The sequence below is a fragment of the Abrus precatorius genome, unplaced genomic scaffold (assembly GCF_003935025.1).
Source record: "Abrus precatorius isolate BTA unplaced genomic scaffold, Abrus_2018 Scaffold7, whole genome shotgun sequence".
Taxonomy (NCBI): domain Eukaryota; kingdom Viridiplantae; phylum Streptophyta; class Magnoliopsida; order Fabales; family Fabaceae; genus Abrus; species Abrus precatorius.
In genome coordinates this window covers 4681035-4753123 of record NW_020874417.1, presented here as the reverse complement: position 1 = coordinate 4753123, position 72089 = coordinate 4681035, and the positions used below count along the sequence as shown (strand labels likewise).

Genomic DNA, 72089 nt, shown 5'->3' with positions numbered 1-72089 from the left:
TCATAGGGTGAGCTTCTCAATTCCCAATCTGATAAAGGAAATGTGTCTGTGGAGCTATCGTTAGTCTCCCACTCACTTTCTTGAAGGCAAAAAATTTCATGGTTGTAATCCTTGGAAGCCAAATCAATGCTTTTCTGGTTGAAATCTTGTGCTGCATTTTCTGATTTATACTTGCACTCTCCTGAGAATCAAACTAGTGTAAGTGAATTTGAATAACGAGTACAATCATTTCACAAGTGCAACAAAAATATCCAAGTGGCCAAGCATTTTTCCATTAGGCAGCGACGACCACATAGATAAAATCATGTGTCGATTTAGATTAAATTTTAGTAAAATTAATTTTTATTAAATTTATTTTAAACCATTAAATATAACTGAAATGCATGTATGAAATAATTTGCACTATATAATTTTTTATTCGAATGTGTATTTTATATTGAAAAGTGTAAGAATTAATTTTTTAACTAAAAAACAAATTAGTGCTACAATGTTCTACAATAAATAATAGGTTTAAATATGTTTATCTTCATATTTTAACAATTTTTATTTTAGTTTTTTCAAACAATATTTTTTATAAATTTTTATTTTTAATTCTTTCTATTAATTTAGTGTTAAGTGTCAACTTTTGGTTAGAGCATGCCAATAAAATAGATTAAAAGTAATAATTTATAAAAATGTAGAGACTATAAAACAAACAAAATTTATTTAAAAGAACTAAAATAAAAAAAAATCATTAAAATGTAAAAAAAAAGAACATATTTAAACCTAAATAATATCTATAAATAAGTAAACATTTATATAAATAATAGCACAGTACATATTCATCTGTACCTTCTTGTTGAACTCGTGGTCTTTTTTTTAAATGAGTCCTCCAGTAATTCTTGATTTCATTGTCAGTTCTTCCCGGGAGTCTACGAGCAATCTTGGACCACCTACATTCATTGTACTAGAAAATTACAAAATTGGCAAGTTTAGGTTATGGAGCAACACTACCAATTAGTTGCTAAACTAGTAAGTGTGGCATTGTTAAACATACTACACTTATTTTTTGACCCTCAAGCAAGAGAAGAATCTCACTTGTTACCCCATTGCTGTTGAAGCTGAAAAATAAGCTGCTCTTCTTCATCACTAAAATGGCCATGCTTGAGATTTGGACGAAGATAATTCATCCACCTTAACCTGCAACTTTTACCACTTCTCCTAAGGCCTACACAAAAAAAATAATCAAGTTTTACCACTTTTCACTATGCATGCACACAAAATATTATAAACGAACTCAATCTAATTCACTTTCAAAAATTAACTCAGTGAAGAAAGATTGTCTAAATGCATGCTTGGAACAACGATAATTGTAATTATATTCCCGTTTTTTTTATGCAAAAGTTACTCTAAATAGCGTTAAAGTGACGTGCATTTAAAATTTTCGAAAGAAAAACCAAACACACCTTCTTAATTATAAAAGATATTTTGATTATATTCTTAGTTAACATGAGATATTTTAGCACAATATTCATCATCAACATCAAATTGGGCATTCCATTCCTTATTCATTCTATGTCATAATAAACATAATTCTTCATACATACCAGCTACTTTGGCAAGGGAGTCCCACCTTCGTTCCCCAAGACGGGTCACAAAGCTGGTTAATTGTTCATCTTCCTCTTGGAGCCAAGTCCCTTTACGCAAATCTTCTCCTTGCATGGCTTCTTGATATTTATATGCCACTATACTCTCAATGCCACACAAATATATATACACACATACAAAGTGCTGGAGATGACAATTTGACATCTGACTAATCATAAAATTGAAGTTGGAAATGCGAAAAAGAGAGGATAGGCAGAAAATCTCACAGGGCATAAGAGTGGATAATATTGCTGAATGTGTGTGGGAACTCCACCAACTATTAGCTTAACAATTAAATTATGCAATGTATCAAACTATACTATATAATTAGGTCATTCATTCCTCTAACATTAGATGCATTTCTATGAGCACTATTCTTGGCATCAGCAATTCTGGCCATTTGTATAGACATGGTCCATAACTAGCTTCTACTTCAGCAACAACAGCTGGTCAGATATATTGATTATGGTCATGGATATGATATTTTTTTTGTCCTTGCTTAGTGTTTGAAACAAGATATGGATGTTTAATATATAAAAAAAAATAAAACATGAAAAGAAAAGAAAATAATGGATTTAATCATTCATTATATTAATTACACGTTTGAAGATTAAAAGATAAGGGATAGGGATTTGTATGGTGTGGAGGAAACCAACATTGGGTAAATCCATTAATATCTTTCTAGCTTTTCTCCAGGTAAATTAAACGGGTTTGAAGGTTCAATTTTGCTCATGAGCAAAAAGTGGACTCTTATTGATCTCAAGTAAATTTTGGATACCCTTATAATATTTATTCCTTTACCACTTTTACTAAACAGTTTTTTCAATTCTTATATAAAAATTAAATTAAAGACAAATAATCATATATATATATATATATAAACATGATTGTAATGGAAGGAAAATATTCTTAGAAGATAGACTAAAAATATTAAGTGACATACCAAGCCTTTCTGTTCTCCTACTTTTTTTTTCTTGTGATTTAGTATCAATCCTTTTTGACCTAATTGTCCAACTTTGCTATTTATTTCGTATAACTAATTAAACAGAACAATAAGGAACACATCCAACTTATCCTACTTGAAGAAGCTTGAACAAGATAAACTATCTATTAAACTAGTACTGAAATCTTAGAACTTTTTAAGGAAGCAAATGATTACAGAAGGAATTGAACACAAAACAATCATAAAGTGAGAGCGTTGCTCCTCTGAAAGACATTTATCCTTGGCTTACACTCCTCAGGTGATCAGAGCAACAATGAAGACTATTCAATGTTTTTCTAATACCCTGTACAAGCAAACTGCACCCATGATATGGAATCTTCTTATCCAGTTAGCATGAATGCAGAAAAATGAAATTATTCCTAATCATTCTCTCTCTCTCTCTTAACAATTTACTTATATATATTATGAGCCTTTATTCTTAAGAGTATTTTTAAAAATTATCTTTGACCAATAACATTTTGAGAAAGAATTATTAAATTTTTTTTATTACACCACATAAATTTTCCTTATGTTGAGTTTTTTTTTTAATTTAATTCAAATTTGAATTATCCATAATTTTTTAAAATTATCTCTTTGTTTTAACCTTGTTTGATATAATAAAATATTTATTATTAATAATGAAAAAAATTATAATTTTAAATTTAATAAATTTTTTAACTAATTATATAATATATCTTTAACGTTTTGATTGAAAATTTTTAATTCAATAACTTCTATACCGTGCAGAAGAAAGTAGAAACTCACTAATTAAGAAAGAAATAAAAAGAGAAATGTAACATAAGATAAATAATGTGATTAAAAATTAAAAGGAAAAAGAATGATAAAAATATTGTAAATAAATTGTATAAACAGCATAACCCTAAAAGAAAATGCAGTCCTGCAACTTATAAATTTGAACAAGGAATTCTGGCATAAGTGCTGCAGGTATTTTACATTCCCTTGAATTGCTTTTCTTTTATCCAACAGATCATAGTGGTCTTCCCATTTAGAATGACATGACCAGTTGGAGTTTTGAAAATGGACTATGGTTCAAATTATGTCCCTTTTACCCTTTTTTTTTTTTTTTTTTTTTTGTAGAAACTGGATCCTTAATTACCTTAGGGGTGTTTGATTGCGGCATTGATTTTTCATTTTTTTACATGGGTTTAAGTACACAAAATTAAAATTTATATATAAAATAATTTTACTAAAAATAATAAAATATTATAAAATTAATTTATTGATAATATTAAATATTATAATTTTTAATAAAAAATTATTATTTCTTAACATGTAACGTTAAACATATAGTTTGGTATAGACTAGTTTGATAATAATATAAAAATCAACTAATCTAAATTATATTTTTTTAATTTAAGTTAAATTTTTTATTATTTTTAAAAGATAATACTCTTTTTTTTTTGTCTAAAGTTAAAGATAACATGATGTTCTTGAACTTAAATATTTTAATTTGTGAATTAATAAATAATTTAAATTTTATCAGTTAGAGTACAAATAAAATTTCAATATATAGTTTTTTAATGATTAATTGTTTTTAATAAAGAGACAATATTTATGTTAAAATTAGACAAATACATAATAAATGTGCAAAATATTGCAATAAAAATCTTACATAAGTTACAACTTATTCTAAATCATAAATCATAAGTTAAAATGATTTTAAAATTTTAAATATAAACATATTTAAATAAAATTTATTTTAAGTTAATATTTATGTAAGGATGAATTTGAAGATTTATATAACTTTAGTATATTTGCTATTGAATTTGGTTTGATTTTGAACATAAAAATTAAACATTAAAGTAATTACATACTAAAATTCAATTTATTTAATTTTTAGTTTTTTCAGTTAGCAATGTATTCAGTTTTCATTTTTTTTTATTGGTCTAGCAATTTAAAATAGTATGAATGAATACTTAAATACCCCTAAAATATATAAAATATGATGAAGAACAAGTTAGTGCTTAAGTGGTTAGAACTTTCGGTGTCCATAGCCACTTTCAAGTGTGAACTTTCCTGCAATAACTAAAACAAACAAATATAAAATTTGTAAAAAGTTAATTCAGTCTGAAAATAATCATATATAAAAATTTTAATTTTTTTTCTTGGTTTCAAAATACATGTTCTGATTTAGTTGACTTCCTCAATCGTCAAACTGATAAAATTTTGCAAATGCTGGTTGCATTAAAGTCTCTAATTGGAATTACAGTTAAAGGAAAAAAAAAGCAGCAAATAAGTGCTTCCTATGAGATCACAGTTTCATTCGTCAAGATCTTTTTAGACAATGGCAAGCACCACATAGATTCCTTAAGTAATAACATTTCTGTGTTAGACACAATGTCATGATGTCTATTAAGGCATAAGTGCTTCAAATCTATATGACGAAACACTACTTTTTGCATCATTTGATTTTGATAGTTGTGAACCGCCCCTTTTTTTAAAAAATTATTTTGAATTTAATATGTTTTTAAATTATTTTAAAAAAAATTCTAAAAAATTTTAAGTATATTTTAATTTTTAAAATATAATTAATATCATTTTAAAAATTAAATTTCCAAAATAAAAAGAGTAGTACAAATATAAAAAAAAAAAATGGTGCAAATACAATCTCTTGTACAGTGATATATCTAATTATCTATCCTCCGGCCCAGTGGTCACCATGGACCAGCAATAACAACCCAACTCGGCCTTAAGCCCAGAGATCTGCATGCTTATGGAGGATTGATTATGTTTGTGTACATTATATAATACCTCCTCCTATTTATAAAAAATAATCAACAATATTTTTATTTTAAATAAATTAATTGTTAAATTTTTTTATATCATTATCTATTATAAAATGTGTATTAATAAAATATATATAACACAAATTTAATCATTTAATATTCTGAATAACAAAAGTTAATTACAGAAACATAGATATTGTTGATGTTGTTCTTTAATTAACATTAAAATTCAGCACATCGACATAAAAAGTTGACACATATTAATAAAATAAAAGTCAAATTTTAATTAGAGAACAATATCATGTGAGTTTTAGAATAGAGTGTAAATTTATTACACGTAACAACTTTTTATTAATCTTAATGAATTAAATATTAAATAAGACTGGAGATAATATTATATAAAAGACATATTAAAGGAGAATTTTATGTGTACGCGTGATTATATATTAACTATGCTGAGCTGTGAAGTTTTTGTTATGTTTCAGGAGCTCAAGGGAAATGCATCGAGGTGCACTGGTTAGTTGGTTTGAGTGAAAGCAATTCACACCAAAGATCTTGAACGGAAAATGTATTTTCTTCTTTATTACCAACTTCCTTCAATTGAAGCTGACAATGGTCTAAATCTGGTCAATCTTACACGTTATGCAAGAAGCAAGGTTGTGTTTCCAGAAACATAATACCCAGATAAAGTGAAAAGCAAAAAAGGCATTGTCCAGCATTCGTATCTTGTAAACATATGCTGAACTAATTCATAGAGAGTGCTGATTACATTAACAACTAAAAGAAAATATTATCGTTCAATTCCCACTTTTTCTTACTCGGATACCAGTTGATGACAATTTCCTTATTAAACAGTCAATTTCCTCAGATGAAATATAGCCCAGTCCCATTATAAATGAACTGGTTTTGAAGGTTTAACTGCACAATGCCTTCAATCATGATGTCCGAATCCAGTACAAAAAAAGGGGCGAATTTGCTTAAGAAGGAACCAAAGGGAAAAAAGAAAAGAAATCTTCCGTATTTCTCTTTGTAAAAGGGGAAAAATACAAGAAAGTATTTCACAAAACATTCTTAATCTGAAAGATATAACTAACAATTTCCAATAAGTTACATTAATCACTGCTTTCTTCAAATTGCTAATTATCCAACTGATATAATAAGAAGATAGAAGAGAGAGAAAAAATTAGGCTGGAAAGAAACCAATAAATAATGGCACCAAAATGGAGAAGAGGAGCACATTCATCATCCTTCACCTATTTAATTCACACTTCCAGTTGTGGCAGAAAACTACTAGGCTAAGTTGTGACCATATCCTCCACCCCATTCTGTGCTGCGGCATCCGCCAATCTCTTCCATTTAAGTTCTCGCTGCTCTGCCTCTTCTTTGGCTTTAGCCAATTTCTCAGCATGCTGCCTCTGACACTCTTCAAACAATTCTGCATCCATTTCCACGAACATTTTGCGAACATTCACAGTCAGTCCGTGAACTGCCTGGTTCCAATGACTAGAGATATTTTTCTCAAACGCTTCAAATATTATCGGCAATATCACAGTCCTGTTTTGGGCAATTAAACTCACAATATGCTCATTATTCCACAAAAAGAGGGCTCGCTCTGCAACCTGCATAACAAGTGTGCATAAGAAAAGACTTTTGACAAAAGTTTTAAATCGTGAAAAATAAAAACAGCTACATTTGGACAAAGTTCAGTTCCTAGTTCTGACTGCTCAAGATTCTCAACCTTGTAAATTTGCCACAGGTAAATCACAAAAAGGCATTCAGATATAACAATAATAATAATAATAATAATAATAATAATAAAGAAGCTGCAGAAGTCTTGAATCCTACATTATTTATAAAGATCATATTCTTAGACTTATTTTGGTGCTCAACTAAAGGGTATTTAAGAGGGGTTCGTGTGCTTGCTGGACATGTAGATAGATGATTGAGTTTTGATCAGTTGACGAGCTTCTCTTTTTGGCTCAGGATTTTGAATTTTTGCTTTATGCTTTCATTTTCTTCGTTTATAAGGTCTTGGAAGAATAAATGTTCAGCCAACCATGCGAGCTAAAAAAAGTTTGCACAAGCTTTAGTATGGTATTAGAGCAAACTTCCAGAATATTTTCAACAGAAAATTCTGCATCAACAGCTCTTAAAGAGCAATAAGCTCTTGCATGTGAAAACATCCAACTGATTCTACAACTGACTAAGGGAATAGAACAATTGTTTCAAGCTAAAGAATGAATCAATGCATTATGGCAGACATTATGAATAAAATTATAAAAACCTAAATAATTTTATGGTGACCTACACTCAGTCGCATGGTTGTTAACATCGTGTGTTAACACATAATATCATACGAGTTTACGACCTCGGGAAGCAAAAACGAGTTGGATGGACACTAAACTCGTTTTTGGCTGAACTCGTGACTCTAACTACTGAATTTCCAAGTAAGTGTAAAGGGCCATATTTTGCTGAAACGCAGCGTTTGAACCCTGTTGTTAGGATTACCCTTTTAGCGTGCAGATTGAAACAACCCACAGCTCCCTCGAGTCCAACCCTCCATTGCAACAAACAAACAGTTCCCATCTCCTTCAGCGCTGGCAGCGTTGCACAATGAGCAGAACTTTGAGCAACGGCAGCACTGACGCTCCGCAAACTGCAAGCAGAACCTCCAAGCTTCAATTGGTTTGTGCAAACATAGAGCTTCCTGCAGCAGCAAATTTTGTGAACAAAGCAAACTGCAAGTAGAACCTCAACCAGCAGCAACGGTGACGTTCTGCAAACTGCGATCAGAACCTTCAAGCTTCAACTGGTTTGTGTGAACATAGAGCTTCCTGCAGCAGCAAATTTTTGCAAAAAAAATAAACAGGTTCGACCTCCAAACTTACCTGTATTTGTGTGTTTTTAACATTGTTATGTTTTGCTTTATTATTTTGATTTTTTTAACAAGCACTCCGCTAGTTTACTCAAACTCTTAAGTTTATCAACCTTGCTTAATCTATTGAAAGATAAATTATCCCCTCCTACCCCACACACACCACACCCTTACACATACTTTTCTCCTATGAGAGATGAAATGCACAATTAGTCCAATTAATTATTAACAAAACCTCATAGCATTGTGAGCAACTATAAATGAACCTCCTAAAGATCAATCTTAGTCTTTCTCCAACTTTTGATCTCCAATAACTAATTTCAAACACCTTATGATCGATTTAAGCCTTTAGAGAACAAAATGTTTTAAACACCCAACCAGTAGTTTTGGAGCTTTGCCCAAAATCTTCAATTCATCTTCTAAGGTACCAAAGTCAATACTAAGGGTTCAAAACAAGCTGTAAATGATGCTGAGAGTCAGAGATAAAAATTGTCCCTAATAAGCCCATCCACATTCAAATGGACTACAAGGTAACACATCAATTCCTCATTTGAGGGTAATTTCTTAAGACAGAGGGTTGAGGCAGTGTGAAATAAGCATCTATCATGGGAGTGGAGTGTAGCATAAAAAAGGGAATAAAATGTAAACCACACTCTTGAACCCAACAATAGCAAATAAGCCCCACCCCTGTTATTAATCTGCTTAAACTTCCATTCACTAAAGTGAAAGTAAGAAAAACATGGGATTAGATGAGCTGGGGCTTGGCAGACTGCAAAATTGAAATTTTGAAAATTTGGGGCAGTTTTGGATGAAAGGAGCTTTTTGCCAACAGTTAGGAATTTGAAAGGGATGCAAAGGCTTATCAGAAATCAATAGAAAATAGTTTCACTTTCACCATAATGTTACTAGAAAGCAATAAGATAGAAACAAGCATTGCTCTTTGCTCCTCGATTTATTGAAACAGCTGCAACACCCTCATGATTTAACAACCAAACAAATAGAGTATTGACACTTAATTTGTGCTGAATTGAGGACCATTTGCAATGTGCCACCCATCATCCAACCAGGAGAAGAGCAAGCAATACTTGTTCAGGGGTACAAAGAGTATAAATATTTAATATATTTATACTGTGGATACAAATAAAACTATAGAAACAATTTTCACTCATGCGGGTGCTGCTCTCTGGCTATTGAAGGTGGTTGACCCCAGCATGCAAATGAAGGTTAAGTTTTCCATTTTGGCAGTTGCATATAAGTGACATGACTAACAAGCTACAAACAATAATAAATTATCCGGTATGACATTTTTCTGCATGTCAAAAATGTTCCACAGCTGAAATTAAAAAACTCCAAATAATTTCTGTAGGAACCAGATTTTAAATTGTTTTGCTCCAAGTTTTAAATTTTCATTTCTTCCTGAGCTTGAAGTTCTATTGTCAAACTCAAGAAGTTCCAGATGGGTTTCAAGTTCAACTCCCTGCAATATAAATCATTGGTTCTCCAGTATGTTTCATTGCCTTATAGCTTTTGTTATTAACGTGGTGCTATATTTCTTTCCCTCTTTGATATAAAAGCATCAGGAACATTTTTGTTATGACAGTGCCCTGCAAGATTGTCAGTCTTAGAAACAGTCATTTTCTTTGCTCAGGTAGATTCCACAAAGCAGGCTCAAACAGGGGGTTTCAACAGTCAGAAAAGTGCAAGAAACTGGGTTCCATCTTTCAGAAATATGCACTACACTCAAGAGTCAAGACTAAGCAACAACCACCAGAGACTAAGTTCAATTCCAGAGAAGGAAACAAAAAGTCAGAAACAAATTCCTATTAGAATTTAATACTGTAGTGGTCATAAGATTTCATCATAACTTAATATAAGATGCCCACAAATTAAAATATGAGGTTAAAAAAGAATTCTCTATGAAAAGAATCGATACAGAGACAAGCATCATAATTGATATCAATGAATTTTCTCTCTGAAGAGAATTGTTCAAGGCTAAGGTTAAGAGAAATTCAGCCACACACATGATTAAGTAGAAATCTTAAACTGGACCTGAGACACTTTCTGTGCAACCCAGTAAAGATGCATAAATAAACTCTGATATCAAGGCAGGTTGAGGAAAATGACCATGCAACCACCAATTGAACAATAAAAATTGAAAAGGAAGCTGGCAAAATGAAATAATATTGGCTCTCTAATCTCTATGAACATAATGTGCCATATCAACAATCATTTGATTCTAATATATTAAAAGCAAGATCAAAACACATGGCATTTCTGAAAATTGGAAGGCACATGTTTACTTGTTTGGGTATCCTCATAAAAGAGCAATTTTCTTTCTTGGTTTTAATGAAGAAAGATGCTAGATGAAATGATGCAGGCAGCCTATGAGAACATGCTGTGTCTAGTTGAAATACCCATCTCTCTTCTATTGAGAAAAAACCAAAGGTCCACCATAACCATGATGTACTAAGGAATCTGAGGAAGGCTTCTAGAAAACAAGTTTATTACAACTCTTATGCCCTCTCAAACTTGTTTTTATTACCAGCATGTAGGTCATGTGACTTGCACACATCTCCCACTCCATCTAACATAACCCTGAATTTTGTTGCAAGGTGGCACATTGCAATCAATCTTGTTAAATCAGAGGGGAATATGCTTGGTTTCTTACATCAAGAAGGGGACATTTGACCAAAATAAAGCAAGGGGACTAGAAAAAGTTGACCCTAAAAACCATATTCTCCACAGCAGCAATCTCAAGATTTCGTTCCAACTATGTTGCAGCTCTTAAAATATCATCATATGCATGCCATGACATAAATAAATAATGGTAATAATAATAATAAAAATTTGGACATTCTTAAATACTTTGTAGGGAAAATCACAATCTCTCCTATTACTGTTATTAAATAGAAAATTAATATTACAACCCCAAACATAAGCTGTTACCCATATGATCTTTATTTTATGCCAGTTTTTCTTTTTTTTACTATTTAAAAATATAAATCACACATACAATTTCATAATTAATAAGTAACTAGGAGCCACCAGTTGATTTTTATTTTGGTTAACTTTGCCATTTCAGTACTCAGCTCCAAAGCAGACAAAGAACAATAATGAATTCAAAATCCCTCTACATGCAAAAAGCATATGCATGGATGTATTTATGTTTGCATTTCTGTGTGAAAGGCCAGAAACCAATTAAGTCAGATAGGAACATAAACCATCTTCTCACATTAATAGTTAATGACGATAAGGATGGTTTTGTTATCATCAGTCCTAGGCTGATTTTAAGCATCCAATACTAGTAAGCTTTTGTAGGAAAATAAATTAATTATTACACTTTGTAATTTTAATGAAAAAATTGCTTTTCCCATAAAATCGTACTACTTTTGGATGCTTAAAATCAGTCTTAAGGTTTTATATTAACATTTTTCTAATATTAAAGCTTTCCATTTTTCCCCATCTAACAGTAAATCAGTACTAGATGCATGGCAAAAAAAGCAACCAAACAATAAATACTACAACTGTACCCCAGAAAGAAGGATTCAAGCATGATAGAGTATGGAGCTATAAAAGGAAAAGACAAAAAAGGAACAATGCAATTAAAGTTCATTAATTAGGCAGCTGAAACTTAAATTATCCCTCAGTTGATATATACCATAAATAAACAGCCGCATTCAACTAGAAGGATGGCAAGTTAAAAAATAGACCAAGATTGGATATACAATGTACCATAGCATAGAAGGTAGCATTTCAACAAACAACATTATAAATTTAAAACCAGAAATAAGAAACGGAAGAATGCTAGTCATAATCCCTAGTTATAACCAACACCACTATAAAAAATATATATTTTTCCACAAACCTGAAAGTGAGAGCTATTGAGGCAGCGGGAAATCTGTCGGAAAAGGGGAACCATGCAGCGTTGAAATTCCGCAGCCTGCGTGGCCTCCAGCACTTCCTCCAGTTCTCCAAGGAAGAGAACTTCCTTCTGGCAATTGGTGAGAGGCCAATACTTCAACAACCCCCTGATAACCGTATCCGCTAGCTTGAAATCCTTCTCCACGAACTGAGTGATGCAGTAAGACAATTGCTGGTGGTACACAGCAACAGACTTAGGTTTATGCAGTGGTAGCAACGCCCTTACAAGAAACAACTTATGCTCCTCTTTCATGGGTAGAGCAAACCCATTAATGATACTCCCAAGAATCTCTAGAAGCTCCCCAATACCACTGTGCCTCTCAGTCTCGTATATAAACCGGTAAAAAATGTTGTTAATAGCCTTTCTAATGAAGGGCCTATGAACCATGAACTTGCCATATATACGATGCAGTATGGTTTTCAAATACTCACGCTCTCGAGGGTCCTCAGTGTCAAACAAATCAAGCAACTTGAGCACAAAGGAGTGATCAATATACCGTTTTGCAACCTTGGTATCAGTATCAGACGACACAACGTATCTGAGGAGAAGCTCATATACCAGCTGCAAATGAGGCCATGCGGGATCCAAGCACGGCTCCTCTTCTTCAGGATCTGCGGGCTCTTGCCCTGTGTTCTCGTGCGACGCAGGCGGCAAGCACCGGAAAATGTTGACGGATATCATTCGAATCATCTCTTCCTGACAATTCTCCGATATCTTGCCGGAACCAGATTGGATGAAGTCCACGAGGTCCATCAGCGCTTGCCGCTTGATCTCTTTCTCCCTAACGTTCTTCAGCGTGTCGGAGAAATCCAGAGCGTAGCAGCACATTTGGAACTTCCGGAGAAACATGTTCTGCCGCTCGGAAACCGGCACGTCGCGGAACAGCGGCAACGGTTCCATGGCGCCGACCGGCGGGGGCATCGCGGCAGCGGAATTCGCCACCGAGGCCCCGGCTCCACCGCGTGAGGCGTGGTTAACGACGACATTGGCAGAACCTGCCGCCGACGAATTGCGGTTGTTTCCGGCGTACGCCGCCGGCGGAGGGTCGGCAGAGTCAGACTTGGAGGGCTTCTTTCCGCCCTTCATGATTTTCTTGAACATTTTGACGGAATCGCTCGGCGCAAACCCTAACCCTAGAATTGGATTCAGATGTATGAGGTGGAGGAAGCGAGGTAGTGGAAGAGGAAAACGAGCAGTTTCGTGAGCCGCATGAGAAAAAACTTTTCATCGAGCTGTCGCTAATCCATGAACGGGTAGTTGTTCTTCCCCCGATTTTTGCATCGGGATTCGGATCTGAAAACGCGAAAAGAGAAGAAGAAGGAGAATGGTGAGAGAGAGTGATTGAGAGAGCTATGGATCAGAGTGAAGAATCATGTTGGAGTGGAATCACCGGAATGAATGCCGGAATTTTGATCGGTCGGAGAAGTGTTCCGGCGAACGAAAAGCTGAGTTACACACAGAGAAAGAGAGAGAGGGGGAACGATAATTAAGGGATGGGATTAGACTATTAGAGAGAGGTGCGTTTGGAAAGCGAGTGATTATAGATTACCATAATCGCTATTAGAAACAGTCATTTTTTAGTTTCTTTTTTCATTTGAACTGGTTTGGTTTTCTACTTTTTCGAGTGCTTTACACTTCATATTCATAATTTGGTTGGTTGGTTAGATTAAATGCTAATAAATTTGATTTATTCTTTTTGTGTTATCTCTTTTTCAAATGGTTCAGTTTGCATTGGATAAAGAAAGAAAATGGGTTAAGCCACTGAGATGATTGGAAACCACAATAGTGTAGTTGGAGTTGGTCCGGGGTATATACGTGGCTTACAAGTGATGAATTAGGGATTCTCAGTTCGCCACATGGCATGTTAATATCGTATACAGTACTCTTTGTGGTTAACTGCCACATGTTCCGTTGCTACGTAAATTCATGTGGTTAATTAATGGTAAAAGGCTGAAACAAAAAGCATAGGAACCCTATGACAGTTAATAATGTTTTAAATAGGACGATGACTAATATTCATTTCAAATTTGTGCATTGATATATATCATGCACAAAACAGTATCATATGCAATAATGCATGACACAGGTCACCGTTGATTAAATATAATATTATTCCTCATAAATTCCAACCTGGTGTGCCAACAAGCTTTCATCCATTTAACATTTCTGTAAAGCACAGATAATTAATGAATGTAATAATATGCTCACAGGGTTCATAGAGCTCCTTCCACGTACCTAGATGGATGATTGATCATTATTTCTATTTGTTTATCTTTAGCAATCATATATATAAATTTTTATTACGTGTTTTTTAATATCATAAAATAGATCCTTGTAAGAAAAAAAAAATGCATACTAAAACTTAGGCTTTTAATTGTCAACACTTCCAGTATTTGAAGTAGGATTATAAATTTATTCCATATAAATATCTTTTTTTCTTTGAGTTATTAACCTTTAATTGCATATATAATAGTTTATTCCATAAAAACATAAATAATAAGTCCCAAATTACATGTTATTAACAATTCACATCTGTTTAAATATGAGAAGTGTGAATTTGAAGTTATTCAAACGAGGGGGTGTGATTAGAAGAGGAGAGTTTATGTGATAATGGTTTAGGAATAAATCAATAAAAATTATTTTGCATTTTTATAATTTATCATTCATGATGTTTTTTTATTATACACTTAATTATATTTTAAAAGAATTTGTATTATTATTGTTAGTGCATGCACTTGACTTGTACAGTATATTTATGCAATACATTCTATAAAATTTTAATAATGTAAATTCATAAAAGTGATTATTATTAATATTTATTGGTTAAAAAATTCAGATTTTTAAGTTTATAGTATTGGGCTTTTTTATAACCTTATAATATTGGGTTTAAACTTAAAATTGACATGTACAGCAAAAATCTGTTTCATCTAACATTATATTATTATTTAAAATTGATATGCTCAAAATAATTGTAATTTTATTAATTATTGCCTTCTATTGGCAACAATCAAAGTCTAATTAAAGACCAAAATCTGATAAGGACTGTTCATGATAACAATTTTCAGTCAACACCACTTGATAAACTTCTTTTACCAAGCCTCATTTTCAACCTTCAACATGACAGTGTAATGTTTATGGTATCACTTACTATGTCAAACATGGTTTTTCTTTTAACTTATTTTTCAATTTTGTTGTGGTCGGAATTTAGTGGGTCAAAAGCTTAAAAGCAGAATGAAAGCTTGATTTTCTATGGTGTCACAAATATTATAAGAATTATTTAAAAGGAATAATATTCAAAATTTAAAAAATTTAAATTAAAATGTGAGAGATCAAACCCATTGCATAAATTCACAACTCTAAAATAAAATATATAAAAAAGACATATTTTTAACTAGCTCCATCGAAGTAATATTTTTATTTATCATACAAGTTTTGTGAATAAACATATAAATACAAATATTTATTTTTCAAAAAAATAACATATGAAAATGTAACAAGTTATTAAGATGCATTTCAGTTAGCTGGCCGACAAAATTATTAAATAGTAAACCAATCCTGAATTTATATACTCAATATTTCTAAATTTTAAGTTCTAAAAATTGTAAGTTACATAATAATATTAAGGATTTTATTAATTTCATCCTTAGAATTGAATTTAAGGATTTACAAATAAAAAATTTTAATAAAAAAAATACATAATTGTATTAAAATTATAAAAATACAATAAATATTTTTTCTAATAAAATTTTATTATTATTAATTACTTATTCTCTGAGGTTAACAAAATTTTAATATTAAAGACAAACAAATGTAAACAATATTTTATGTGTTCACACAAACACAAATTTGTCAAATATTTAATAATTTATATCACATCAACTTTAATTTTTATTAAAAATACTAGCAAATACTTTAAAGATATTAGTTAAAAATTATTAAAAATATAAAATATATTTACTCTAATTATTTTTTACATATCAATATAATTTTTCATAAAATTTTATTATTTATTGATTCTTTAATTAATATCTTTTAAGTTATTGATTAATAAAACTTTTTTTTATTATTATTATAAGTTACTAATATATTTTTTATTCAATTTTTTCTTCTTATTTTTTCTCAATTAAATGTTAAAAATTTATATATTTTTCACTTTTTTTCATTCATTTTTCTTAAACTAAAAAAAGTCTAAGTAAAGGGAGTATGCACCATAAATTCCATGTAGCATGTAGAAAGAAATCAATGAATAGGTAAAGTCAATTGGTCAAGTGAATATTGGTCAACTACAATTATTCATACTCATACTAGTTGAATGATGTCGCTATTGTTTCGGTCAATTTAATTCAATTCATATTTTAATTTTACATGAATATATAATATTAAATTATGATAAATAATTTAGGAATAGTTAGTTCATATGACGTGTGTTAGGACTACAGGGCCCATTATCCTTAATTCGCCCAATAGCCTAATTAAGGACTCTATTCCATCGCCTACCTCACTAGATGCACACGAAGAGAGTCCCAAAAGAATCATTCATCAGCCACGTCACCTAAAGGATTATGTGGTCACGTGTCCTACTTCCCATAAAAAGGAGAATTTGGTTAGGAAAGAATGATTTGAAATATTCCTTATATTTTCCTATTTTTATTTGCATATGATTAGTCCTGTAAGGCGGTTGCTATTTGTGCATATATAACACACTATTATTATGAAAAGGAGACAACAAAATATAAAGTATAACTTTTCTCTCTGAAAATTCTCTCCTTTTCTGTTATTTGCTCCTTCTTTCTGCAGCAATACCTTTCATTGGTGCTTTCATTGACCTCTACTCCATATGGCTGAGTCTCCTTCTCCTCAAGATGAGCTCACCAAGTTCAATATAAAACTTGAACAAATCCTCATTTCTCACGCCAACCTCCCTAATACACTTCATGACATTGCCAACTGCACCTTCATTCTGGAATCCCAACCACATACACAACAACTCTCTACACCCATCAGACCTCTCAAATTTGACCTCCCAACCTTTAATAGTTCTGATGCCCTCGGTTGGATCTTCAAGGTCAACCAATTTTTTGAATTTCACCAAATACCAATAAATCAACAAGTCTAGATCTCTTCCTTCTACCTTGAGGGACAATGGACTCTTAACATCTTGGGATGCCTTTTTACGAGCCCTGGAGCTGCGATTTGCTCCCTCCAAATTCGATGATCCTATAGCCTCTCTCTGCAAACTTACTCAAACACAGAGTCTCCAGGATTTTCTCTCTAAGTTTGAGATCTTGGCCATTCATATATTAGATTACCCACAAAGCTTCTATCTCAGTTGTTTTCTTTTCGGCCTTAAACCCCACCTTTGCTGTGAGGTAACCGCACTTTAACCTCCAGACTTACCCCGTGCAATCGCCTTTACAAAACTCCACGATGATAAATTCTGCTCCTCCCCTGCACCTCTCAACTGTTTTGGTCACACCCCTCTTCCATTCCCACCACTCACCCCAAACCCACCCAACCCTCATAAACCTCTTCTTCCCCTCTTACCCACACCACCCACCAAGCTTCCTATTAAATGCCTCACTTGGGCTGAGATGCAGACTCGAAGAGATAAGAATCTCTACTTCAAATGTGATGAAAGATACACAAGGGGTCATCGCTGTAAACCACAATTTCTTCTCCTCACCACTTTTGACTCAGAGGAGCATACTGATTTTCTCTCCCACGAGGATTTCACTCCACTGAAGATGCTCCACAATAAGTTGGACTCATTAGCCTCCATGCATTCTCGAGTCAATGGACCCCACGCACATTTCGGGTCACTGGGTTCATCTATGGTTATGTAGTACAGATCCTAGTGGATAGTAGGGCAACCCACAACTTCATCTAGAACCGTGTGGCCCAATTTCTCCACTTACCTTCCCAGCCCACACCAAGCCCACTACGTGTGATGGTAGGTAATGATGAATTCTTACCTTGTTCTTCTTTCTGCCCCTAGGTTACTCTCATCTTGGATCAACAAGAATTCTCCGTTGATTTGTACCCCTTAGATTTATTTGGGACTGATGTAGTTTTAGGGGTCTACTAGCTCTCCATGGTCAGCCCCTTTGTCATGGACTACAATGGGCCTTTCATGAGATTTTTGTGGCATGAGAAGCTAATTGAACTGAAAAGAGATCCTGGCCCAGACCCTTCTTTAATATCAACCCACCAACTTCATCGCTTGCACCATATTAATAGAGTTAAAGCCCCTTTTCAGTTAACTCTAGAATCTAACTATTCCCCACTTGTGCCTTCCTTCACCACACACACCATCGAGCCTCAACCACCCCTCACTGACAGTGCCCTTCCCTCATCCATAGAGCAACCACTACAATCCCTCATCAACCAATACTCCACCCTATTCTCCGCCCCTACGCTTTTTCTCCTCCCCGTCCCACAGACCACTCCATTACATTATCCCCAAACACACCCCTTATCTCTGTAAGATCATATCGCTATCCCCATTTTTATAAGCAAGAAATAGAGACTCAAGTCCAAAAGATGCTGGATTCAGGCTTCATAAAATCCAGTAATAGCCCCTTCTTATCACTAGTTCTTTTCGTAAAAAAGAAGGATGGTACGTGGTGTTTTTGTGTTGACTACAAGGCCCTCAACGCTGCCACCATCAAGGATAAATTTCTCATACCTACAGTTGATGAATTGCTCGAGGAGCTTGGGCATGCTTCCTGATTTTCCACATTGGATCTCTTCTCTAGTTTTCATCAGATATTAATGGTTCCTTCAGACTCGGAGAAAATAGCTTTCTGAACCCACAACAGTCATTTTGAATTCAGAGTCATGCCATTTGGGCTCTGTAATGCACCTTCAACATTTCAGGCCACCATGAATGACTTGTTCCGGCCTCAGCTCCGCCGCTTTATCATCGTATTTTTTTATGATACAGTCCTACTTTGAATGATCACATCCTTCACTTGGAAACCACGTTTCAGCTACTGCTCTGTAATTGTTTTCACTTAAAGAGTAGCAAATGTTTTATTGGTTAACAGTCCATCCAATACCTGGGACATGTGGTCTCTAACAAAGGCATTCAACCGGACCCTGAGAAGCTTGAATCAGTCCACAATTGGCCTGTTCCTACCACTCTTAAATCCCTTCATGGTTTTCTTGGCCTTACTGGTTTTTACAGACGCTTTGTTGCTGGCTATGCGTTTATTGCTCACCCTCTTCTTGTGGAATGCTAAAGCACAAGAGGCTTTCGAGCACCTCAAGAACATTCTCATTGCCGCACCTGTTCTAGCTATTCTTAAGTTTGACTCGTTATTTACAGTCAACATAGATGCTTCGGGCACAGGCATGGGTGCCATCCTCTATTAGAATGGGCATCATATTGCTTATTTTAGTAAGCAATTTTGTCCTAAACTTCGCAACTCCTTCACTTATATACGAGAATTATGTGCAATTACTTCCGTTGTTCAGAAATGGCTCCAATATCTATTAGGCTGTCACTTTGTTATACAAACAGATTAATGGTCTAACAAAGAACTCCTAACCCAAACGGTTCTCAAACCAGAATAGCAAAATTGTCTGTTCAAATTATTAGGTTTTGACTTCAAAATTCAGTACAGACCAGGGAAGTCCAACACTGTCGTTGATGCCCTTTCATGTCTAAAAGGCCCTATTCACAATAGTAAGGAGTCCTTCTATGTGTTGTCAATTACACATTTATATTTCTTGACAGACCTGAAATCATCCTTAGCAGATAATCCTGAATTCAGGGAATTGAAGGAGAAAATCTCTGCAGCTCCAAGTGACTTCCCACATTTCTCCATTAGAGATGGTTTTATCCGTACAAAGATAAGATATGGCTTCCATCTTCTTGCTCTCTCATTCCTCTCCTACTCCAAGAATTTCACTCTACTCCTATGGCGGGACATACTGGAGTATCACGCATAATAAGCAAGCTTACGGCTAATTTTTATTGGTCCACAATTCGTAAAGATGTCCAACGATTTGTGGAATAATGCAACATTTGTCAGCAGACAAAGATCCCAACATAATGCTCACCAAGACTGTTACAACCAATACCCTCTCCATTGCGTTGTTGGGAGGATTTGTCCCTTGATTTCATTGTTGGCCTTCCTCTCTATAAGAGCTCCACTATGATTCTAGTAGTTGTGGACAGGTTCTCTAAGGGTACTCATTTTGGTATGATCCCCAAGTCCTTCACAGCAATCAGTGTGACTCAATTGTTCGTAGACATTGTTTGCAAGCTTCACAGATTACCACATAGCCTTATTTCCGATCGTGACCCAATTTTCCTCAGCCACTTTTGGCAGGAACTTTTTAAGCTTAGTGGAACCAAACTCCGTATGTCTACTGTTTATCATCCTCAGACGGATGGCCAAACCGAGGTTACCAACAAGATCCTGTAGCAGTACCTTCGCTATTTTGTACACCACAAACCTTCTCTTTGGAGCAAATTTCTCTTTTGGGTAGAATGGAGCTTTAACACATCCGTAAATGCCTCCACTGGTTTTACCCCTTTCGAAATCTTATTTGGCCGTAAACCCCCACTCATGCCACCAATCTTCCCTGAGAATTCTTCAAATGCAGCAGTTCAGTACGAATTCTCTTCTCGTGTTGAAATTCTATACAAACTCGCATCAAATTTGAAGAAAGCCTAAGAAGCAATGAAGAAATGGGTTGATCAGTCCCACAGAGAATTACAGTTTGATGAGGGTGATTGGGTTTATGTTCGACTTTGCCCTCGCAGACAATCCTTAGTTACAGATACTCATTCTGCAAAGCTCATGAAGTGCTTTTTTGGTCCATTCAAGGTCAAGAAGAGAATTGGTGAAGTTGCTTATGAAGTGAAACTCCCTGCCTCTGCTAAAATCTACAACGTATTCCATGTTAGCCTCTTTTGTCCTCAGAAAGGACCACTGCCCTCTACTCCTCTATCTCTTCCCCCCAGATATTGAAGAGAACCAACCTATATTAGAACCTGCTGCCATTGTGGATTGAAAGTGGGACAATTCTACTCCTACTCCTGAAATCCAAGTACTGATCTAGTGGCAGGGAATGCCACTAGAAGAGGCTAGCTGGGAGCCTTGGCTACAAATTTAAAAGCAATTCTACATTGAGAACAAGGTGATTCTCGAACCCGAAGGAGATGTAAGGACCACAAGGCTCATTATCCTTAATCCGCCCAACAGTCCAATTAAGGACTCTATTCCATCGCCTACCTTACTAGATACACACGAAGAGACCTCCAAAAGAATCATTCACCAGCCACACTACCTAAAGGATTATGTGGTCACGTGTCCTACTTCCTGTAAAAAAGGGAATTCGATGAAGAAACAATGATTGTAAATATTCCTTATATTTTTCTATTTTTATTTGTATATGATTAGTACTACAAGGCTGTTACCATTTGTGCATATATAACACACTATTGTTATAAAAAGGAGACAATAAATATAAAGTATAACTTTTCTCTTTGAAATTTTTCTCTTTTTCTGTTATTTGCTCATTCCTTCTGCAGCATTATCTTTCAACGTGTATCTAGTATTTTTTAAGCCAAATCTTATATTTGAGTATGTGTAAAATTACTCTATTAAAAGAATTTATAATATTATATTATAAATGTTATGAAATGTTTTTATAATCATAGACTAAATATTATAAATAAAAATATATAATAATAGATTTTTTCAATCATAAAAAGAGAATCATAAATTTATTCATAACAACAATAAGAAGAGGGGAAAAACAGCAAAAGAGTTACCCATTATTACGAAGTGTAAATGTAATATAAATAATAGATTTAGATTGAATTTGAATTTTTTTAATAAATGAAAAATATAAATATTTTATATAATTTTAAAATTTAAAATATACATGTTAATATTAAAATATACATGTTAATATTAATCTGCCATGGGATTTTAAGCTGCACCCCTTTGATATTTTAATAAACGATGCATTTAGATCAGACCAAGTATTTGACCAAAAACATAAGGTTTAAAAAGAATATTTTTGGTCATTATGCATAGTTTGGATTGGGGCTTGTTTTCTAGCCCTCTTTCTTGCACTCGATGGCCTATGGGCTTTTGAATATCGAATAAGTTCGACTAAAAAGAGGATGTAAATATCATTTTTTGAAATGGAACCCAAAATCTAATTTAATCCAATATTTTTTATTTTTACAGTTTTTGATTAATTCAATTTTTAATTTTTTAGTTTAAGTTTTAGTAATTGTTTTGTTGTTGAACACTCTTAATATGAAATAATTATACCATATCCCATAGCTTGAATGTGAATAATTATTTTATATGTAAATATTTTATAATCAACAGTTCACTAAAAGATTTTTAATCTTTTCAAGCAAGAAAAAAAATTTTAGTTAGCTGCAAGAAACAAACATCATCACAATTAATGGAACGCACATATAGCTTGTGGATTCTATATATTGGTGCATAGATTTGTGAAGTTATTAAATTATAATAAAAAATAAATATAATTTAAAATTAATTTTAAATAACAAAAATTTTAATTATTAATAAAATTAAAGAAATAAAAATTTTATAAATAATTAATTATTTATTTTATGAGATTTGTATCAACGGGTTACTTATTCATTATTTATATAAAAATATATTTATTTGATATATAAACTTTATAGTTTAATATTATAAATGTTTTAAAATATAATATAAATTTCTAATATATATCATTAATTTTAATAATTAATTAATTATTTTTATAAAAACCAAAAGGAGTAATATTTTTATTTTTTATTACTCCTTTTGGTTTTAATAAAAATAATTTTTTAAGTATCACATTCATTTATTTAAGTGTGAAATAATATTTCCCCTAAATGGATAGGGGTGTTGGCGTTGGACTGTGGAAGGGCTTGGGGCTGTCGTAGGCGTGTTTCGACGGGCTGGAACATAATTGGTGTGAGAACTGAAAAGTTGCACATTCTGTTTACATTTTTAATATATATACTATATTTTCTTAATTTTTCAATATATTTTTAAATATAGTTTAAAATTAAAATTTGAAATTATTATGAAAATTAAAAAAAAAATATTATGTTAAAATCATAAAAAAAAATTAATACATATTTTTTATGATAATTTAATGAATTAATTAGAAGACAATTAATATTTTTATCATTACTTGAGTTTTTGGTGGACATAAAGTATGTTTCATGTTTTATTTAATAAATCTTATTTATCATTCAATAAAACTTATAATAATTTTAATTAAATAATAAAAAATGTGTGAAAAACAATGATATAAAATATTTTTAGGAAAATTATTTTTTAAGATAATTACTTGAAATATTTTAACTTTTGAGTATGTCAAACGTAAAATTATAATTTTGAAATAATTTTAATTTATAATTTTAAAATCTTAAATCTCAATTCTGATTCTATGCACTAAACGAACCTTAATAATAGAATAATAAAAATTTAATCAAATCACACAGGGCATGCTTACTTTTCTTATTGATAAATTGTACGATTTTTGTTAACAATAAAATTTAAAGTCAATTTTAAATATTTAAAAGTAATAAATTTTTATTACAAAAATATTACCACTTTTTAAAAATTTTATACGATAAATATTTATTTTTCATTATATCTTTTATTTTTGGTCGCAACAAATCATTCCTAAGAATTAAAGTTAAGACTTCCTAAATTATATAATTATAAACTTTTAAATCTGTGGAAAGTTTGCTGTGTTTGTTGTTATTCCAATATATTTATTAAAGTAGTGTTATCTCTACTCAAGTAATTCATATATAATATTTTTAAGCTATCAGTTTGTTCAACCGAGAAAAGAAAAACAAATATCTCAGATAAAAAAGAAATTGAATGAGAATGACAATTTTAGATACACTTTCCTTTAATTACTCCATTATTTTTTATGCAGATTAGATAATGGCATGACTACTTTAGCATATAAATTTTAAATCATTGTTCAAACCATATTAAACCAAACAAACTAATTCTTTTGGATGGATTAAACAAAGCAAACTTTAAATACACATCAGTTTCCATTGATTTTATCAGGTTCTTCCTTGCAATCTGTGGTGTCGGAATTGGCGCCAGTTGCAAGAGTCCCTGGTGGGTCTTGTTCTACTCTGAATTTTTCATAAATATCACCTTTGTAAAACTTTTTAGTCCTTAACACCAAAATAAAAGAAAAGAAACAACCAACCAACGTTGCTATGGTGATTATGATAAAAGCCATCCTATAACAATCTACTCCTATGCAACTTAACTCCTTCCCATGTTGTCTTGTGAGTCCCTTCATCTCCAATTGTTTCAGTGCCTCTTTATCATAAAAATAACCAGCCACTTTCACATTCAGTATATAGGTCCCAAGAGGGCTTGCCACTGCCCCAAAACTAAACAACGTTGAGTAGTATTTGAGGCCAAATAATTCAGACACAATTGCAAAATTCAAAGGCCATATAGCCCCAAAGCAAAACCCAGTAATCACTGAAGCAAAGTAAAGAGAGTTTGGGATACCAAAGGCGATAAAAAGATGGCCAACACAAGAGAGAAGCATAACAAGTGTGAGCATTAAGGGACGAGGGAACTTGTATTTGGTCAAAAAGAATTCAGAGGCAAAGCCAGAAGCTGCTCTTCCCAAATAGTTCCATATACTCACAAGTGACACAAACGATGAAAGGCTTTTTTTGGAGTACCCCAATGAGTTGCCAATCTGTCCCAAGTTGTCAAGAACCGTCAACGTTCCACCAACACCACATGTTGTCACAATGAACAAAATCAACATGTCAATGCTGAAAAGAGCTTGGAAGATATTGTAATCCTCACCCCTATTTGGACGTTTGAACATGTTGCTTACACAAGACATTTCCCTTTGAGGGCTTGTGGAACCTTGTGCGTCTTGTGTTTCTGGCTGTGGCTGTTTCATAACTGAAGGTGGAACATGAGTCACTACTTTCAATTGGGAATCATCTGCATCAATGGAGGCTTGGATTTCAGCCTCCCAGATTTTGAGTTCTTCTTTAAATACAAGGACAAGTGGGAGAAGAAGCAAGAAAAGAACCAACATGCTATCCACTATATACTCAACACTAGTAAAAGTCAACTTGTTTTGTATGACTATCAAAACCATGAGAAAACCAGCAACCCCAAGTGAAATATATAGAAGCTTGTAAAAGACTTTGATCTCTTTAAGTTGTGGCACTATATTCAACACACGAACTGTTGGAAGGAAAATGAAGGAAATGACTGTGGGAAGCCAACCAATGAAGAAGATAAGAGCTTTGGAGTTGTCACCATAGAAGGCATGGTATAGCTGAGTGAAAATAGCACCACTTAGACCCACATAACCCTTGAGAAGGCCAATAACATAACCTCGACTTCGTGGGAAGCTTTTGACACAGTTGACAAGGGTACTAGTATTGGAAAAAGATTGTGAATTAGCACCAATGTAAAAGTAGAGACACATTTGCCAAACTTGTGGTTTAGCAATGCGTGCAGTGACAGAGAGCCATATCATGAAGTAACCAATGAAGTTAATGGCAGCACCAATGGCTAGTATAACCCAAGGGGGGCTGAACTCGTTGATTAGTCCTGGCAAAATTCCAATGTTGACACCAAGGTCTTTGAAGAAGCTTATTAAGTTGAGAGTTGATTGGTCGTAACCCAAAGAGGTTTTGACTTCGTTAGAGTATAAACCAAACATGTAGGAGGATCCTGAGAATGCCATGATTATACAAGAGGCAAAGATCATGAACCAACGGCCAGTGAGGAGATGGTAGGTGAAGCTCTTCATTTTTCTGAGCTTTGCACCACAATTTTGCTTCTGCTGTGTTTGGATGAAAGGTGATATGATTTGTGCAAGGATCAAACAATATTTGTTTAGAATGGCGTGCCACCGATAGTTTTTTTATGTCAATTTATAATGCACTCAAAGGGGAATCTCTGCCTCCCCCAATTTTATATTTGTATAATCTCATTTTTAATGTAATCTAAGTTGTTTTTTCAATAATTAAAAATTAATTAATAACGTATTGAAATAATATATATATATATATATATATATAAGAACACTAAATTTTAGTATTTAATTAAAATATATTTACCCGTATTTTAATTAATTATTGTTAGTATAAATTTTTTTTAATACACATTAAATTTTTATACTAATAATACATTATAATTGAACTTTAAATTTTAACAATATAATTATAGATAGACGATCAAAATTGAAAATTATTTACTATCACATAATTTAATAAAAAAATTCACATAATCTTTTTTTTTTTTTTTATCCATTAATAATAAAATTTCACGGTCAAAATTGAACTTGGCTAGATTCGCAATTCTCCACCAAATTAAAGTAGAACCCGGTCCAAATACTTGGAAATAAAAAATGTGTGCTTTAAGATTTAACAAAATGACAGCACTAACCAGCCATCAAGATAAGAGCTGGGATTTGGTGGGAGGGATGGGAAGGGAATAAAGGAAATCCTATTAATTTGGTTAAGTTGTAAAGCTTTTTATATTTCTTTTTAAGGAAATAAAAGACTATTTTGAATTTCTACTGATTTTCTATTAGTAGTATTGTGCATAGTCTCAAATGATTGATTTGCAAGCATAAATGAACTTGAATTGGCTCAAAAATTTGAAGAATTTGCTTGGAAGGTTGAAGAAGCCGGAGCAATGCGCATGTCCCTTATCCTATCTATCAGACAGGAATATTATTACTTTTCAAAGAATGATGATTAAAACCACTGAAAAATTAGCAACTAATAATAAATATTTATTAACTCACATAAAATAATCATTTTACACAGCTGCTGGAGTCTACTTGTGCAACTTCACCTCTGAACATTTGAAAATGAGATATTCTATTGATATAATACAAATTTATATAACTTTTTTTTTATGATTAAGAAAGAGATAAGAAAAACGATTAAAAAAATAACTCATTAAAAATGAATAAACTGTATGTCTGTGTCCGTCAAAGACTTATATTACATTGACTTTTATTTTAAAAACAAGTTTTGCAGGTGTGATTTTTCTGTCTCTGTATATTGTTATTGTTATATGACCAACTAAATTTAAATTGATGTTATCATGGTTAAGACTATAAAACAAAATGAAGATGGTCGTTGAATAAGTTTCTAATAAAAATTAAATTTTATTCAATCTTATGAAATTAAAAAGTCAATAGTGTAATATTTTAAATTACTTGTTGTTCATATTGAGAATTTTACACTTTGTTAGGACGATAGAGTTTAGAACGAAGAAAACTAAGAATGAGAAGTGTATTTTACCTTTTAGAAAATAAGATCAGGTCGCACTGTACAAGCACTTCTTAAGACATAATTTTGATCGACACCTTAGTCTATATTAACTTTGATAGAAAAGTGATATAATTCAGGTAATTAACTATAATCATTTTCATTTCGTTCCACTTGTACTAAATTTTCCAACAAAACCTTAGTTACACTATAAAAGAAATCATTTATTAACTATTTATGTTAAATAGGTCATCATAGAATAGTTTTTTTTTTAAACGTTAGTATAAACTTTCAAAATCTATTTTAACAGTTTATTATTTTGTTAAATAGAGATTATCTTAATATTTAATAATTTTTGTTCACTGATAAATAATATTTTTTTATAATTTTATTCTCATAAAAAAGAAGGACCGTAGTTCGCTTACAAAAATGTATTAAATGAATTAACCAGTAAATTTAATTATTAACACACCCATTTGACTACATACACTATTATTTAAGTTTAGCCTTTTCCAACTACGCTTGATTTATTAATATTTTATTTAATTTTTCTAACTTCACCTGTACTCCAACTCTCCCCTATCCACTCTGAAAGTTCCTATCAGTTAAATGCGATTTCCTTAATACATTATTAAAATATTATCTTACTCTAACTTGTATTACTGTTTAAAAGTCTATTTGTATTCTACTACAAAAGAAATCCATATATTAATAATTAAAATTAGAATAATTGTTAATAATGCCTTATTGATATAATTTTTATTAATAAAAACTAAATTATCTGTGTAAAGATTATAAAATTATATATGTTATTAATATTGCTCGTATATTTGTCTAACATAATATATTACACTATACACTCTCACCTTTGAATTTTCAGTACGCAAAGTTTATAATTAACAATCAATCGAGGTAGTATATACATGATTTTTTTATCAGTCTTCTTTAACGACATATTTTAGTTTTTTTTTTCTTATAAAAAACTTCTTTATTTATATGTTTCATATTACAAATATAACCCTAATTTATTTTGAATTGATTGCCGTTTCTTTAAGTAAAAATTGTTAAAATATATAGTGCAATTAATTGTGACTGTTCATGGGCACGAAATGTATCAATAGTTGAATTTAAAAAAAAAAATTTGTCTTCATTTTATATTTCCACGCCATTTGAGTGTTAAATTTTCATAAAATAATTTCATTTAAAGCGTGAAAATTATCTTTAATTGAAAGTTAATTTAAAAAATGAAGAAAATGTAACTTAATTTATGAAATGTAGTTACTATTGACCTTGTATAAAAATTATCTTATGTTATTATTATTAAAGAACAGCATTTAGGTGTAGTATAATAAGTATGATTAGTGTCGGTTTTTAGTTAAAATTTAAATTTTATTTCAAAAATATATACTGGTTTTTGGAGTTAGTTTTAATTATATAAATTATTAAAATAAAACTTTTTAAATTAAAAAACAACACCAATAATTTTTAGTGCATTACACTTAATTTGATATTTATTAAAATTTAGAGCGATGAGGGGAAAGTGTTGAAAGAAAATAGAGCCAATTACCTCAAGTCATTTGCAACCAATATTAATCGTGCCACGGGGTTGTGGAAAATGGTTAAGCCCCCACATTCTGTGGTGACCAAGGAAGATATACTAGCAAAATATTGGTCACTAGGGGAATTTTTAATTGTTTATTATTAGAGTTAACAAGTATAATAAATATTTATCAGTTAATTAAGTTATGATAACAAGATAAAATAATTGAAAGAGCATCATATATGTTTTGGCTTTGGGATGCATTAATTATAATTTAATATAAGTGCTCTAAACTAGTAAGAGTGGGATGGTACTAAAATAATGGAATGATTTGGATATAAGAGAGATGCTAAATCATTTTAGTGTAGACTTTGTTTAATTTGGCACCAAGAGATGCTCTGAGAAGCGATAAGAGCCACAAATTTGAGAAGCGAAAATGGTCCAATGGTGCACCACATTCTTGTTCCGTTAAATATTATATAATAATATTATTCCTTTCTTAAATCAACAATGATTATTTTAATATTTTAAAAATTAAATAATATATATTTATAATTTATTATTAATTCTCATTATTTATTATACATATTTAATTTAATATAATATTAATAATAATGATTATTCAATATATAATATATAACGTTCTCTTCATATCAGCATAGAAATTACTATATAATAGATGATTAAGAATCAACACAGAGCAACTTGACAAGTAGGAATGACAATAGGTAAGGTACTATAGTACTCATCCCATAAACGTGGGTATGAACATTAATCCTCATATCCGTACTTTCTGAATACCTGCATACCTATCTTATACCTATTATCCGTGCTTGTTTGAGGAAAAAATATTTATAAAGAAAAATATATTTATATAATTTCACATAAGTGGTATAATAATACAAAAATTTAATATGTAGTTGCCGAATAAAATACAAACATAGATAAAAAAAAATAAATATTAAAAAATCACAAGTGCTAAATGTATTTTAATATAATAATTTTCTAAACTAAAATTATTAGAAATAATAAGCGAAATTAAACATACAAGTTATTTGTCAGCGATAACTCTATCTTGTCTTAGATTTGATCAATTGACAACGTCAGAACGACAATGAAATAGATCTTCACAATAGGTGACCCTTTGTATGGGATCACTTGGTGACCTCTTGAGGCATAATTGTTAGGTTTTAACGAAACAAATATTGAGAATAAGAATAGAGTTAGGGTAGAGAAGTTCAAGTACTAAATAGTAGATACATAAAATATTTTTTTCAACTTTTGAATTTGAATTTGTAAGAAAATAATAGATTTAATTAAAATAATATAATATAATTAATATATATATATATATATATATATTCTAGTATTTTTTTAACTCATATACTATACGGAAGTATTTTGTCAAAAATATAAATTTTTATAAAATTATTTTAATGAATTAAATATTTATAATATATATAAATTTTAAAAGAAAGCATTTAAATGAAAGATAAATGGTCACAATAAAATTTTATAATAAAGAAATATATGTGTATATAAAAAAATTATACTTTTTTATCTAAAGAAAAAATTAACAAATAAAAATTAACAATAATTTTTTATATTTTATATCTTTTCAAAAACTTATTTGAACATAAATAAATAGTAAGAATAATATTATTTATATTCAATAGAATATAGTTGTACTTGTAATATATATGTTGCATAAAAAAATTATTTTAAATTAAAATATAAAAAATAAAATTTAAATATATTAATAAATAATAAGTTTACGATAATAGTAAATGATTATAAAATTTATAAAATATTTACAATATGTTTATTATTTATTACTCATTTTATGATTTAAATATCAATATAATTTTATTAACAAAAATATGTGTGAAAAATATTTTATGTGTGTCATATATAAATAATATTTTTAAAAAAATCAATCTTATATCAACTATGTAATAATTAAATTGTATTAGCCTAATTAAATGATATAAAATAGTAAATAAATTTTTTTATTAAAAATATAAATGAAAATAATTTTTTTAGTTTACTTTGTTATTAAATATATTTTTATATTAATCTTATATAACTTCATATAAGTAATATAATAATATAAAAACTCAATACATAGTTGTAGAATAAAGTTCAAGCATATATATATATATATATATGTGTGTGTGTGCGCGCGCGCATGCGCACGCTTGTGTGGGTATGGGGCGGAGTGAGTACTTAGATACCCATACCCACACTATTTCCATTAAAATGTGTGAGTTTTTACCCATATTTATATAACGGTAAATACCCTATTCATTGTGGATAAATTTTGTGGGTATACGGTACTTTACCCATTATCATCCATATTGATAAGGCATGTGGATTTATTAAAATTGTAAAATACTGTGTTCCCAACCATGCTTTCGTGAGTTTTGGATGGGGGCAAGGAAACCAGCAATCTAGCATACAGCGTCGGGCACTAAGAAAGTGATTTACAGCTCGTTTGGTCAGCCAAGTTTTTGGATGATGGAATTGTTTGAAAGGGTTTCTATATAATTTACAAAAATAATGTATTGTTCTCATTAATTTATTTCAACAAATTCTGTAATATATATACTTTATTAATTATATATACTAAAAAATATTTTCTTAATTTGTTATAATAAATTTTATTATTAAAAAAGCTTATTAAATAAGTATTTTGATAAGATGTATATCCAAACACATTTTATGTTAAATAAACAAGTATACAAGTTTCTCTTTATCTTTCTATACCAAATTTCAATGTAGTGTGTGACTTACAAAAATCTTTATATGGCTTAAAATAAGTACGTAGGGAGTAAAATGTTAAACTGACAATATTTCTTACATCATTGGACTACATTCAATGAAAAACTAATTATTTCTTTTTTACTAAGTTGTTTGTGAAAAATTTCACTATTATTTTTATTTATGTTGATGACCTTAATGTAACGGGTAAAGATTTAACTGAAATTAATGACCTTAAAACTAAATTTCATAACAAATTTAGTATCAAACGCTTTTAACCTAAAATACTTTTTTGGAATGGAAGTGGCAACATCACAACAAGGAATTCATTCATGTAAGAAAAAGTACATTCTTGACCTTCTGCAAGACATAGGACAATGAGCTGCAAAATCTTGTTCTACACTAATGGATTACTCAAATAAAATTCATGAAAGTTCAAGTCAACTTCTCTTCAATTCATCTATCAACATGTTGCTATGAGTAGATAAGCATAAGCCTATTATTTATTTTTTTTTATTTCATGGAAGAGCAAAAAAATAATTTATTATTTCGAAATCTTCATTGAAGGCTAAATACAAAGTTATAGCATTTGCTATTTGTAAAGCTCAATGACTATCATACTTATTTAAAAAAAATTTGTCCGACACACTACTCTTATTCAACTTTATTGTGATAACTAATCTATTTGATACTTTACAATAAATCTAATTTTTTACAAACAAACTAAATATATTGAAATAGATTGTCATATTAGTTAGGCAAAAAGTTCAAACTAATGTCCTACATGTTATGCCTATCTCATCCTCTTTCTAGATAGTAGTAAGCTTGGCATATTAAACATATACATGTTAGCTTGTTGGGATGTTAAATTCAGCCGAAAATTATTCTAACAAATCTAACCAACTCCTTCTAGTTCAGCTAACTAATTTTGCAAAATTAGTAATTGACTAATTATTTCTTCTTCTTCTGTATATTTTGTTGGAATCACTCTTTCAAAATTTGTTGAGAGATTATTGTTCAGTTTTTTTTGTTGTACACTTTATTTTCTCTAAGTAATAAAAAATTCTTAAATTACTTCTTTGTTGTGCAAGTTTCTTGACCATGAAAAAATTAATTTTCTACATTTTATATAATATATTATGTTTAACAAATTAGTAGATAAAATAGTAAAATATAAAAATTAATTTAACTATGAAATTTAGAAATTAAAAGTTAATAAACAAGTTGATTGAGTTAAAAAATATTTTAATAAAAATATTTGTTAAACTACTTAATAAGTATAACTTGACATAAAAATATATGTTTAATAATTACTTGATTTTAATTTAAAATTTAGTAATTATGTATAGTTTTAAACCATTACCATTTTTTATATTTTAATTTATTTTAAAAAATTATTATCTAAAATTTAAGACAATATATCTTTTAATTACATTTTCTAAATAATCTTTTTAAATGAAATGAGATAATATAAATAATTTTTTTTTATAAAGAAATAAAAAAGGCTGATATAAATCATATATGTATAAGGAATTGTTTAGTTAAAAAGATAATGAATGAATTATAATTTGAGAATAATTAAGGATAACAAATAAACTACAAAGTACAACAAACTGCTAAAATAAACTTTTTCCCTAAACAAGCTTCATTTAATCAAATAAATTTTTAAGATAATCAAATAATCTAAAAGCTAACTTATTTATTTTCCCAAATAGGCTCTCTCTAAGTTTAGAATTGGAAGAATTGATTGACATATTGGTACGGATTTATGAAACCTTCCTTCATAGCTAAGGTTGTATATTTAAGTGCTCAGACCAAAAATGCTTCTTTAAGTTTCAGGTTTGAGGTCTCCGTGCATCAAATTAAATGTTGATTTTCGTCAAGGGATGCCTTCCTTCTTTTAATACACTTGCTTGATTTTTTTTCCAGAGATTAAATATTAATTATTTGTTTATATATGAACTTGTCACGACATTATTTTCCTATTTAACTGATAATTTCAAATCGTTTAGTCATGCTTGTTGGTAGATTGCTGATTTTCATTTTTTTTTTTAGCATAAATATATTGTTTCCTAACTAATTGTCCCTTCCCAATGCTTTATTATCGGAAGTTAATTTTAGATTAATGTGCATTCTACCAGGTTATTATAATTCACGTTATCAAAATTTATATAAAATACTATCTCCGTCCTTTTTATAAAAATTAAAATAGAATACTTTATTAATTCTTATTATAAGAAAAAAATAATAAATTTAATATACATTAATTGCTAAATTTTTTATACTTTTTTTTAATATTATTAAATATACAAATTATTAACTTTACGATTTAATATCATAGATATTTTTAGAATAAAATTTATATTTATAAAAAACATAACTGACTCAATTATTTTTCTTGATTCAAGTAATTGATTCATTAAGAATAAGTATTACGAAGAACCTCACATCATATTCACTTAAGCTGTTAAATCTATCTCTCTATTCATATGATATTAGACTTGAGGGTTGAAACCCTAAAAAGAAAACGTTGAATATTTACACTCATATATAAATATAATGTTAATCGTGCTCCTTTTATCAAGTTAAACTACTTATACACTCATTTTTCCTTCTTAATTTAATTAATTGTTATGAAACATTTAATTCTAAAATATTTATCAAATTTTAGAGTAGAAAAATGTATACAAAAATATTATTACACACATTTAGAGAACTTAGAAGTCCGTTATAACTATTTTATATATTAATATAGGTTTAATTTAGATAAGCTCATGAATAAGTATTTATAAAAGTTAAAAATTAATAAATAATGAAATAAATCAATATTATACTTATATATCTTCAATGTAATAAATATTTTTAATGAAAAGAATATTATTTTTATATAATTAAAATAAAATTTTAAAATTAAAGTTAACAAATTTGATAATTAAATTAGTCTAATTATCTTGCTCCATTGGCATTAATCAGTGAGTGGGTGGGTGCAATAAATCTTGCTTTGTTTATTCATCTCAATCGCCATTATACAGTTAGTGGTGGAAATTGTTCAGTTACTCCGCATGGGAAATTGTAAACAAAATGTCATGCAGGGGAATGAACCCAGGCCACAAAACTAATTGCAAGTAGAAATACCCCTGTGTTAGTCCATTATTTCATTTAAAAACTGAATGATTTCAATCATAAGCAACCCTGCACTTTCTTGTAGTTTTTGGCCTTTTTTCTTTGGGCTTTAAGCAACTTATATAACTTTTGTAACAAAAGTAACTTGTTGCCTTTGCTTTGATAGGCCAAGAGGGAAAACTAATAAGATATAGATATTATGATCAGGGTTTGAAATCTGAATCTAAAATATTCTCATATTTTCCTCCTTCAATCTCTAATTCACTTTTCCCTATGAAAAAAAAAATAGTCACATTAATAAATTATATATTTTTCAAAATAATAACCACTTTATAATCAGTTATGAATTGTCTTAAAAATATATCTTATTCTTTTTTGACAAAATGCATATTATTTGGCAAATTTATTATAATATTGTAAATTAAAAAATAATTTATTATTTTATAGCAAATCTGAAACAATTTTTCAATCTGGAGTTTTTTTGTCACGTGGATCAAATTTTTGCCAAACGGCTAGTGAAAGTAATTAATTTTTGAATTTTTTTAATATCTATTTCGCCACAAAAAGTACGAAATATGACTTCTTAGAGCAGTTAATTTAAAATCGCTCTCATAAGTCTATTTTAGAGAGCGGTTCAAAAGGAACCGCTCTCATAAGTCTATTTTAGAGAGCGATTTAAAAGAAACCGCTCTCAGTAGTCTATTTTGGAGAGCGATTCATATATGAACCGCTCTGAAATTTCATTATTAGAGAGCGGTTCCATTTGAACCGCTCTCAGAAGTACATATTAGAGAGCGGTCCTGTCGGAACCACTCTCTTAGATTTAAAATGAACGGCTGGGGAGATTTTGATACACGTGGCAATATCTGAGATGATTCGCGCTGCTACTGGCGAAAGTTTATTTCGCCCTACAGTTAGCGAAACCGATCCTTGATACATGTTTTGCCTTGTTAAGAAGATAGGTTAAATTAAGATTTATAAAATTTGTTTACAGGAATTATTATAGATATTTATTAAAATACAGAATAATAAAAATTGAGTTAAATAAAATAATTATATAAAACTAAATATAATAATTTATACTTAGTTTGATTGTAATAAATAATTTTTACACTTATATTGAAGTAAAATTTTAAAATTGTAAAATTTTAAATGCAGTAATCATAATTTATATGAAATGTATGTATAAAATTTGCATGTAAATAATAAAAATTTTTACTTTTAAAAACGTAATATAATTTATATGATTATAAACTAAATGTAATATATGTAAATTTAAATTAGAAAAATGAAAAAATAAAAATATAATTTAATTTTATGCTAGTAATTAGAGTTTTGTATTTATATAAAATTTATGTAGATTTAAATTAGAAATATAAAAAAATAAAAATGTAATTTAATTTTATGCAGTAAGTAGAGTTTTGTATTTAAATAAAATTTGTATGTAAATAATAATATTTTTTACTTTAAAAAACATAATAGTTTTTATATAATTATAAATTAAATGTAATTTATGTAGATTTAAATTAGAAATATGAAAAAATTAAAATATTTTTTAATTTTATGCTAGTAATTAGAGTTTTGTATTTATATAAAATTTGTATGTAAATTTTATGTAGATTTGTATGCAATTGGCTGTATATACCTAAGAGAGCGGTTCCGTTAGAACCGCTCTCTAAAATAGACTTATGAGAAATAGACTTATGAGAGCGGTTTTAAATTAACCGCTCTAAGAAGTCATATTTCGTACTTTTTGTGGCGAAATAGATATTAAAAATTCAAAAATTAATTACTTTCGCCAGCAGTTTGGCAAAAATTTGATCCACGTGGCAAAAAAATCTCAGATTGAAAAATTGTTTCAGATTTGCTATAAAATAATAAATTGTTTTTTAATTTACAATATTATAATAAATTTACTGTATTATTTTAATGGTCTCTTATGTTTTGGAAAATGAATTAAAAATATTAAAAAATTGATTAAAACAAATGTGGTATCTGACATCTTTTTTAATCTTGGGGGAATTAAACCATTGCAAGTAAGTGTAAGGGATACAAAGTAAAAAAGCATATTGACAAAAATAGGACTAATTTTTTTTAATTATTATTATTTTAAAAACAAATAAAGCAAAATGTTGACCTATAAACTGAAAATTTGTTCATCTCCAACTCACGGGTTGGTTGAGACAAAAGACAACACAAATCCCAAAGCAAATGCTAAATAAAAACAAAAAGAGAACATACAAATCTCAATCCAAAAAGCTTATACAATGGTGAGAGAACATCTAAGCATGTGTTTGAATAAGATTTCTGCTCCCGCATACATTAATTTTCGATGCATGCATCTGAGAAGGAGAAATTTTCTCCTTCCGTTAAAGCAAAGGGAGTCCAAATCCCAAGCTAAAAGTCAAATAAGTTTAAAGGAAATACAGATCTCAATTCAAAAGCTAAATGAAAATTAAAGAAATCGTATAAATATCTACTCAAAATGTGTCAAAAAGAAATTCCAACACAAATAGCAAAAATATGTCCAATACAAACTGAAAATCTGAAATACAAAGCAAACAAACAAATTTTAAAACCCAAAATAAACATAAATGAAACATGCCAAACTAAAACTAAATAATAAATAATTAGTGAGAAATTTATACCAAAATTTAATAAAACCCTGGGTACATGGTTGGTGCAAATTAATTGCATGGTTGTGTTTAGACATAACTTACAAGACGAATTTTTTTACTCAAACCAAGGTAATCATTTTCTGTGAATTTTATTTTGTTCTTCTGCCAGGCTTGTGGTAGCAGGAGTGGAGCCAATGTTGCTCAAGGTTGCAACACTCTCTGATGTGTCTTGTTCCACTCTGAACTTTTCATAAATGTCACCTTTGTAAAACTTTCTAGTCCTTAGCACCAAAATAAGAGAAACAAAACAACCAACCAATGTTGCTGCGGTGATTATGATGAAAGCCATTCTATAGCATTGCACTCCAACACAAGTTAAGTCCTTCCCTGATTGTCTTGTGAGTCCCTTCATCTTCAACTGTTTCAATGCCTCTTTATCATACAAATAACCAGTCACTCTCACGTTCAGTATGTAAGACCCAACAGGGCTTGCCACCGCTCCAAAATTATATAAGGTGGAGTAGTGTTTAAGGCCAAATATTTCAGATATGATGGCAAATAATAATGGCCACATAGCACCAAAGCAGAACCCAATAACCACCGAAGCAAAATAAAGAGAGTTTGGGATACCAAAGGCAATTAGAAGATGGCCAAGGCAAGAGAGAAGCATGACAAGTGTGAGCATTAAGGGACGAGGGAACTTGTATTTGGTCAAGAAGAATTCAGAGGCAAAGCCAGAGGCTGTTCTTCCTAAATAGTTCCATATACTCACAAGTGACACAAATGTTGTTAGGCTCTTTTTTGGGTATCCCAAAGAGTTTCCAATCTGTCCCAAATTGTCAAGTGCCGTCAGCGTTCCACCAACACCAAACGTTGTTGCAATGAATAGAATCCACATGTCAATGCTGAACAATGCTTGAATGATGGTGTAATCTTCACCTCTTTTGGGGGGATTGAATAAGTTGCTTAGACAAGAGTTTTTCCTTTGTGGGATTGTTGTACTTATAGCTATGGAGGCTTGTGCTTCTGGCTGCGGCAATTCTATAACTGAAGATGGAACTTGAGTCCCTACTTTTAGATGAGAAGCATCTGCATCAGTGAAGGTTTGGTTTTGAGTCTTCCGAAGTTTGAGTTCCTCTATAAATACAACCGCAAGAGGGAGAAGAAGTAAGAGAAGAATCAGCACGCCATCCACTATGTACTCAACCCTTGTAAAAGACAACTTGTTTTGTATGACTATCAAAACCATGAGAAACCCAGCAACCCCAAGTGAAATACATAGAAGTTTGTAAAAGACTTTGATCTCTTTGGGTTGTGGCACTATATTCAACACACGAACTGTTGGAAGGAAAATGAAGGAAATGGCTGCAGGAAGCCAACCAATGAGGAAGATAAGAGCTTTGGAGTTGTCACCATAGAAGGCATGGTATAGCTGAGTGAAAATGGCACCACTTAGACCCACATAACCCTTGAGCAAACCAATCACACTGCCACGGCTTCTTGGGAAACTTTTAACACAGTTGACTAATGCACCCGTATTTGCAAAAGACTGTGAATTAGCACCAATGTAAAAGTAGAGACACATTTGCCAAACATGTGGTTTAGCAATGCGTTCAGTGACAGAAAGCCATATCATGAAGTAGCCAAGGAAGTTCATGGTGGCCCCCATGGCTAGTATCACCCAGGGAGGACTAATCTCATTGATTAACCCTGAGAAAATTCCAAGGTTGGCACCAAGGTCTTTGAAGAAGCTTATCAAGTTCAGAGTTGACTGGTCATAGCCCAATGAGGTTTTGACTTCATTTGAGTACAAACTAAACATGTAGGTTGCTCCAGAAACTGCCATGATGAGACATGAGGCAAAGATCATGAACCAACGCCCAGTGATAACGTGGTAGATGAAGGCCTTCATTTTTCTTAGCTCAGCCACCATCATTTTCCTTTTCTGTGTTCAGATGAAATTATGGTAGTTAATAGGGCGTGGTGAGGTGTTCTTGTCTAAATAACAAACACGCTATGTTATGGCATTAAGGCTATAATGTGGGTTGATTTCGTGGAGTCAAAAAGAAAATGGGATAAGAACATATATACCCAGAGGATGCAATTATATGCTTTTAGTAAAGAAAAAAGTGGCATGTGGTAGCTAGATTCTCCACCAAAAGTGGAATCAGGTTCAAATCCTTGGGAAAAAAAGATGTGTATGATTTGAGAAAATGACAAACACAAAAGGATTCTCCTTCAATCAGCCATTAAGTGAAGAGATGGGATTCTGTGGGAAACTTAGGAATATAAGAAAATCCAATGAACGTTGTCTTTTGCAGTTGATACTCGCCCCTTTAAAGCAGGGGATAAGGTAGAAAAGCGCTCTATTTATGTCAGAGAATTTTTTTGTTACTGCAAGGGAAAACGCAGGTTCTTATCACTGTGTTTGATTTTGTTTTACTTATGTGTATTAGTGACAAATCATTGATTATTAACAAGAATAAATAAATCTCAAATTGTCACGAGTTTTGGAAGAATCTGCTCAGGAAAAGTGGAAAGAAGATTGGGGTAGGGTGCTATGTCCTTATTCTGTCGGTGGAGAAGCTTATTACTTTTCCAAACACAATTAACAAGTGATAATAAATATTTATTAAATTTCATAAGCCCAAATATAGTAGCCTGACTCCAAACCTTAAAAAAAAATCTTTTAAAAAGGGGGTAAATATTTTAATTTGCTTAAATTATAATTTTTTTTAATAATGGGTGATTTTTCTTCTTTGTGATCGTGTTAGTGTCATCAATAGTTAGTTTTAAATTTCGATTATTAATTTTGAAATTTTATAGAGTAAAATAAAAATCTACGATGAAGGCCATAATAAAGGTGTTCAAACTGTTCTTTTATTTTTTAAAATCTTAATGGTGAGGATAAAATGTTCAAATTTAATTGTTAGGAATATTAAGAATTATATAAAGAGGAAAAATGCATTCAATAAGCATTGTTAATATTTATCTACCACTATTAGAAGATTTATTTTATATAAAATGAACTTTATATGTATGAGGATCCATTATTTTTTTAAAATTTATAATTCCTTAAAAATAAAGAGAAGAGAGCATTGTTATTTTTAAAATAGTACAAAAGGAAATTAAGGTAATTTATGCTTGAAAAAATAAGCACAGGACTCTCTGTTTAGGATGTGTTTAGAATTTATCTTTTTGAACTCTTTATATTATGTTTGGATTAAGAAAAAGAAATAAATTTGAGAAAAATGCATTAAAATGACATTGATTATCATTGTTTAAAATGTTTAATTAAAATAGGATGAAATATATATAGAAGCAAAATTTTTTTATATTCGTATAAGTCTGAAAACTCTTATACTAAATTTAAATCTTTTATTTAACTTACATTTAACGGGTTGTAATTTATTATTTTACACACACATATATAACTGTTGTTAAAATTTATTTCTATCATTTCTTTTATTTTTCTTTCCCTTAATTAGAGGAATTATATGACCCATTTTATTATAATAATATAAATATTATTAATGTGAAAGTTTAAGAAATGTTCTTTATTATATACTCGAAGATATTAATCAGTACATTTTCATGTTCACAACGAATTCTATATATCTTGACAAATATTTTTTTATTATGCTTGACAATATATTTATAATTGAATTTCTTAACATGTGTATATTTATAATTTTAAAATATTTTAAATAACAAATATATTTCTACATATAAAGTTCAGCATAAACATAAGTATATATACTCCATATTAACATTACTCATAAATTAAAACCATATATTTTTTTAAAACAAAATATTCTTTAATTTTATAAATGTTCAGTACCTAAGAGTACTTTTAGTGGTGGAACTTAAACGGGTTCTTAAATTTACTTTATATGAACTTTACAGTGCTACATGTGTTTGAATTTTTTTTCACTTTAATAGATAAAACTAAAGCTTGAGCTCTTGAATTACTTTTTGCGAATTCTATTAAAATTATTATATTATTTATTTAAAATTAAATTTAACAAAGCTTGTTTATTAGTAGAAGAAAGTTTTAGATAATTACTTTTTGGAGAATAGTGCAGTTCGTAAAGCACTCTTGTTGGTGACTACTCTAATTTTTATAATGAACCAATTTTAAGTTCAAGAACCATTTTCAAGAACTACTAATAAAAATACTCTAAAGAGTTGATATTATTTAAGTCGATAGTATTCATAAGTATCAATAAAATTTTATTGAGATATATGAAATAAGAAAGAAAAATAAAAAAATACATTATCATGAAAAAAATTACAACTAAAATTAAGAATTATGAATATAATAACAAAGAAGTAATTTAGAAATGATAGTGCCAACTGAGCATTGACCTCATTTTCAAATACAATGTTCATGTGATAAATATATAGTGCATGATAAGAGTCATTTTTTAAAAAAGAAAATAAACATCAAATTGAAGATGTTTTCTCAGTAAATAAATGTCTTCATTGATTTGGGTTATCAATGAAGTTGCTTTTACTTAGAAGTTCTGTCATTTATTAGAGAACCAGATGGTATATATAAATTATCTAGACAAAACAAAATCATGTGATCGCATTGGTGATTACTGTGATTATGAATTGTCACAACATAAACTATAGTATTGTATAAAAGAATCCAAAGCTCATAAGAGGTTGGTATGTCATCAGCAGTGTGATAAAATTAGATTTTCAAAATACCAACTAGGTACAGTACCAAAGTGAGATAAGGTATCTTCAGGTGATAATAAACTCACTTGATTTAGAAATATTTTAAATTCTTAATATCAGCTCTGGCTAATTTTTAATATTTTAAAAAATATGAAAATATATAAAGTATTTTTAATATAAAATTTTAATTTTAAATATTTAAAATTAACCATAAAAGGTGAAGTTTATAGAAATGATTAATTAACGTTCAACGTACATCAATATTTCATGGGACTAGTTTAAAATAGTCTATAAATAAATTATTAAAAATAATAAGCAATATGATTATATATTGAAGTTACAAAATTGTTTCATAATTTATTTACTTAAGACACAAGTTAATACTTATCGAATTTCATTCACTATAGGAAAATAAGATTTTGAGTATATTTAGTACAATCCCTCATAAAAAAATTAATTGAAAACTTATTATTCTTTTAATGTTGATTGCTGGCCACTATAGATGCCAATTAGGGATGAATTGAAGAAATTCTTACAAGCTATTGAAGTCAATTATGAATTTAAATGTACTCAATTGGACTGAATTAAAAACAATTTGTAAAATATAAAATACACTCTTTCTCTTCTCTTGTTAGGGTTATTGGAGATCAAAGTTAAAGAATCAAGATCAATATCATCAAATTACTAAAGTTACTCGAACACTTGTGAAAGTGTTTATACCAGAAAAATATAAAGAATAGATGGTTAACAAGACGTAGAATCTAAATAGATTGTCTCATATCAACTAGTAATTATTGTAGTCCAATATTTTTAAAATGATAGAAAATGCAAATAAAAAAAATATATCTCTTCAAAAGTGGCAATTAAGAAAATGAATAAATTAACTTGTTGGTACACTAATTGTTACAGGTCAAACTTTTATTGATGTGATGGTGCATATTTGAGTGGTGATATAAAATAATTATTAGAAATAAATTAACCATTAACTTGGTTGAAGATGAGGAGTGTCGCAATTGAAAATTAATTTAAAAAAGATCCAAAGAATAAGATTAACCAATGAAAGAATAATGGTGCCATTGTAATTATTATCCCATGTCTCTTTGTACCCAAAACTAATCTGATAAGAGGATTATGGAAATGATCACCACTACCCCCACGTTCTTAATTGTATTACTTAAAAAAATTAGCAAGTGGTAAATGATTAATTCATTTTTGTTATATATTTGTGAGTTTTATTTTTTTAATATAACGTCACACTATTATTTTAAATAAAATACAATTTTAATCTACTGTAAAAGTGTAACTCAGTTTTTAAAGTAAAAATATATAAATGTATTAGCTTTTTTTTCTACCATGTTGATAATCTATTTTTTAATATAAAATAATAACTTTCAATTATCAAATATACTGATTAATTTTTTTAAAAAATCATGAAAGTATTTAATCTAGAATCTTTAAATATACAAATAAAAGTATTATACTTATACCATATATGTAAAGTACATATTGTTAAATTTAGCGTATAAAAAAATTATATTATCTTCTAATTTAAACAGTCAAATATTACATGATTATCTTAAGTGAAAGAGTTTTTAATCAACATTTATTATTTTCTTAATTTGTTACATGATTTTCCTTATATTTAATTTTAATTTTTTCATATATTTTCTGAATTTTGAAAAATATTATCTACATAATATAATAAAATATTTAATTATTATAATAAATATATTTACTCTTTTTAAAATTTATAAAATTTTAAATTAAAAAAATCATGTAATATGCTATTATTTTTATTAACAATATTTTAATTTAATATTATTCATATAGTATTAAAAAATGACTAATATAAATTTTTAAATATATATATATCATATATAAGTTATAGATTATAAATGATTAATAATTATAATAAATTTTATATTATTTTTATTTAAAATAATCTATGATTATTCATGATAAAATAATTTTAAAAAAAATAAATTATCAGTATATCATACAAACTACTAACTATTCTTATAATAAGATATAAACTTTACTTTACAAGAACATCATGTAAAACTTTCGTTTTAGATGCATTTATTATATTTTATTAGAAGTTTTCCAATCTTAAGCACTAAGAGTAGTTAATAATGAAATGTTTAAATAAAAATGATTTTGAATCTTCCTATAGTTTTTCTTTTTAACTATAACCTACTAAGTCAAACAAATATTTTTTTTCTTATACTTTTACAATATTAAATTATATGTATTTTTTTATTGAATACTTTTAGGTAAAATATTAAGGTTTATAAAAAGATACTTTGAAAATACAAGATTTCCCTTCACATATTGGAAATTTGATAAATGTCTATAGTTTTAGAAATCATTTATTAAAATAATATAAAAATATGATAATTTATACAGTTAATTTTATTGTAATAGATATTTTTTTTCTATTAAGATGCGACGTAGACTGCTCGATACTTTTTTTGGCCAACAATTTGGGATAGAATTGGGCCTTTCATGATAGGCACCCCATCAAAGAATCCTATTTTGGACTTCATAGTACCCAACCTTTTTCATTTTAATTTTTTATTTTTTTTTTTATTTTTTATGTATTCCTCTTTTATATGAAGGTTGCAGAATATAAAAATAGGTTCATTCTCTCCCACAACTAATAAATTATCCAATTTATATGAACCACTCACCACCCCAAACAAATTAATATTGTAAAATACACATAAAAAAGTGTCTTCATTCATCCAAATCAACACAAGATAACAAAATCACGTTTGCTTGGGAATATTAAATGGGGAGAAAAATTCTATTATTACTAACAAACTCTTTTTATTTACAATTGCAAAAGAGATGTCCTTCTTCTTCCACTTCTCACTTAGACTTTTCCTAAACACAGGCCAATTTAAGATTAATTCACCGAAAGTACAAACGAACCTTGGCCTCTTGGGTTGCCTGGACACTCATCCACACGGCATCAATTCCTATTTAGCTGTTCAATCGGCTAAGAGTTCAATGCTTTCGGTTTTAGTATTGTTTTTATTGTAAAAAATATTACGTGTAAAGCAAACTTAGCTTAATATTAACATTTGGCATAAGAACAATCCATTTCAATCATGCATGGAAGGAAGAAGAAGGGAAGATTATTTGTCACTCTGTGATTCTTCATTTATTGTCATATCAAACTTTATTTTAAAAAAATAAAAATCTTTTTACAAGTAAAGTTTACCAAAAGAAAACCCTTCAATTTATTCTTTCAAAGTTAGATGCATTATCACGTTAGTTCTTCCATTGGTTGATGATCAAAATTAATTTTTTTAAGGATTTAAAACTTCATTATATTACTCTTACAAAAATTTTATTGCCTAGAAGGGCATATATCACATCCTCGCGTCTACGTTTTTCAGCATGATACATATATACCACCTCTTCCTCAGTAGATGTTTAGACCTAAGTTGTTTACACCTTTATAGGACGAGTTGGACTTTAAAACATGAGACTACTTTAGTATCCTCATTGTACAATCCTAAATAATAAGCCAACGTTGTCACACTAGGTACATATATTATTTTGTTGTTGTTACTCCATTGGTATAAATATAGTGCATTTGCAGGTACACCTCCTTCCACCATCATTACCTCGCATACCAACATCGAAGCAGTGATTCTTGATTTTCAATGAGCCAGTCTATCTCTAGGCCCATTAGAGAGTTCAACGAAATCATTATGTTATACAATATATTATCCATTAAGTCAAGGAGTCTTAATATTAATGCATAATTATTAAAAAAAAAGTATTAACTTTGAATAATATAACCTGATTGAGACAACCAAAAGTATAACCTGAATGTATCATCAAAATACATTAGTCTAGTTTGAAAAACTCAAACACGTCAACATTATCTCTTGACCAAGTCAAGTTGGTAGGACAAGACGGGTTACAAACACCCGTATCTATAACTCACAATTTTAAAGATTCATACCCACCCACAAAATAAATCTTTAAAAGATAGAAGAAAAAATTATAAAAAATTGTATGAATTAACTCAAATAACAGAAATGTTTTAATAAATACATATTTTTTAGGTTTAATAAATATGTTTTAAGTCTTTTACAAGCTTCTATATATTTCACTTGGGGTTGCTGGGTTTCTCATGTTTTTGATAGTCATACAAAACAAGTTGACTTTTACAAGGGTTGAGTATATAGTGGATGGCGTGATGGTTTTTTTCTTGCTTCTTCTCCCACTTGCTATTGTTTTTAAAGAGGAATTCAAACCTTGGAAGACTCAAAATCAAACCTTCACTGATGCAGATGCTTCTCAATTAGAAGTAGTGTCTCAAGTTGGGTGAGGACTACACCATCTTTCAAGCACTGTTCAGCATTGACATGTGGATTCTTTTCGTTGCAACAACATCTGGTTTTGGAGGAACACTGACCGCACTTGGCAATTTGGGACAGATTGGGAACTCTTTGGGGTACCCAAAAAAGAGCCTAACAACATTTGTGTCACTTGCGAGTATATGGAACTATTTGGGAAGAGCAGCCTCTGGCTTTGCCTCTGAATTCTTCTTGACCAAATACAAGTTCCCTCGTCCCTTAATGCTCAAACTTGTCATGCTTCTCTCTTGTCTTGGCCATCTTCTAGTTGCCTTTGGGATCCCAAACTCTCTTTACTTTGCTTCAGTGATTATTGGGTTCTGCTTTGGTGCTATGTGGCCGATATTGTTTGCCATCATATCTGAAATATTTGGCCTCAAATACTACTTCACCTTATACAATTTTGGAGCTGTGGCAAGCCCCAGTGAGTCTTACATATTGAACGTGAGAGTGACCGGTTATTGTATGATAAAGAGGCATTGAAGCAATTGGAGACGAAGAGACTCAAAAGACAAAAAGGGGAAGACTTAACTTGCTTAGGAGTACAATGCTATAGGATGGCTTTTATCATAATCACTGCATCGACAATTGTTTGGTGTTTTGTTTCTTTAATTTTAGAGTTAAGGACAAAAAAATTCTACAAAGGTGACATTTATGAAAAGTTCAAAGTGGAAGTAGAGGCTACAATAATTGAGAAGGGGACTATAGAAAATGGTACGGTTCCATTTGGAACATAACTTGTTGCATTAAGCAACACAAAGGCCACAACTGCCACCCTAAGCGGCACAGAAGATCAGTCAGATAAAAAAATTTGAAAGTGAACAATTATTTAAAGTAAGATTTGTTGGCAGTCAAAGTGCCATTAAGTCTGGAGCCTTGTTATATGCCCATAAACAAAGTGGAAATTTTTCATCGAAACAGATGGTATTTGCTGGGTATATAGCATGTGAGAATAGATAAAAATATTATTTTATCATATCCCATCTTTTAGGATTAGTTTCTTTATTCTTTCATTATATTATAATAGAATTAATTACTATTCTTTAGGATTAGTAATTATATTTTCTTATCTTGTTATGATTTATTTTCTTAATTAGATAGGATAGTGATTAATATAAATATGGGATAGTACTTTAACTTTTATGAAATCAAGGAAGTTTCATAATACTGTAATACTTCTCAATTAATATCAATTCTCTTTTATTTCTCTTTCTATCTGTACCTAAAAACACCACTACTTTAACAACTTTTATTTTATTTCTATTTTAAATTTTAAAATAAGATAAATATACTTCTTAATACTTACTCTTCTTAAAAATATTTAACAATACATGCAATGCAAGTAATGTGCAATCTGTTTCTCTTCTTTTCCCGATCAGGTGTTCAGAATTGTATTTATTCATGTTTGCATAGCATATATTTAATTAAAATTAAACTATTAATATAAATATTGTAAAATTATATTAACAAATTAATATGTTATATTATAATATATGATCTCATTGTATAAATAAATATATACTGTCAGTAACCATATTATTAATATAGATTTACAAAATTTACACTAATAATTTAACTTCTATTAAATAAAACTATATCAATAATACAACTATAACATCATCTTTCTTTTGTAGTGGTGTTTTAACTTCTCATTGATAATGTATATTTTCTTTCGGCTCTTTACTCCTATTGGGACTGGGCTGGGTTTCTCAAATTTAAAGCAAGACCCAACGTCTGCAATTAATCAGATGTTGAGATTCCTCTAGATTGGACCTAGAAAAAAAATTCCCATACAATATTATTGTACGAGCATACCAAACAAAAGTCTTCAAATGACCAAAAATACAAAAATGCTCCAAAATTTTGGTCAAACCAAAAAAAATTGTGTTACTTACTAACACAGTTTCTGGAGCAATAACAAGAAACAAAATACTGGCTGCCCTGATTAACATGCATCACCTTGTTAGTTGCTACTAGGCTCGATGGTGTTAAATTATTATATTATTTGTTTTAAAATATTTAATGTTGTTTATGTGGAGAAACAACGTATTATTCATGTTTTAAAGATACTTGGACAAACTATACACAAAAATATTTTATCCGAAGACAACAAATTGTCCTTGATGACATCCAAACAAGATAATTTAAAGTTCAAACATGGTACGAATTTCTGAGTCAAATGAGAAAGTGGATCCATCCTTTGTCATTCTCCCCAAAGAACTTTAATCTGTCTCGTGAGGATGTAATTCATTTGCTCTCTATATATGTCATACCCTATTGTGAATTATTAGAATTTGGAATTTTTAACCATGGATGAAGCCAAGAGATTGGAAGAAGGCCTAAGTACCCCTCAGAATGGTTACCATAAGGATGAGTTGAAACAGGAAATCGAAAACACCAACGGTGATGGAGATTCTATAGAGCATGAAAGAGACACAAGGACTACCCCAGAGCAAGAGCATTCATTGGTGAAGCACAAGACAAGGAGAGTTGCAACGCTCGATGCATTTAGGGGCCTCACCATCGTGGTTAGTTTAGCTTATCAAAATAGTTTTCATTTTTTATTAGTTTTTTAGTATAATTTATTAAAATAAAGTGTTTTCACCTTATAAGTTCAATGATTAAACTTATGACATAATTGTTGTGTAAAAAAAGTATTAAATGAATATTTTATCAAGTTCTATATTTAAACATATCTTATATATTTCTAAAAACAACAAGAACAAGAGTTTCATTATTTAAACATCAAACATTTCATATCATATATAATTAATTTTATATTTTTTGGAAATAATTTTTATACATGCATTTAAAAAATATAAAATACAACTTTTAGAATGTGTTGCCTATATATTTGCAGCTGATGGTACTGGTAGACGATGCTGGTGGAGCTTATTCACGCATTGATCACTCCCCTTGGAATGGATGTACATTGGCTGATTTCGTTATGCCTTTCTTTCTTTTCATTGTTGGGGTTGCCATAGCCCTTGCACTAAAGGTACTACATACTGCTACTTAAGTTATATTCTCTGTTCTTTGTACACTCCATCTATCTAAATATTTATCTTCGACAGGTTTGTTTCTGAGTGTTTCTCTTCACAATAGTAGTGTTATAAAGTGTTATTCATAGTTGACTATTTTTATTACAACAATCTATTTTAGTTTGAATAAGTTATACAAAGATTTAATGAGATTAGTTGGTACAATAGTTACCTATTACTCTCCTTCATTTTGTCACGACCTCTTTCATTAATGTATATACGAAGAATTAAAATTAATTTATGGACGTATGAATTTTCTGAATTATTAATTCAAGCTATCTTCCTTTATTGTTTAGCATTTTTGGCTAGTAAACATATAATGTATTAGTTCACTGATAACCCTTTGGTTGTAACTCGTGAGAACTTAGAGAATCCCCAAAGTTAAGGATGCTGTGAAGAAGATAATCCTTAGGACATTGAAACTTCTCTTCTGGGGCATACTTTTGCAAGGTATACAAAACTCCTCAAGCTCACTGTTTTAACGCACCAATAATAAAAGATTAAACTAAAACTTTAATAGATACTAGAATTTGACAATAAATGAAACAGTGGAACTTTGAAGGATTCTGTTTTTGGGATTGGTTGCATGTAGTTAAATTTACTATTGATGTGACTAAGTAGGAATGGTCAATTCTAGCCATGCAAACTCATGTATGTATGAAAAAATTATTATATGATCCAAGACCACCATATGTTTAGGATTTAAAGAATGACACTTGGTAAGTTTTTAAATTAAAAGAAAGGATTATATATATATATATATATATATATATATATATATATATATATATATATATATATATATATATATATATATATATCTGTGTGTGTGTGTGTGTGTGTGTGTTAAAGCACGACTAAATTTGACTTGATAACAAAGTGCAGGTGGATACTCCCATGCTCCAGATGATCTCTCATATGGAGTTGACATGAGATTTATTCGATGGTGTGGCATTCTGCAGGTTAATTTGGATCAAATTTAGTATATGTGAGGCTAAAATTATCCAAATTATGTCATATCTATATTGTTTGTCTATGCAGAGAATAGCTCTTGTATATTGTGTTGTAGCACTAGTAGAGACATTTACCACCAAGCTTAGACCCACTACCTTGAGGCCAGCACCCCTGTCCATTTTTACTGCCTATCGATGGCAATGGTGAGAATAACATTTCAGTTTCAAAACTCAACTGAAATGTAAAATGTTAAAATATATTTTTGATTTCAATCTTTATTTAAATTTGTTATTTTTATTCTTCAAAATTTAAAATAAATCATGTGGGTTTAGTCCGTTGAGGGACTGACAATGCATTATTTCAACTAATGCCTATAAGTAATGAGACACATACGTGTTACATAGGTTTGTGGGCTTTGTGGCATTTGTCATTTACATGGTGACAACCTTCAGCCTCTACGTTCCAGATTGGAGTTTTGTGGATTATAACGGCGAGGAACCAAAGAGATATACAGTATGTAATATTTGTCTATACGTACCTCCGTCGTATCTTCTGAAATTGTTCTTGGAAAACGTTATTTTGTTGTTAATAGGTGAAATGTAGTATGCGAGGACACCTTGGTCCTGCATGTAACGCTGTTGGGTACGTTGATAGACAAGTTTGGGGTGTTAACCATCTTTATACCCAACCTGTTTGGAGACGCTTGAAGGTTAGCTTATTGTAGTGAGACACAAATACTACACCTTTTGAGTAACAAACAACACATTCTCTGTTATAATCTTAATTTCAACTAAAATTTATTAATAAATACAAAATTAATATGAGTTTCACTCTCTTTAATTTTTAAAATTAATGTTTTTTTCTCATATTTTTATCCTTAATTTGCAATTGTTTAGTTTTTTAAAACATTTTTTCAAACGTCTTATAGGCATGTACACTCAGTTCTCCAGCTGAAGGCCCCCTTCGAAGAAACGCTCCATCTTGGTGCCGCGCTCCCTTTGAACCCGAAGGCTTATTGAGGTTTTATTTCGAAATAGATATTCGTTGATTAAGTAATATAAAGTAATTAATTATTAATTTTACTAAATTTAACACTTCATGTCTCATATGTAAATACAAGTGAATTGAACAATCATTAATTATTAAAAAAACATTTAATAGTATTGATTGCCCTTTGCTTCTTTTTATACAGTTCCATATCAGCTATCCTCTCTGGCACAATTGGCATCCACTATGGGCATGTCTTGATTCACTTTAAGGTTACAGACTTTACCAAACACATTCCTGTGCCTCGTGCACATACTAAAATTCTACTTTATTAGTGAAGGCGTGAAACATTTTGACAGGGTCATTCCGAGAGGCTCAAGCAATGGCTCTCAATGGGGCTTGTGTTATTCATCCTAGGCATCATCCTTCATTTTACAAATGGTAAGTTAGTGAGACACGTCCTCTTAAGATAAATCTTACATTAGTGCAAGATTAATCTTACAAAATTTCCATTAAACATTGCAGCTATTCCAATTAACAAGCAACTCTACAGCTTCAGCTATGTCTGTTTCACAGCTGGGGCAGCTGGAATTGTCTTCTCTGTGTTTTACATCCTGGTAGGAGTAACATAAAGTATTTTTTTGGTCCTTTCTATATAGGGTGTATTTATTAAATTTGATAAATTAATAAAAGTAATTAAATATGGTTAATTTTTTGTTTTCTAAAAAATATTATAATATAGCAATTTTATTCTCAATTAATGTCATTGAACTTAACTTTACTGTCAATATTTATTTTTATTGGTTTTAACTTAGACTCCAACTAACTTTATTTATTAAGGGTAAATAAAAAAATGCTTCATAAAAATTATAAAGTGTTTTATAAAAAGATTCACTAAAATTTCTACAAGGTACCATATAAAAACTATCAAAGAGAGTAATTCAACAGAAGAATCATTTAATATTGGTCATTAATAAATTCTTTTTCTTTGTTTTAATTTCTTCAACCTTATGATTCTTCTTTAATATTCCTCAAAATCAAACAGATAGATGTCTGGGGGCTTCGGACTCCATTCTTGTTCTTGGAATGGATAGGAATGAATGCAATGCTAGTGTTTGTGATGGCAGCGCAAGGAATCTTCGCAGCATTTGTTAATGGATGGTATTATAAAGATCAAGACAACTCACTAGTGAGAAGAACCTTACCCTCTGATTTATATTATGCACGGTGTATACTTTAATTTAAACACAATATTTTTTCATATTAGAAGCTAACTATTTTATGGCTTATGAAAACCATCAATCAGGTATACTGGATACAGGAGCATGTGTTCATCAATGTTTGGCACTCGGAGAGGTTGGGAACTCTGTTATATGTCATCTTTGCAGAAATCACTTTCTGGGGAGTGGTTGCTGGCATCTTCCATAAATTAGGAATATATTGGAAATTGTAGGCTAATTACAGAGTCAACCATGCTAATTAATTAATACAAGACCTACAAAAGCATAACATCTCAATTTTTCTTTGCCTTTTGTCCATTGTGTTGTTTGTTTGTTACTATATTCAATCCAATTTGTGCCAATCAGTGCCTATGATTTTTCCCTAACCCAACTTGTCAAAGAGAGTATTCACAAAGCTCCATATGATGGTCCAAAAACGAAGGAAAATCTAAACAAGTTGCAAACCCGTCTTTGTTTTTCAATTTCGTATTATTTAGCTAATCCTAGATGGACCCATGCAATAATTCATAAGTTCTTATCTGTTGAACTAAACAAACTAAAATATAAAAGAATTAAAATAAATCCTATCTGACAACCAACTTTTAAAACATGGTCCATTGGTAATTTCCTAATGAAACCATGCTACAAAGATAACATGAACACAGAAGCCTATCATATCTGAGACAAACATGAAAAGAAACACGTGATCTTGCGCTGTTGCACATCACGGAGTCCCTATATGATCCTGACATTTGGTGATGAGAACAAAAAATATGAGAAAAAGGTCATGTGAATTATTGTTTCAAAAGATGGATTCACTGTTAAGACTTTAGACAAATTAAGAAGTTGATAAAGCAAAAAGCCAATTAAAAATCCATTAAATAGGATAAAGTTGATCAAAATTAAGTACATTAATGTCTGAACCGATTTTTTTTAAAAAATATCTAAAAAAAGGTTCACACACACGTATGAATTACTATTATTTGATGATTTATTATCAATTTTTTATCTTATGAAATATGTAATATAATTTTTTATATCAACTTTAATTTTTACTTCACTTATTTTTAAAATTTTATAATAGTTCAGTCTTAGCTCAATCATGGTTATAATAATTTTATAAATTGAACATTTTAACCGTGAATATATCTTTGTCGGTTCAACTCGTGCGAGACTCGCATTGTATATTTTCTACTCTTCAAAGCAGAGAAAGCACGAGACAATAGAAATCAATGAAATTACAAACGTATCTTTGTACTAATTATTATATTGTATTTGTATAGGTATAAGTGTCCTTTAATATGTTTTATTTTTTTATTTATTTTAAAAACTGTTCTATATCTTTTATTTTATTTTTCTTTATTTATTGTATTTTTTTTTCCTAATCAAAACAACACATTAGTAATAAATAATTAAAAAATATATAAACCAGTGTCGACACTAGTTTAAAAAAAATCCTGAGAAATATCCGGCGCAGACAATTAATAAGGGCCGTTGCACACAAAGCAACAAAATAATCAATTATCGCAGATTTAGAATCTCTGAATGTATTGACCAAAAACAAACATGCTCGAATGTGACATGACCCTGTATTAATAACATACTTTTTAATATATTTTATTATTAATTAAGATTTATTAAAAATAAAAAAATGTAAAATAAAATATTAATTTAACGTAAAATAAAAATAAAATTTATATTATTTTTATAATTTTCAATAAATTTTATCTGACTCTAAAAAAAATTATTAAAAAAGTCTAATATTATTTACTCTCTTGTGTCCATGTAGGGGACAGCTAATGAAATCCAAATTCAACACCTAAAAATTAATTATCACAATCCAAGGACGTGCTCTTCCATCTACAATGTCCAAAAAAATGGATATTGATATACCCAAAAGAAAAAAGGAATACATTTGTCGTGTTCAAAAATAATTACCGGATTCTCGTATAAATTTTCATATAGTTAAAAATTATTTTATGCATTTAATACTTATAAAAATATATGAAAAAAAAATACATAATTTAGTTATCATTATTGGGATACACAGAGACAAAAGTTTATATAATTAAATTATATAAAAGATCATCATAAAAAATTTTATTTCTAAAAAAAAAATCCACTAATTAACTCGGCTGGTTAAGTCATAAGACCTGAATTGTGTACATATTCTTTTTTGTACGTAGAGTGACTTTACAAATTCAATTTCTCGTAACATACTATAAATTTTTTAAGTTAAATATATTTTCCCCTCAAAATACAATAATTTTAATTTTAATTTCTAAAAAAATATTTTTGATTTTAGTCCTTATATTTTTTTTAAATTGTAAATTTTAGTTTCTAGTCATTACTAAATAATAACATGGTTGACTTAAATGTTATCACACGTCAATTTTATACCATGTCTTGCTTTTTGATAAAGTTATATTAGAGATAGGTACTAAAACTAATAATCTTAAAAAAATAAAAGCTAAAACAAAAAATTAATTTCATAAGATATAAAATCAAAAATATTTTAAAGAATAAAAATATATTTAATCATTTTCTTTTACCCTTTCTCTCTCTTGTATAAGATGTTTATAAACTTCCCTCACATAAAGAATAATAATAATTAAAGGAACACATCAAACAGCAATCAAATGCTGTTGTTATCTGAAAGTGAGTGAAGAAAACAAATTGGAAAATCTCCTGTATTTTTAGAAACAGATAATTACAGATTTGATACTACAAATATCACTAGAAAATATAAGATTCATATGTTCTACTGAAAATTTTAGGTAAAAACGAAGCACACTTGTGGAATTTTATGTTCTTTTTAATCCTAAGTTGTGAAGAGTATAAACTTCTCCATTTCTTTCTGATGTAAAACATTTTTCATTCAAGAATTCTTACAGTACTTCTGGTAATATTTTTTAATCAGAGTTAAAGTTTCACCTGGATAATATGTGCTAATTTTTAACGTTGGTGTGGTAATTTTTAAAGTTTCACTTCATTTTCATGTATAAAAAGCTCTAAGAAAAACAGACCTCCTCCCCATAATCGTCTACTTGCTATTGCCTTCTCATTTATATACATTAAGTTAGAATTACAAAAGCTGAAAAGTATAGCGTGGCAAAGATTATCATTTGCTCACTACATATTTCACAATTACATTTACACCTAATAATAAAACTATATGATATTAGACAACGTTATCTGTACAGAGGCAGAGATTCATCCAAAGGGTACAATGCCATTATAGGAACCATTGATTACTTATTCCCAACCCATCAGCATTTTCCAAACTCCCTCCTCAATCTTGTTCCTTGTAACAGATAACCCCTCCCCTTCATCCAACAATACTCTATAAACCTCCCACTCCCGGTCTCCAATTAAGTGTCTCCCAATTTCAGCCTGTTGAAACAATTAGCCACAATATTAACATATTATCAGTTTAAAAACAAGATAGAAAACAAATTATGAATTGCTTTTACATGCAAAACACAAATATGTCACGTTGCTAGAAGCCTAGAACAAAAAACACAAAGCATGTGAAATCTAGTAAAACTGTCCTCTGCTAATGAGCAACTGAGCATAATTCAAGAAAGCATAATATCATAAATATATCAACTAAACAGTAGGAAGCATAATAAGCAGGTGAGTAATTACCGAAAAGATGCAAGTGCCAAGCATTTTGAGAGCAAGAGTAATGTCATAAAAAACAAGAGGCCGGCCCTTGCCAGACAACTCCACAGGGTTTGCAACCAGAAGCTCAGTATCGGGCCCCCTACTCACCACGGCGACTCTGAGAGGACGAAGCAGTTCCATTCTAAGGCGTGATGACAAAGAACTCTGCTTGTTGGGATCAACTATCTTTTTTCCATCTGCTTGCATGATGAACAAATCAATCTCACATTTTCCTCTAGGTTTTGTAGTGAAACGCCCATAAGAAATCTGGTTAAATGACAAATTAGGTTGCATCATAAGAAGGTATATGTATGCCAGTGTTTCATGAATCCTAAAAAAATTGGAGGGAAGGAAAGTGAAATTTCATTATGAGGTATTCACATACAAAAAACAGCACATTTAAAACCAAATAAAGTTTGTAGGCTTACTAGTTCTTTATGCAGATGAAACTACCCAATTTATAGCATCATAAAATCAATTTTCAGAAATCTTGAGTTATCTAGATGAGAAACACTAACAATATACTCTCTAACACACAATTATTGACAAAGTTAATTAAAAACTACAAAAATCATGTAGGTGCCTCTCTTAATTTAATGATTATTTCTATCATACTTTTGTTGTTTTCAATAAATATTAGTCAATAACTGAGAAAGTGTTAAAAATAGTGTGTTTGAAAGTATGTTCTTAGCATTTCTCTTATCTAGATTTCAAATTTCTATACCTGAATGTTGTAGTCCTTTAGAGTTCTCATGATGTCATAAAGAAGACCTTTGTGGTCTTGGCACATAATTTGGACAAGGGTATGAGCAGGACTAAGCAAGTTGTCCATCGTGATAGAAATATAATCTGATCTAAGAGTACCACTTCGAACCAAATCAGGCAATTCCAAATCAAAGACATCTTCAATGATTGCAGTTGGAAGGAATGGAGATGTCTGGGAGCAAGCAGTAATTTCCGGGCCAACCAATTCAATGTCAATAGAAATGATAGCATCACCCAAAACCTCTGTTAATTGTGCAATCGTATCATTCTGTCTTTTCTTTGTATGTAGTTCTTCCCTGATACATTTGCAAGAGTAAGGTGTAAATTACATTGGTATGCTCAAAGGAAATGGAACTGTCATCAAATGGGCATTTTGTACATAAGAATAAATTTCCACTCTCACAAAACACATTTCAGCATCCTCTAATAAAGGGGACAACTATGACTTTGTACATGGACTAGTAGCACATTTTCCAAAACAAACCCAAAAAGATTTTTAATACGATGGCAATCAGAATGACAGTAATTCTGAACTCAATTTCAAAAGAGTGATTACATTGAGAATTTCAACTTAGCTTCCACACAAGTTAATTCCGTAGAAAGATTTGTTTTTCTACGGAAAGGGACAAAAAAGAAAAACTAATTAGCATTCCAATTCATCTGCAGCCATAATAAATAGATAAAGAAGTTTAAACACAAATAGACTGGCAAGCAGAAAATGTGAAACCTGGTATCTGTGATGAAAAACATATCCATGACTTTGCCATCAGGTGTAGTAGATACCTTCACTTTCTTTATAGTAAGCTCTAGCTCACAAAGAACCTCTGTAACATCTGCCATCATCATTATCAAGACATTCATGTATTCTGTTTGGTCTTCCAATTCCACACAACAACATCAATGTCACAAACTAAAAATCTCATGCAACACATAGTATATGCATCCATAAATAATCCTCAATGTAACTATAGAATTGGAATGCATTTTAGATGGTCATAATGGCCGTTTTAAGACAGCCAGTTTATTTTTCTTTTTGCATGATTTCATAACAATCAAACTGAATCCTACTGTTCGTTCACCACTCCATAAAAAATGTGAGAACAAAGGGGGTTGGGAGATTAACACCTTGTTGGAGAAACTAAAACCATAAGTATATCATAAAGCCCCCAAAGTGTTGATTCTTGACCTTATATCGAAACAACAAGCACATCAGATTCCATCCATCGCTAAACGGATTGATATCTATCAAGTTATCAACAAAGGAAATCTTGGACCAACCAACCAATAATGTCTAAATTCTATTTTTTTAAGAAAAAGAAAAGAGCAAGATAACACACATGTAAAATGGATTCCCAAGTAGAGTTTCCAAAATTACCATGCAATAACCCTCTCCGATCGTAACAGCAAAACATCAAAAGAAAGACATCAGGAGGCTGTGGTGGCTGCAAGTCATAATAAGAGATTCCAGAAGCTGAGGAGCAAGAAGGGCATGCCTCAACTAGCCTATTCTTCAACAAACTCCACCTCGTTTTCTGTTTCCCAACCACCCAGAAAACTATATAGCACCATATCCCATCGGTTGAAACATCTTCATTGCAGGACATGGCAAAAAGTAAAGAAACAAGAATCAGTTTCAATCACAAATTAAGAAAAAGTTCACTTCAAAGTTCGACGGGTCAAGCTCAAATTCAGCAAACTCACACACCCATCTCCCAAATCTCTCAAATTCAAACAAAAGATGACAACACAAGGACAAAAAAAGTGATTTTTTAACGGATTCCAATCTCACCCTTTAAGGGTCTCAGCAAAAGTACAATTACGAAGTGTTGATTCATGGTTAGTTAGTTGGGTTACCTCCTCTGACAATGTTGAGACCAAAGAAGAGTATGATACGACACAAATCACAACCCAAACCAGTTTTGTCAGGGCAATTCACTGTGATCACTGTTGGATCACCTTCTTTGTCTGGCTGCGCTATGATTACTACGTCGTCGTATAGTATACCCATAATCTTCGTGGTTTGGTGCTGATTCAAGGTTAGAAACTATTGGAGCAGGAATAGGCGTTGAGGGTGTGAAGCGTTTTTCGTGTGCCACTGTGCAGAGACAGTACCAGAGGTCTGTATTTGGTAACTGTGGCTTCTGCTTCAGAGGTTGGTGTTGTTGGATCCTTAGTCCAGAAGTTGGAGCCAACGGTAAATCGAGGAAACGGGAGTTTATTATCAGCAGTGGTAACGGGTCAGAGTCGTGGGATTACTTTTTTTTTTTTTTTAAATAAAATGTATTGGTTAAAAATTATAATAAAAGTATGTTAATAATGATTTTAAAAATTATTTTAAATTAACATTTAATATTTTTTTAAGAAAATCGGTGCTTAGAATTTAGAAATTACATTAAATCCCAATTCGAATCAAATGAATTTTCTTAGGAATGCTAAACTCTCTTATCGTATATTTTTCTATTCGGAAGACTCCAATGTAAAAGATGCAAACATTTGAGAGTACGCTTTGTTTATGTTTATGTATTTAACACAGAAAACTGTTTTTTTTTCTACAATAGAAAATTTGAATTTGAATTGGCAGTTGTTTTAAAGTATATTATTATGTTTTTAAAAATATTATTTAGCCATTAAATATATATTTTTTATAAACTTAACTCGTTTGGTTGAATTAAAAAATAGAATATATGTCAAAATTCAAATGCTAAAGATTTAAAAAATGAGAGTGAAAATTTAAAGCTAATAAACACCAGAGGTTTGATGCAGATGACAGAGTTTGTTTTTATTTTTTTGTATCTAAACATTGTTTTATAGAATTATTTTAGAAATTTATTTCATATAAAAAATTGAAAATTTTATTTGAGCACAGTAAGTTATAATCTGTACAAAAGTAGTATGAAAAAAAATATAAGAAGAGACGTGCTTTCCATTTTTTTTCCAGTATGTTTCGGAGAATAAGAATAAAAAATATTTAAAAGATGTTTTGAATTTTGGTTTTTAAAATCATTTTTATTTTTTATTTTAAAATAATAGTTAAAAAATACATCATCATTTTTTTTAATTTTTAAAAAAATTAAAAACTAATTTTAAAACAATAACCAAACACGCTCAAAAAATGTCATTAGATTTTCTCTCTTAAAGTGAATTTATTTTTCTTAACTCAAATTAACTAGAGTCTAAATAACTTCTAAATATTAAGAATTTAAGAATAAAAAGGTTGTATTTAGATGTAAGAAAAATTAAATTTTATATTATATGATTTTAATGTTTATTATTTTAGAATATTTTATTTGAATAATCACAGAGAATGTTTTGTTATGATTCATCTCTCCCTCCTAAAATTTAAACTTTCATGCTCAACATCAAGATTAATTATAATCCGAGTATCTATTCTCCCACTCACTCTTTCTTTTACCAAATTTTGTTGGTATGTTTGTAAAGTTTATGTTATGTGATTGAAATATCTTGCAAACTTAATATGACATTGTTTAAACTTGAGCATTGTGATTATTTCTAACAATTGAAATTGCTTCAGAGGAAGAAAGAGTGGCCCCAAGAGAGAAATGATGGCATATAGAGAGTGATAACTTCTAATTAAAATTTGAGAAAAAAATATAGGATCTAAAATTTTTTTATTTTAGTCTATTAAAACTCTTCATTATAATTTATTTAAATTTTTTAAAAGTAAATATTAAAATAAATAATTTTAACTTATAAAATTATAATTTATTTTTAAAAAATAAATTATTCACTTAAAATATCTTATTTAAAGACACTCTAAAAATTAATAATAAAATTGCCAGATGAAAATATTATTTTTTATTTCATGATAAAAATGAGTATATTATAAAAATAGGAGTGTATATAATTATTCTTACAAATTTATTATCATTCTAATTTTAGAACTTTTTATTTAAATATTTTAATTATTAATTTGATAGAAAAAAAAAAGTAAGTTGAAATGATTCGATATCACTTTATTAAACAGTAAAACGAAGTTAATGAAAAGGATAAATGAGAAAAGAAAAAGTAAGTTGAAAGATCAACTTCAAAAATAACTAAAGGAACTAAACTAGAGCTTAAAATAAACATTAAAATAAGAAACTATAAAATTGTCAAGTAAATATAATTTTTACTAACAAAACAAAGATCATTCTTAACTAAAAACTAGCTCTCCACAGGATAATGAAAACATTTTATTAGTCATTGAGAAAATATATATTTGAATAAGTAATTCAAATTTATAATATTCCTGTAATTTATTTAAGACGTATAAAAATAAATGAAAATAAATATTGTACTTGCCACCGACAAAAAAAAATTACAATACCTATTCTCACGATCCTGTGAAAGAAAATTTCAAAATAAGAAAAAAGAAAAAAAAATTGACATTCTACCGAAAAGAGAGTGTTAGATTTTGCAGTCTCAGTCCAACACTTATTTATTTGTCTTCTTTTTTTTTATCACATTAGTTTTCATATTTTTTTTTCTCTTTTTTTTTTATCTCCTTATTTTCACATCAATCTCACATTACACACGGGATATAACACAAACATTATCCTTCAAAATTTATTTATCTTATTGATAATAAAGATTCAAATTTGCGTTATCATAAAAAAAAAAGTATGAGGAATTGAAGCAACTGAGCAAATATATGTTTCTTAAAGTTTTTGGCCAAATAAATATATTTTTCGAAACTTATTATAAAAGAATAATATCATTTACTAAGTTAGAATAAATTTTGTTACATGATATCAAAATTTTTGTCATAACAAGTGATACAACATGTGTTACATCATTTGTAGAGGCGAAACACCTTAAAAAAACTGCATCACTATCATGTGGCAATCATGCATGGACCTAATTCAAATGTCTGGATATAATCTTATTTAAGTATTTAAAAATGGTTAGACAAATTGGCTTATTTATTGTATAAATATCATGCTTTTTTAAAGTGTTGACCTGTAAAGGTGCAACACATGGGACGAAAAAAATAGTGGGAACATTATATGATAAAAATTATTTTCAATTTTATTTTTTACATTTTTTCAACAATAAATTTAAAACAGTATTCTTATTTAATTAAAAAGTCGAATTTCCTCTTATATTGTGTAATATTTAAAATTACAAGCATCAGTTAATTTAATCTTTAAAGTTATAAAAAGTATTAAATATAAATTATTTTAAAATTAAATTGATAACCTCTGCCCAACGCCCGTTACTCGCTCTCGGACCGCACGAATCGGGTGGTCAAATCAAGACAGCCAGAAAAGAGGAATAATAATTAATAATGACTAAATAGTTTTAATTATTATAGTCACAACCAATCAAAACATAACACATATTCAATATATAATAACATGTGATTAGTCTGAACAACTCAAATTAAAAAAGTAAACAAATGTCTAATATATAAAGGAAAAGAACTTTTGGTCAAGTATATTATTACACATTTATTGCCTTACACATATTTTTCAACCTTATACCCTTTCTAATTTGAGTATTAGAGTGCTTCATTTGAAAAACAAAAACAAAAACAAACAAACTTTAGAGTGGGTATATACAGTCAAGTGAGGTTTCAAATTTAAGTGTTTTTGATATAAATTCAACCTAAAAAATACAAGTCTACGGATATGAAAATTGAACACTACAATTTTTAACCACACACACAAGTTTGTAAAGTTTTTGCTTTTCTCTTCTTTCCCATAGACATCTTGACCTTTTCTTTGAATATATTTCACCTTCATCCATTCTCTCCCATCTCTCCCCTTACAAGCTACTATAAATGTCTCTTTCTCACACATGCTTCTAAAAAGTTGTGTATCATGTCAAGTTTTCTTCTTGATGCCCACTACTTTTTCTCTAATGCAAAATGTTGGCATCAACATATCTCTATTTTCTTACATAGATCTAAGTTATTGTGGAATAGATATGAGGTCCAAATAAAATCTAAGGCAAAAAAAATGACTCCAATGTGTTTTAGTAAAAACTCATTCACACAACTCATTTGACTTGTGCTCACTCATACTCATTTCAAAACAAAATTAATCTCTACTACCAACTAAGTATAAAACAATTATTAAGTATATACATATTCTCTTATTATTACTGTTTCACTTGTTTTATCTTTCATTGTCAATTAGCTCAATCACATTTAATTGAATTTCTTCTCGCATTTTTTCAAAGACAAAATAATTTGTCAAAATACTGCTACAATTTAAATATTATTATTTATTAGAACTAAGACAAATTACACTTTTCTTTTATTGACTTGATGCATTTTAGTTCATACATCATATACTTCAACTTATGTGTAATTTTAATCTTCCTAGTTATTAGTTTTTTACCCCTAAAATTTCATTCTATAATTAATATAAAATAGCAATATCAAGTTTTTTAAAAAATAACTTTGATTTTACTTAATAATTCATCATAAGCATTAAATTCTACCAGTTTAACTGTTAAATTAAAAAAATTTCGTAAATAAATTAAGTTTACAAAAAATTATATAAATGAAACATTAAATAGTAATTTATCAAAAAAAATTATTTTAATGTTTAAAATGTATATTTTTAGAATATAAACAAATGTTAATTATAAAATTACATATTTATAAATGTTTGGTTTATCTAAAATTTGATATGCGCATCATCGACATAAACATAAAGTATTATTTAAAAGTTGAAATGATAAAAATTAATATTTATAAAAAATTATTAAATGGAATAACTCCCATAAAAGTTACTCTTTGGGAGGAACTGGATCCATATTCTTAAAAAATATAATTAAATACATTTTTATTGAATTCTTTATTATATTTTATAATTTGTATTAATCTATAATATATTACATGTTTAATATATTTTTTTAAATTCTTTAATGAAATTTTAGAGTAAAAAAATTAATTTCAATATTTAAAATAAATAAATATTAACAATTAAAATGAAAAAACCAAAAAATTAAAGCACACTTTTTATTTTTTTAGTTTTTATTTGTTGACATCTATTTATTTATATTTTAAAAAATTAAGATAATATTATTTCTTATACAAAGAGTAAATTTTAGGATCTATTTGGAAAAGTTTTTGATATAAAAGTAATTTATGACTCGTATAAATTATTTTAAATTTTTAATAATTTTTTGCTATAATTTATTAAAATAATTTATTTTTAATTTATTTATTAAATTTATGATATAATATTTATTTTATAAAAACTTTTTTATAAGTTTGCAAAAATTGAGCTGTAATATTTTTAAATAAGTTATTTTCATATGATTTTAATAAATTTTATCATTAAATTTACAGCATACATAATAATTTAAAAATATTTTATTAAATAAACGCTTAAATAAATTGTGTGTACAAACAAACCTTAAATAAATTGTGCATTTAAACATACCCTTAATATATAAAAATAAATATAATGGTTTGATTTTGTTTAAAAATTAAATTCTTCTGCTTCAACTCTCACAACCAATCATCAATTGACCTAACTAAAACAAATCTCACTAACACAATTCAGAGAGTGCTGATGATTTAAGCAATGAAATTATTGAAGGCCGGAAAAGAAAACAATGCATATTCTTTTTTGATCTGAAGGGACACGTATTTATCTTTGCATCATGTGCATCGGTTTGAAAATCAAGTTGTAAAAGCGACTTTTAGGGTCCTTAAAATTTAAAAACACACTACAAAACTATGCTTCTTTATGTCTCATGGGAACACAACCAAACTCAAGTTACCTACCCATGTTACTAATATTAGCACTGATGTGTGACCAACTGTCCCAAAACAAAGGTGGTAGGGACACTTCAAAGTAAAGAGGGGTCTTAAAACCACATGGGTTTTAGACATTAGAGAATGTAATTTAGCAATTAGCACATAAATTGTCGTTATTTTTCTGCATTCTATGTTTTTATAACCCAAGTGGTTGACTTTGTTGTCCGTATTTTGTTTGTTACGGGCTTTGTTTGTGGGCCACTCCAGATGAGAACGATAGGGATAGCCCAACAAGCAGTGGTGGTGGACCATTCTCATGAGTTGCTGATGAGGCTGCCTGCGGTACCAATGCAACAATAGGGTTTTCTGACTTTTCTTTTTAGGTAATCTTAAATTAAAAATGTATTTTATATTTTTTATATTAAAATAATAATTATCATTAATTTTATATTAAATATATACATTAGATAATAAAACGCAACAATAGAGTTTTCTGACTTTTCTTTTTTGGTAATCTTAAATTAAAAAGGTAATTTATATTTTTATATTAAAATAATAATTATTATTAATTTTATATTAAATGTATATAATAGATAGTGAAAATTAGTAGTTTATTTAAAAAATTATATAAAAATATTGAAATAATTACAAACATCAATATAAAAGAGGATATAAATGTCCTATCAATTTTATAGGCATGGATGAAAATAAGTTAATTAGATTTTTTATAAATAGGTGTAACCTATTTGATAATTTTAAAATTTAAGTTTAAATTATTATCTGTTATAATTTTTTATTAAGTATAATTTCATTTTTATAAAAACTTGTTTTGATTTATTAATAGTCTATTTTATATTGAGACTTTTTCATCTCTGCCTGTAAAATTATATAAACATCTTTTAATTTTTAAAATATAAGAAGAATTACAAACATCAATATAAAGAAGGTATAAATGTCCTATTGTATGGATGAAAATAAGTTAGTTAGACTTTTATAAATAAGTATGACTTATTTGATAATTTTAAAACTTAAATTTAACTTATTATCTTTTAAAAGTTTTTTATTAAATTTAATTTGATTGTTATAAAAAGCTTATTTTAATTTATTAGTCTTTTATTAAGTTTAGTTTAACTTTTATAAAAAGTTTGTTTTAATTTATTAGTCTTTTTAATAGTCTATTTTATATTGAGATTTTTAATAGGTTATTAGACTTTTTTATAAATTAAACTATTAAACCATTTAAATAGATATATCTTTATAAAGACTATAAAATTTATATTTAAATAAACTATAAAAAATAGTTTAATACCTTAAATATGTGTTTAAAAATTACATACTTCTATTTCATCAAAATATATAATCAAAATAATACAAATACAAATTAGAGTTATATGTACAAAATAAATTAAACAATATTAACATAAAAGATTCCAATAAATAAAGCTCTCTATAATTAGAATATACAATGAAAACACTTTTTAATTCCAACAAAAAAGATTATGATTTATAATTTATGGTTTTATTTATTTTAAAATTTAATTTATCTAATATATTATTATAAATTTTATGAGTTTTAAATAAACTATTTTAATAGATCTAATAATTTTATTTTAATTTAAATTTGACTTATTTAATAATTAAGTCTTTAAAAAATGAAAATTAAACCTATTATTCAAAATTGGATATTTTACTTTATATTCAACTAAATTCATTATTAGGTAATTGTCATACTTTTTTTTTCCAACTTGGACCAATCTAATTATTCAATAATTTTTTATTTTGAAAATTTTAAATTTTAGTATCTATACCTTTCCTATATTTTTGTCTTTTTTCTAATGTCTTATTGAATATTTTTGAAGAGTTATTCTATTATATTCATTATCTATCTTCTTTATTTTAGGTAAAAATAATAATGAGACATATAAAATCATGATCATAAAGTATTTTATATATTGATTGAAAATAAAATTATTATTTAATATTATAGTGATATATATATATATATATATATATATAACTATTGACCGGTAAAAGAAATATATATTTACTTACCTTCACAAAAGAATAGCCTCGTAGTATGTAATCTAAATTCGTACAATACAAATATCAAATGTACTATTTTTATGATTTTATTCTTATTTTTAAAACGTAAGAGTTTGAATGTATTCTTTTTGTAGATTATTTTCTTCTATTAATGAATTTTAAGTTTTTAATTAAATGAAATATTTTTTATAATAAAATATTATCGATAGAAATTTTTTTTTTAATAATGTTGTGTATTATATTCATGTATATTTTATTTCTCTAAACATATTTAATAAGAATTTTGATACTTACACCTTTATCTGGACCAAAAAATTTACAAGTTAGTCAACCAAATTATAAAGTAACTTGATTAAATGACTTATCAAATATACTCTAATTACTAATTCTTCCAAATGCATCATGAATTTAGGAACTTTACATTCTTAATCCTTTTGAATGAAGCAGAACTTCTAAAAAAAAAAAAAACATGTGTCCATATTGAGAAAAGAGAAATACTTCTTGTAATATGAAACTTTTAAAGGAAGAGAATTGTTAATAATATATTTTAAATATTTTTAACACGTTATTAATTATTAGTTAACATTTTTTAAAATTACAAAAGTATAAATAAAAATTATTAAACTAAGAGTAAAATTGATAGTTTTTTATATTTTTAATAAATTTTAATCAATAAATAAGTGTATTAGTGAATATGTTGTTAGTATTATTTTATTTTAAATAAAATATTTCTTTTCTATTTTTTTTATAAAAAATTCAACATTCCATACTCGTTAATTCATACAAAATTTGTATGATCACTTTCGCATTGATTAGCAAGATCTATTGGGAAAAAAAATGAGGAATGCAAAATTATAATAAATGAAAATCGTAAACCAAACTAGCTAGGAAATAAAGCAAGCAAACGATCATGCATTTTATGAAGCTGTTCTTTAATTAACTCTCATATTTTAATATGTTTTTATCTTAGCAGATCAGTTGCTTACTTTTACGTTTACGTTCAAGTTCTCTTAGGTGTATCTAGATTATGTCTTATTGAAGAGAGCAAAAATAAGAGCAATTCACTAAATATTTAAGTTGCGTCACACTGTGTGATGTATGTGCTGAGGATATAATGCAGCATGCATCTCCTTCCCCCATGGGAACAAGTTTATAAGAAATTAGAGACTAAGAACAAATATTTAAATTTAACCCCCCAACAAATTCCATCTACCCTTGATTAACAACATTATTTTACTATAATAACTGTAATTTTGTAAGTTAGCATCTTTAAAAAATTCAATAAAAATAAAAAAAAAAAATTTCTTGTTAAAACCTATGTTAAAATATATTAAAAGTATGTTAATAAAGTATTTATTTTTTATATTTATACAATAATTAACGATTTTTTTAATGTGGATTCAAAAAGCATATAATAAGAACCGACTTCCTACCGTACATAATAAAAATTTATTAAAAATCAAATAATCTAATGCATCATATAATTAAATATTATAATTTAAAATAAAAAATTCTTTAATACTAAATTTGAACAATATTAAAATTTTATTTAAATTGTATTTCTAATGTAATACATATTTTTAAGTAAAATATTATTATTACTAGTGGTTTAAACTCGACCAATATTAATATTTTTTAATTATTAAAGAAAAATGATAAATATATCTTGATTTAATAAGTATTTTATAAAATAGAAAAAGTATTTAAGAAGATATAAAAAAAAACTCCCCTAAGTGAGAAACCGAACAATTAATAATTGTGATTGAATTTAATTAATAATGGAAGAGAATCTTAGGCCGGTTGCTTTGTCGGACAGCACAAGTGGGTCATGACCAAACTGGTCACCGGCGGCGGCAGTGAACCATAATAAAGCGCATGCACATCAAAACAAAATTAATGTCACCCCTTCTTCTGTCTTTCTTTTTCATTTCCTGGCCATTCAATTCAAGTCATTTAAATTTTATTTAACACAAAAAACAGAGGAATTGTTTCTGCCTTTCTCTGCTCGATGAATATAATAATATAGTTAAGTTAAAGCAACCATATATTATATGCCATATTGAATTTATAATTTTCCCACTACCCAGCACCCTCCAAACTACATAAACAACTTGAATGAACATGATGTAGAGTAGGAAAACGAGTGAGAGAGTGGGTGGGTATGGATTCCATAGATTCTTTTAGATACTTAGAAGACAATGAAATTAAATTATTCGCATGCAATGTGCCAAAAAGAAATTATAAAATACCAACAAGCAAATGAATGTTCGAGTGGAAGATATCTCGTTGTGCTTTGGTTTTGATTTTTCATTTAAATTGAAGGAAAAGCCTCCTTTGAACTCTTTGAAGGAAAGGAGAATATAGAGGACACAAGAAATTTATAGTGGTACGTTTTCAAGGTCTACGTGCATGACTTCATGGAAATTTTCAATTGAAAATTATAATTATAAAACTTGAAACACGCTACTCAATAACTCATTCACACTGTCCACAAGTAACATGTTGTTCTTTACAATTGTCTCTTCCCACAAAGCAATTTCAGTCAATGTCAAGGTAGACTGACTCATTGATAGAAAGTAGCAAGGATATCATTTTATGAAGAGTAGTTAAGATAAGATATAGGTAGCTTTTCTGTTTTCATTATCATAAAAGAGTGTTTGAGTTGGGAGAGTGATTCTTTTCTTCAAATTTACTTCCTAAAATTTATTATCATGTGTACTAGGTAAATTTTCCACCTATCAAATTTATAAATTATTTGAATTTGATGACATAATTACAGGTAAAAAATAATTTCAGGGATTAAGTTTCTAATTTACTTAATTTAAATTTAACAAGTTGATTTTATAATTTATCGTGATGAATCTTTGCACTATAAAATTTGCATTATTTTTCTTCAACGAAATGGTCTAAAACAAGAGAGGGTGTTGATACGTATATTAAATATGTACATGATGCTCTATTTTAAAAATCTTTTATACGTCATATTTTTAACATCATAATCTTATTCCTTCGCAGCGGAGTAATGCAATCGATTTAGACGTAATTCAATTTTATTTAGAGAAATGCTATTTTAACACATAATTTGGATATTTATAGTTAGACATTCTGTATACTTATAATATAATTATTTTTTAATGTGTAAAAAGTGTCTGGTATTTTCAGTTGAATTGATGTCATTTAAATATTTATTTAAAAAAGGGAGTGATAGTCATAAGGTTATTTTCCAGAAGTTGGCTTTGCTTTCAATTTACACTGACGCAGAGAGAGATAGGGGTAATTTTCTTAAAATAGTGGTGACCATGATGAGTGAGTGACCTTAATCTCAAGTTACGTTAAAGGGCCCCGTCAATCTCTTCCATGGATTCGCTGTTCAACAAAAAAATGAATAAGGTTCTCAAAGGGCCCTTCGTATCGCAGAGAAGCTTACATTGCTATCATATCATAAATGGCACGCTATAGTTTTGAAAAGCTCACAAGTGCCCAATTCGCTCACATGGCACCGTTGTAAAAGAATAATGTTTGTATGTTATAATATAAATATAGACTGTGTTTAGATTAATAAATTCGTAATCGAAATAAAATTATCATAGATTCAATTGTTTAAACTGTTCAAAATTAGATAGAGTCAAGAGTGAAATGGAACGAAGTATTTCATCTAATATCTCATTCTCCCCCTCTTTAACTGGGCTGAACTAAGATAGAATAAGCCTTTTTTCTCTATTCTATCATTAAAACATTTCATTTTAATAATTCAGTGGGTCATCAGCTTTGGGGCCAAGCCTTGCTTTGAGGATATAAAAATGGCATTTCCTTGGTGAAGCCTTGCAAAAATTCCCACAAGTCTGACTATTCCAAGCCACCTAACTAGTAGTTGACAAAAAATAAGGCTACCTAATTATAATAATTTTTTTTATATACTATGAATTACATAGGCAAGAGCGTAAAAATAGAATAAAAAATTTCAAATTAAAGTAAATTTATATAATTTTATTGAGTTTTTATATACATTTTTAAAATTACAAGTTTACCAAAAAAATATCTTTGTATTTTTTTAAAAATTTAAATATGTCCTACCTGGTTGATTGCCGTCAGGATTCTTTCAACTTTTATGAAATAAACTATAAAGATATATTAAGATCTTGACCGAATAAATATATAATATATCTAAATTTTTTTAGTTTAACAATAGCGAATATTAACAAGTAGAGATTTTTTCAAAAAAAAGAAGAAGAAGAAAGTATTAACATCTCATTAAAAACTTTTAAACTATTAAAATATTTAAATTTTAATAAAAATATTGAAATATTAAATAATTGAACCAACAAATCACTTTTAAATGCGATTTATTAGCAAAACTTTTCTATAAATGTCACTTCTTTAACTATGCCCATAACAATGATAAAATAAAATAGTCCATTAGACTCCAAGAAAAAGGGAGTATTTGAGCGTTCTTAACCTAATTTCAACTCAGTTTAAAATATAATACTTTATATTTCAAAAAATGAACTAAAAATTACATTCACGATAAAACTTAATATGAGATTCTTAACCAACGAAACTTTTTCATTTTTTCAAAAGTACGTATTCCTTCTCTTAAAATAGCAACGCCCCAAATTTGTATATTATTTTTTCCAGATTAAAATTTTTGTTGAAATAATAAAAATGAAAAAGAAGTTATCAAATATAGAAAATTAAGTAGAAGAAAACAAGAATCACAAGAATTAAAAAAAATTACATAACACAAATTATATATTTTTTTGGCTTTAAGTCAAACATACTTTTAATAATAAAAGCACCTTAAATTTTAAAACAACTAATCATCAATTATTTATATTTTTTTTAAATCAAGTTTTCATATAAAACCTGAGTTAGAAATCAGAAAGGATTGAATTTTGAGTTTTAATGCCATAGAAACCAAAGAACCTCGGACCATCAACCACTTGGAAATGAATTTCAAGTCGACCAGAACTGTTTATGTTACGAATATGAGCTTTATGACAAGCTGAATTATAGTATCAATCAGACTCAAACAAACAGAATTAGAATGTTTTCGGTAAGTTACGTGTGATATCAATGTAAACAATTTTAATGTAATTTAAATCTTTGAAAGACTAATTTTACGTCACAAATTTTCATATGATCAAAT

General features: G+C 29.0%; 6 protein-coding genes and 1 pseudogene across 7 annotated transcripts in view; 2 read left to right on the top strand and 5 right to left on the bottom strand.

Annotated features, from left to right (window-relative positions):
* LOC113870845 (transcription factor MYB27) overlaps positions 1–1768 on the bottom strand; it is a 1937-nt gene extending 169 nt beyond the window's left edge. The window contains exons 1-4 of the mRNA XM_027507353.1: positions 1587–1768; positions 1078–1207; positions 832–932; positions 1–181 (exon numbers count right to left, since the gene is read on the bottom strand). The exon at positions 1–181 is cut by the window's left edge and continues 169 nt beyond it. Of these exons, the coding sequence (XP_027363154.1) occupies positions 1–181; positions 832–932; positions 1078–1207; positions 1587–1701 (527 nt within the window). The 5' untranslated portion in view covers positions 1702–1768. The remainder of the gene's footprint in view (positions 182–831; positions 933–1077; positions 1208–1586) is intronic.
* A 4496-nt stretch (positions 1769–6264) lies between these two features.
* On the bottom strand, positions 6265–13763 carry LOC113872638 (serine/threonine protein phosphatase 2A 57 kDa regulatory subunit B' beta isoform-like). The gene is made up of 2 exons (XM_027510341.1): positions 12096–13763; positions 6265–6974 (listed from the first exon to the last, which is right to left on the bottom strand). The coding sequence occupies exons 1-2, from the start codon at positions 13251–13253 to the stop codon at positions 6651–6653; spliced, it is 1482 nt and encodes a 493-aa protein (XP_027366142.1). The 5' UTR covers positions 13254–13763; the 3' UTR covers positions 6265–6650.
* A 10449-nt stretch (positions 13764–24212) lies between these two features.
* LOC113870840 lies at positions 24213–25973 on the bottom strand. The gene has a single exon (XM_027507334.1). The coding sequence runs from the start codon at positions 25971–25973 to the stop codon at positions 24213–24215; it is 1761 nt and encodes a 586-aa protein (XP_027363135.1).
* An 11347-nt stretch (positions 25974–37320) lies between these two features.
* LOC113872955 (protein NUCLEAR FUSION DEFECTIVE 4-like) lies at positions 37321–39538 on the bottom strand. Its single transcript, XM_027510863.1, has one exon. It carries the CDS (start codon positions 39422–39424, stop codon positions 37622–37624), a length of 1803 nt encoding a protein of 600 aa, XP_027366664.1. The 5' UTR covers positions 39425–39538; the 3' UTR covers positions 37321–37621.
* Positions 39539–42676: 3138 nt separating this feature from the next.
* On the top strand, positions 42677–47287 carry LOC113870839 (annotated as a pseudogene).
* Positions 47288–48859: 1572 nt separating this feature from the next.
* LOC113870838 (heparan-alpha-glucosaminide N-acetyltransferase-like) lies at positions 48860–52985 on the top strand. The gene is made up of 13 exons (XM_027507333.1): positions 48860–49078; positions 49411–49548; positions 49960–50041; positions 50477–50553; positions 50633–50742; positions 50950–51058; positions 51138–51254; positions 51474–51565; positions 51738–51804; positions 51892–51973; positions 52058–52149; positions 52578–52721; positions 52839–52985. The coding sequence occupies exons 1-13, from the start codon at positions 48860–48862 to the stop codon at positions 52983–52985; spliced, it is 1476 nt and encodes a 491-aa protein (XP_027363134.1).
* A 2800-nt stretch (positions 52986–55785) lies between these two features.
* On the bottom strand, positions 55786–59372 carry LOC113872990 (ACT domain-containing protein ACR10-like). 2 transcript variants are annotated; one of them, XM_027510917.1, is made up of 6 exons: positions 58973–59351; positions 58559–58771; positions 57911–58016; positions 57143–57479; positions 56401–56685; positions 55786–56145 (listed from the first exon to the last, which is right to left on the bottom strand). In XM_027510917.1, exons 1-6 carry the CDS (start codon positions 59016–59018, stop codon positions 56008–56010), a joined length of 1125 nt encoding a protein of 374 aa, XP_027366718.1. In that variant the 5' UTR covers positions 59019–59351; the 3' UTR covers positions 55786–56007. The 2 variants fall into 2 exon arrangements, with proteins under 2 accessions (XP_027366718.1, XP_027366717.1); XM_027510916.1 differs by having other exon boundaries at positions 55787–56145; positions 59038–59372.
* Between the last annotated feature and the right edge of the window lie 12717 nt (positions 59373–72089).

What these genes read in the sequence shown, in the direction of transcription:
- LOC113872638 (XM_027510341.1), bottom strand. Translation starts at nt 13,253, where the DNA reads ATGTTCAAGAAAATCATGAAGGGCGGAAAGAAGCCCTCCAAGTCTGAC. An exon ending in TCAATAGCTCTCACTTTCAG is followed by an intron (nt 6,975 to 12,095) that starts GTTTGTGGAAAA and finishes CTTGTTATGCAG; the next exon opens with GTTGCAGAGCGAGCCCTCTT.
- LOC113870840 (XM_027507334.1), bottom strand. Translation starts at nt 25,973, where the DNA reads ATGAAGAGCTTCACCTACCATCTCCTCACTGGCCGTTGGTTCATGATC.
- LOC113872955 (XM_027510863.1), bottom strand. Translation starts at nt 39,424, where the DNA reads ATGATGGTGGCTGAGCTAAGAAAAATGAAGGCCTTCATCTACCACGTT.
- LOC113870838 (XM_027507333.1), top strand. Translation starts at nt 48,860, where the DNA reads ATGGATGAAGCCAAGAGATTGGAAGAAGGCCTAAGTACCCCTCAGAAT. An exon ending in TTAGGGGCCTCACCATCGTG is followed by an intron (nt 49,079 to 49,410) that starts GTTAGTTTAGCT and finishes ATATATTTGCAG; the next exon opens with CTGATGGTACTGGTAGACGA. An exon ending in AAGATCAAGACAACTCACTA is followed by an intron (nt 52,722 to 52,838) that starts GTGAGAAGAACC and finishes ACCATCAATCAG; the next exon opens with GTATACTGGATACAGGAGCA.
- LOC113872990 (XM_027510916.1), bottom strand. Translation starts at nt 59,191, where the DNA reads ATGGGTATACTATACGACGACGTAGTAATCATAGCGCAGCCAGACAAA. An exon ending in TCTCAACATTGTCAGAGGAG is followed by an intron (nt 58,772 to 59,037) that starts GTAACCCAACTA and finishes CCTGCAATGAAG; the next exon opens with ATGTTTCAACCGATGGGATA. An exon ending in TAAAGGACTACAACATTCAG is followed by an intron (nt 56,686 to 57,142) that starts GTATAGAAATTT and finishes TCATTTAACCAG; the next exon opens with ATTTCTTATGGGCGTTTCAC.